The sequence below is a fragment of the Homalodisca vitripennis genome, chromosome 4 (genome assembly GCF_021130785.1).
Source record: "Homalodisca vitripennis isolate AUS2020 chromosome 4, UT_GWSS_2.1, whole genome shotgun sequence".
NCBI lineage: Eukaryota > Metazoa > Arthropoda > Insecta > Hemiptera > Cicadellidae > Homalodisca > Homalodisca vitripennis.
The window spans coordinates 121,181,690-121,238,600 of record NC_060210.1 but is presented as its reverse complement, the minus strand read 5'-3'; the positions used below and the strand labels follow the sequence as shown (position 1 = coordinate 121,238,600).

Sequence of the window (56,911 nt, the reverse complement as noted above, 5' to 3'; positions counted from 1 at the left end):
AGGACCATATGGTCCTTTTTTACATTTAACCTCTTAAACAAAAAACAATGTTAATAGTACAAAATAAGGCTTATCTAACTAAAACTTACTAACACAATATTCCATTCACATTCACACGGTCACAATTCAAAGAGTAGCCCTGCCGCCCGCCGTGATCATCCGGTCCAGGTATCTTTGTCTCAGTTCCACCACAAACAAATGGAAGTACGCTAAATAAAAAGAAATCTCCATCTGAACCCCAAGATTACTGACCAATTAGTATCTTACCAACTCTCTCCAATGGCCTTGAGCGGATAGTTCATTCCCAAATATCAGATTTCTTGTCTAAAAATAATATTATTAATGTTTTTCAGTCTGGTGATCTTGATTTGTCAAAACTATAGTACAGAAACTGCACTTCTGAAAATAACTTACGACATGCAATTAGCTGTGGATAGAAGTCTTTATATGTTACTAGTTCTATTCGATTTCAGCATGGCCTTCAGTACAATCATTCATGAAATTCTATTAAAAAAGCTTAAAAATTTAGGACTCCATGACAAAGCTTTAGCATGGATAAAATAAGGGACAGGAAGCAGTGTGTGTGCAATGACAACTCAACGTCTGATTTCAGAACTATGACCTGCGGAGTTCCGCAAGGATCAATTCTTGGCCCACTACTTTTTATTGTATACATAAATGACATTAACACTGTATTGCAACATTGCAAATTTCACTGTTATGCTGATGACTTACAAATCTACTCACACTTTAACATTATCGACATAGACCAAACTGTAAAGTGGATTAATGAAGACATATAAAGACTTGTTCAATGGGCTTTAAAAAATAGACTTAAGCTTAACCCGGAAAAATCCCAACCCATGATTGTGTGTGTGTGTTATCAAGGACTTGCCAACTCCATTGACCTACAAAATACATAAAAAATAACTGTACATGGAAAACTTACCATATTTTGCAAGGGTGAAAAGTGTAGGACTAATCATAAACAACACACTTGGATGCATAGGCGTAGCGTGACCTAATAATTTGGGGGGGCACGGGGTCTCCGGGGGGGGGGGTGGTCCCGTGGAAACTTTTTTGAAAACTACCACTTAAGAACTAAAGTAAAGTATATGTGTATTTTTGTTAAACATTGGTTTTAATCAATTTTTACTATATTGATGGATTGTAAAAAGACTCAATTTCAAATTATACAAGTTTATTCTATTCTAGACATAACTGCAAGGACATTTATAACACAAAAACAAATTTGTGTACAAGACAAAGTTTTAAGGTGAACAGAACTACAGTAATGGTTTTCAACGAACCAATTTTCGTTACTTCTAATGAAGCATTAGCCTCCTATCGGCTAGATTTGAAAATCTGTCAACTAACAGATCTAGTTTTTTATCTTTCATGTATTCAGACGTCAATTCTTGCTCAATAGACATCAGGGCAAGCCCACTTAAGCGGTCTTCTGTCATGGTGCTTCGAAGAAATGTCTTTAGCCTTCGTAGTGTAGAAAACGATCTTTCTGCGCTTGCTGTTGTGATAGGCCACGAAAGTGATATTTCTAGTAGCTGCCAAACATCTGGTGCACTGGCTTGAAGATCATTCTCAATAAAAAAATCAGCCAACTCTTGGAACGTTATTCTTGTGGTTGCTTTGTCTGTTTTGACAAAATTGTTCTTTGCATAACAGTGAAAAAACTTAAGATGTACAGAGAAACTTAAAGACAAGTTATAAAACTTTTGGATTGCCATAACAGCGTTGTTGTCAATTTCGGTCCAATTAAATAGTAACTGGGCAATGCAGTTGATTTTATCATAATCGTTCTTGGAAAAACGAGATTGCAGGTTTACAATTACTGTGTCTAAAGCAGCAAAGTAAATGCCAGTCTTGAACATCTGTTCAGGTTCAGGTTCAGGTGATTGATGAAATGCAGCATCTGAAGAGCTACTACTAGCTTCAAGTTTTTTCGGAATCTTCCGTTTGCGTGGTAGTGAAGGCCTTTCAACTGACAAACCTTTCATACCATATTTGTTACACTGTTCTTCTGACTCATTCCACATCTGAATAAAGCCATCATCATTTCTGTCCAGTTTTAAACAGTCAATGACTGATTCAACTTTTGCAAAAACCTTAGAAATGTCAAGAGATTCACTCTGCAGTTCTTTGGAGAGTATATCAGTCTGACTCAAAACGCTGTGCAATAGTTTTAAACTGAATACAAATTCAAATGTGCTGATTTGTTTGGCTAGACCATCAGCTTCGGCTGCAATTTTACGATTTGATACATCGTTTGCAATAACTTCCAAAGTTTCGTACACTTCAGGGAGCTGCTCTAGAATTACATGGATTGCTTTGTGTCGAACTGTCCATCTAGTTCGAGACAAGCTCACCAGTCTTTTCATTTTTGTTTCTCCGCTTTGCTTACATATTGATTCAAATATTGAAAACCTGTTAGCTGATGCATTAATTAAGTTATACAGGTGATTTACTATGGATAAGCAATTCCGAAGCTGTCTTATTTCTTCACAAAATCTCTGAACAGCCAGATCAAGCAAGTGGGCATGGCAGTGTGTGTACAAAGCTTTAGGCTCTTCTTCTTGGAACCTTGAGGCAACACCTTTGAATTTGCCGCTCATGTTACTAGCCTCCATCATATGCCTGGCCGTGCATTTTATTTAAGCTTATACCCAACTGCTGCAGATACTGTTTAATAGTGTGATGTAAATTTTCACCAGTAGTGTCTGACACATCAACGAAGCCCAAAAACCTTTCATTGATTTTAATGTGTCCATCTATTTTAGTAATGTATCGAATGCAAATGCTAAGCTGTTCACGGGTTGAAATATCCGTAGTTTCATCACAAATAATTGAGTAGGCCAAAGCCTCACTCACCTCTTGGACAATTTGTTGAAGCATTTCACTTTTTATGCAATCTATTATCTCATTTTGTACCTGGGCACTTTTGTATGAATGGACTGGGGATTTCATTAATGTTTGGATTCCTTCCTCCATTTGAGTAGATCTCAGTTGTAGCAGTTCTATAAAGTTCCCCCTGTTAAATGAAGCAGTACTCTCATCATGTCCTCTTAAGGCAAGATTCTGTTTTCCAAGGAATAGGATGTTTTCAATTATGAATTTTAAATACCTCCTATTCATCTCAACCATTTTAGTATGTGCCGAGGACAACGAATCTGCTACCGTGCTTCCTGCTTTTCTATACTCATTGAGAAACTGTTTAGATTTTTGATGCATTTCACTATTCTCATGTTTCCTGAATTTTTCCAAAGCTTTCTTTCAATTGTTCATGCCCAGTTTAGTGAATGACTCCTCCCCGCGACCAGACTTATGTTGACAAAATAGTCGGCATGGGTAACAAAATGCAGCGTCTTTAATGGGGCTATATTCGACCCAATTAAATTCACTGCACCAGGATTCTTTGAACTGCCTCGATTTGGATTGAATCTTGCTTACCTTAAAACAATCAACAGGCTGAAATGCTCCTTTTGCAATATCTGCACTTTGTACTCCCAATGAAGGATCTCTACTTTCGCCCTGGAATGTAGCATCACGATCTGGGCGTAAACAAGATGGCGATTCATCACCAACGCTACCTCCAGTGCTACTTCCCGCTAAATGTCTATCTTCATTTACACTTTCACTTGAATTTCCAAGTTTTTTAAAGAATGTTAGTACAGAGGACTGTTTCTTAGACATGATAACAAACGAACATCCGCAAAAATTACACAAACAATAGCAGCTCAGCTAGTAACAATAAGCTTATTGAACGAATAAAACGTGGCGACCACCTACACAACACAACACACGCGCACTGAGCTGGTATGATATCCCTCCGCCAGGCGTCGTCAATGCTCGGAGGCCCTCGGCCGGCGTCGGCTGGGCTCGGGTGCATTCGATCGGCTGCTCCAGCTCGGGCGCAACCGGCCAGAGTCGGCTCACCGGCACTTGTAAATTTAGTTGTAACACGCGCATACTTTACACACACAGAATCAAATTAGATGCATACAGAAAAATAGACTAACGGGGGATCTATATTAGTTATTCATTCGTAACTTTTAGTGTATACATATACGTAATTTAAAGATAATTTATATTATTTTTTTCTTTTTTTGCATAATGTTGGGGGGGGGCATGTGCCCCCCCGTGCCCCCCCGGCCCGACGCCACTGCTTGGATGGACCGATGCAATGGTGTACACCTGTAGCAGTGTGTTCGCTGCTGTGCACACACTGAAACGAATGCAAGGACTTCTACCATTTCACATTAAACTTCTGTTGATCAAACCACTTGTGTTTCCCTACTTTAACTACTGCTATTCTATAATCAATGACATGACTGTAGCCCTTAGCACAAAATTGCAAAGAGCACAAAATTACTGCATTCGCTTTCTGTTTGATTTACGTCGCATTTTGTCATTGTTGTAGGTACTCTCATTTTATATTAATACAGATTCACCAAAATATTTATCTGAAAACTTTCAGTTTATGGTAGTGAGTGGTGCAAGAAAACCTCAGTCTGGTGCACTTAGTCTCAGAATTCCAACACACAAAACTACAACTTATAACTGATCCTTCACTGTCACTGCCTGTAGATTATGGAACTCCTTACCAGATTCTGTCAAACAAATTGAAAGCCGGGAACAGCTTTAAGTTTTATATTTTTGTTAAAATTTTTATTTGTAAATATTTTTTTATTAAAGCTGGTTAAATATCATGCAACCAGACAGATATCCTTGCGATGTAGATGTTCTGGCATTATTGGGGGACCTTGGCTAGAAACAAATGGGATGTCCCTTGTTTTTTCTATTGAATGGTATCAGTCCCTTTACTGGGTGGTATGGAACACATCCAGCTAAAGTATCTCTCCATAAATAATTAGGTGCGGATGTATTAGTTCCATTGAAGCAGAAAATTGTAATAACTCTGACTGACAAAGCTTCAATATGGTGAGACCAAATCTGCCCTATTGGCACCATTTTGGACTCCAATCTCACACAAAGATATTAAAAATATATTCAATTGCATTACCCATAATTTTACATTTACAAAAACGATACGTAAACTTATCCAAACCTCAGATAAATTTGAATTTGAATTCACTGATATCAACGTTTAAGTGGACTTTCATCCTATGAGGTACTTTCTCAAAATATAATTTATTTAAACCTTCTTATAACTGAACTTATTATTTTCAAAATCAATTAAAACCACAATTAAAGTATTGGCTGTGGAATTGTGCATTTGGTAGCATTACTTCACCTACATTTGACCAACTTTGTCAAGTGAGATCAAAAACCAATCTCACTAAGTTAAAATACTCTTAATATTTTTGTTTAAGTTTCTAGAATAAATGTTTGTCTTTGGTTCCTTCTCATTCATCATTTGTATGTCATCTAATAAATTGTCCTTCTAGTAGACAAAAGTTGTTATCTTTTATTGTCTAAGCTATATGTAATAAACAAAATAAATGTAAGTACACATAGGGTGTTTCAGACTACCCAGCATGTCCAGCTATCAAAAAGCTAACTGCAGAGGTTTAATTTAAACAGATTTCCCTCTAAATCGAGCCTATAGAATTTGTTTCAAATAGTTTAAACTTTGTAAAAACATAGTACTTTCAAATGCAAACATACTATGTCATGTTGTACACCATTTTAATGGTTTTTACATCCTAAAATTTTGGTGAAGAAAGCATTATATCATCTCTAATTATTTCAAAATGGCGGTCTAAAGTGTATAGAAACCTTTCTTTTTGTCGATTCAGTGATAAAGTTCCAACTCCAGTGAGTTGATAGGAGAGTTTGCTATTCTTTTGCTGTTGATATTTTTCTATCTATAATAACTGATACTTTCTTTCTTAAAGTGTGAAAATATTTAACATGTGCAGTAAAATTCTTGGTTAGTATTTATTCATATTATGTTACGAAAACTATTTACTTGGACTTAAATGTAAAAAAATGGATACTTCAAAGGTTAACCTTTCAAACACAAAGGTTTATTTGCAAGTGTGTGCGATGATCATAGTGTTATTGTGTTTCTGTGAAGTTTCATGAAACACCTGGAACAACTTTTCCTGGTGAAAATGAAAACAACAACCTCAACGTACAAAGTAGTTTTTAAATAGTAAAAGGTAAGAAACAATTAAGCTATAGATATTGAAAGAAATTCCGAACAGAAAGAATATAGCAAGTCTACAAAAGTAAATATACTATGTTAGAGCTCTAATACAGTGAGACCTACTCTTATATTTGTCTCCAACATGTCCAATAAAAAAACATGATTGCAAGAATTGAAAAAAGAATAATGAGTAACTCTTATTAGTACACATGTATTACTAGGGATAATGTAAAAATTAACACTGTGATTCTTGTTAATGCATACTGTGTTCTCATTAAGCACATGACTGAGCTTAATGTGAGTTTCCACATTTGCCAAATCAAGAAAAACAAGGCCTACAGGGTTATACTAAAAAAGCACGTCTTTAATGAGTTACAGGAAACAAAAAAAGTCATAGAAGCTTACGGTCGTACTGTTAAAAATAGATCGAATCCAAGAAGTGCAAGATCTAAAGATCCTCTATCTATATTTTTTATCGATTTAGAGCCTGCACTTAATTTAGAGCATACTTCGTAATTTGCTGGGTGCTCACCACCACATATTTATACATTTGGGGGAAGCATTTGAACGTTTGTTACAACTAACAGTACCATGGCCAGAACGATATTTTACACAACGATTTGGATTCCAGCATTAAGACTTGGTATTTCCATAGCCCTGGCACTTTTAACATTTTACTACATCATTACGTTTATGAGGAGGTTCAAATACAATTTTAGTAGGAACTGAACGTTGAAAAAGTTTCTACATACACAGAACATGTAGTATGATATATTTATCATATTTAATTATTGTTCATATTTTATTAAATACGTTGTAAGTAATAGATAAAAATGATAATAACACTCCTGTTATATGCATTTTTTATAACCATGAACGCACGTCTGTTGCGCGTTTACGAGTACTTTAGATGTTAATCTACGACGGTCTACATCGCATGTTTGGCGTTTGTATGCAACATAACTTACAGAGCATTTATGTTCGAAATTTAATTGAGGCTATTTGTTTAGATTCGTCTCACGAGTGGATTTTTCGACCATGAACGTGTGTCTGACGTGCATTTAATTTATACGATAGATCCCTGATGGTCGAAACTGCTTGTTTGGCGTTTTGATGCTATAATATAGCTTACATAGCAAAATTTCATTGAGGCCATTTGTTTCATTATACAAATAACAGGTTACTTTTTGCAAAACTTTGAATAGAGAAACGGCGTACATTTTGAGGACGGTGATTTTTAAATATTTAGTGATATAGAGTTTAGTCTATTTTTTAATTATTGGAAGCGTCTTCAAATCTTCAAACCTTTGTTTACGCACTGAAGAGCCGACAACTTCTCGGTCTGGACGTCAAGGTGACGTTAACTTCACGGGAGTTAGGAATGGGATAATAATGAGGTCTTGCTCTTGTTCTAGGTTTTAGCTGATACCGGCGGTCTGGCGCGAATAAATACATGTTTAATTTTGTTTGGGTTAACAATTTATTCCTTTTGTTTAAGTTATCCTGAAATTAATAGAAAATAAAGATACTGCACAGTTAAAAATTGTATTATCAACCGGGTTGCCTGCACTCTTGTATGTAAGATTTTGTAGGTATTATTTTTTCGTCTAGCCAGTAGCCATTTGCTAAGCCATTCTGAGGTTATGTTTACTAGCTTATTTGTTTTGACAAGCGTTAGGACTTTGATCACCACTAATGACACTAATTTTATGAGGATGAGGTAATTGGCTTGTTCGTTTGTGGAGTTAGTGAGGGCTATATCAATCTTTGTTGTTTGTTAAAAGCAACATTATTTTATTTGAAATGCAATAGGCCTACTAATTTGAGAAAAACTTTAAAAACTAACTCTAAATTTGTAGTACTTTTATTTCTACCTTTTGGTTAATTTAATTTAAGATGATTTCTTTGTTATGTAATGTTTTTGTAGGTATTTTCCTTATAGTTAATATTAAACAGGGAGATTCATTATATGTCTTCAAAACCAAGTACTTTGATACTAAGGTGAGTGCATAGCTATTTGTGTATTATCTAGGATTCTTTATGAACAAAGATAGGTTAATAACCTATAAATTAATATAGAAAGTTTGATAGTGCTGATAACCAGGAGTAAAATAAATTATTTACAGCAATTTTTAATCCTCTCTGGACATAGCTTAATATAATTTGTTTATGTTTCAGTTAGATCATTTCAACTTTTTATCCAATGCTACATTTAAGCTTCGTTATCTTATCAATGATACTTACTGGTCTCCAAAATCGGACTCTCCAATTTTTTTCTACACTGGCAATGAAGGTGACATCACAGTTTTTGCCCAAAATACTGTAAGTATCTAATACATTTATTCAATATAATAGAGTTCGTTTATTTTAAGAAGATAAACATTTTAGACATTTTATTGGCGTTTGCATTTCCAACTTTTTACAAAAAAAAAACCAAAATTACTGTTTTAAATATAAATAATTTTAGTGTGATCTATAATCAAAACAAAAATGGAGTCTTCATCTTAGTTAATTAGAAAGTAAAACTATGATTTTTTTTAATTATAAAATTGCATTATGGTTAATTGGCAGTATTGAGTGCCAAGCAAAAAATTAGTACCTACCACTTTCTTGACAAATGGCACTGGCAGTTTGGTTGACACACTGCGGAACTTACTTGGATTGTTTTGAGTAGAAAGTAGGCTATCTAAATTACTTTCAGCCAAAGGGTTAAAATGTATAAAGATGAATCATCCTGTAACTCACGTCTTTTTCTTTGGCTGGCCCTAATTTTAGGCAAACGTTTCAGAACAGAATTGTTTAACTCATTTGTTGTAGATTGCAGAGAATTGACATGTTTAGAAATTATAACTTGTGATGCCACAACATAGTTTGAATTATAATATGCTGTGACTTTGTTAATCTGTATAAATCAGGTATCGTAACTTCAATTTGACAGAGGGAGAAAGTGGAATTAGATAAGTGAAAGACCATAATCTCTGAACCCATAGTTGTTGTATCATATTGTAAACTAAACCACTAAACTCGTATGTTGTAAAACAAATTGTGTGCTGTAACATTACCCAAGTTTGGTTAGCGTTGTTTTTTAAGATCATTTCGTGTTTCAGGGGTTTATGTGGGAAATTGCTCCAGACTTCAAGGCTCTTATTGTATTTGCAGAACATCGCTATTATGGAGAATCGTTACCATTCGGCAATAAGTCTCGAGTGAGTATATGATTTATTATAAAATCCCAACCGAGATTAAAAAAACTGTTGGAAACTGTAGATCAATGTACTCATGATACTATTGCTATAATCTACTCATGATTTGAAACTTTATACTGAACTAAAATGTTTTATTAGGAACCTGAACATCTCGGCTACTTGTCCTCGTCCCAAGCCCTTATGGACTATGTGGAACTCATTGCTGAACTGAAGCAGAATAAACAAGACAACAGACACCCGGTCATTGTGTTTGGAGGCTCCTATGGGGGCATGTTGGCTGCCTGGATGCGTATGAAGTACCCCGGGACGGTTGCAGGGTGAGTGGAACCCAACAAAAATGTAATTGGGGATGCCATAGTATTTTTCTAGGTCTTTTACAAGAATTTCCTCAAAAAATATGTATTCATTTTTAGTTGTACAGGATTAAGTTCTCTTTTGCAGTTTAAAGTTATTTTCAGTTGAACTAAATCTTTTGTATTAAACTTAAATTAAAATAATAATAACATAATCTAATTTCTTAAAAAAAACCTAAAACTGATCTTAGTTAATTTGTTTTTTTAAATCTTATATTTTACAGTATATGAAAAATCAAAAAGTTATTACTATTATACTCAAATAAAATATTTACCTTGTAACCAAACAAACTCTTTATGGACTTAAAAGATAGAACAACACCTGTGTATGGATAGGCTGCTAATACCAAAATTGTTGCTAAAAGAAGATAATGCAGTGTTATTGTAGGCTATGGCATTGATTAATTTTTTTAGTGCCAACATAGGTACAATACAACTGAAATAAAAATACAGTCTTTATGATTGTTTGAACAAAATTAGAAAGTATATTTATAGTTTCCAGACGACCTGGCACTAATGCCTTCAGCCATCGTTACGAATAAAATACATCCTTGAAGATAGTACCTGTGTCAGATGAGAATTCTAAAAGGTCCAATCACAAATACCTGAGGGAGCAATTTTGGAATTTTTTCCATTTATAAATTTATATAACAATTTATTAAAAAGTTTTAGTTTTGCAGTCAGATAACGGAATTCAACCCGATATCAATAAGTATTGTATATTTATTATTTTTGTATATATAGAACTTCTTTTTAAAATAAAGGCTGATCTCAATTTAGTATTTATTTTGCCTGCGTTCATGGATGTTCAAATATTTCATCCAAACAGATCTATGGAATGATTCATATAGTACGAGGTGAACAATACTGTTAAAACATGCACAGTTTAGTGGTAGCATGTAAACTGGTAGCTCAAGTTCAAAATCTATTGCTTTGAAGTGCTCAATCACTGGAGCTTTCAGAGTGATACAACAAAACCAATGAAAATTTCTTTTTAGGTGTTCTAAAACAAAATTACATCTGAGTGACAATTTTTCTAGGGCAATTGCTGCATCTGCACCAATATGGCAGTTTACTGACATGACACCGTGCAACGTGTATAACAGAGTCCTAACCTCAGCATTTAGTCTGGCCTCCCGCAGATGCAGTGATAACATCCGCAAGTCATGGAAAGCTATTGACAACATCACTAAGACTGGTAACTATATTGTTTACTCTTTATATCCCAAACAGCAATTGTATTTTGTGTTAATGTTTGGAATTTTGAAGCTTAATGTGATTATTGTAGTGTCCATACCAGATTGTTCATGTAGTATCACTGTACTAATAGCAATGTGGATGTATCCGTGTCACAACTGTAAGATATTCAAGGTCATCAAGTCACGGATTTATGTCATAGTATTTCAAACTGATGCTGTATAATTAAAAGGTGGTTTATCCCAAGACGGGCACCTTAGATCTTTCTTTTGATACTGAAGCGCTTAGTATGCTGTAGTATGTGTTTCGGTAGTATTGTGAATTTTAAAAAGGAGATTAATTTTGAAGGCTACATAGAAAAAACTAGAAATATGCTGGGAATCTTTCTGTACATTCAGAAAAATCCCCAAAACATTTATTCTGTCTTTAAGAACTTATGACATTAAGAAATAATTTGATAGCTTGTTGAATCAGGACCTGATTAATCTTGGAACAATGTATTTTTTGCAACGTGGTCCGTGAAACTGTGAATAAAGAGATACGTTAGCGAGCCCCATCTGATGCCGATTGATATAAGGTGCGATGCCTCCACTAATGTAGAGGAGTTATCTCCCCTGTGTCACGGCAAGCTCCCCCCAAGCACGTAATAATCCATTGTATAATTAAAGTCAGCCAACCTATTGTCTCGTTCCTTGGCCATTATACTTGCGGTATGGTAGAAGCCACGGTACCAGTGCTGTTTTTGCGTTTAAGTTTTATTCAGCCACCGAAATCACTGTCATAGCCAGTGTTGAGCGTTCTCCATATGTACAAAACAAACATTAAAATTAAGTCACTGTTCAAACGCTTACCACTCGTATTGCGGCTGAGGCCTCAGTTTAGTCTATGAATGATTCAATTGATGTCAGATTCCATAGGTTAAAACAAAGAAAGGGATTATATCATGGTCACATCAAAATCTCGACTGAACTAGCTGCGTGTACACTGGCAAAAAGTTTTGTGTCCGACAGTAAAAATCGTTAGTCTAAATGGGTGCAAGAGCTCATGAGAACGCTACCGTAACCAGTGATGGATAATTGTTTGCAAGAACTGGAGAGTAGTGTTGGCCTTTACAATTTCAATCATAAACATTGGCAAGACATCATTGTTGTGTATGAACAGACTTCGTATTGACTTCCGCAACAACCAGCGATACAGACGTAGCAAGTACTTACCTTATTCGCATTATGCAGCAGTATTGGTGTAAATTCTCTTGCATGTTGCAGGGATGATAAGATGCATTTATTATTTTGTATTGTAAACAAACCTTACAGGATAGTAATGTCAGAGATTATTGTAATACATTACTTGAGTCAATTTATGGGTTGATTTGAGTGTGATACCAAAACTCTTTGATAACATTGAAATTATCAAATTCCAATCTACCCAATTCCAAGTATAACACTTTATAGAATTTAAGTTAGCCTACAAAGTACTTAAGTATATGTTTTTGCAGATGATGGGAAATCATGGTTGAATAACACGTGGAGGCTCTGCAAGCCTATCAAAACTTCACAAAATGTGTCCACATTGAAGGACTACCTCAACGATATGTATAGCAACCTAGCCATGGTGAACTATCCCTACCCTGCGACTTTCCTGGCAGATCTTCCACCCTATCCAGTCAGGGTGAGTTCAAGAATTTGTATTAATATTTTTACAAATTTTATTCAAATGAAATAAATTTCCGAAATACCTGAAATAAATTATTTTTTATACTAAAGTTCAGCAAAAGGACACAGCTGCAGTGTTTTTAATAAAAAGTTTATTTCAAAATAAATATAAATTCTCATAACAGTTAAGTTATCCTTCTGAAATTCATCACACTGTTCCTTTATAGTGTTTATTTAATAATGGTCCAAAACGCCTTGAAACAAATCGGTAAAAGTTTTAAATCATTGGTTTTGTATTTTCCAAAGGTTTAATAAAATATCTACAATACTCATGTTTTGTATAGGCCTTCTGTGAAAATTTACGGTATGAAGACCTGGAAGGAACGAAACTCTTGACTGCATTATTCGCTGGTGTCAGTGTTTACTTCAACTATACTGGAAAAGCCAAGTGTCTGGACTACTCTGGTGCTTATCAACAGGGTCTTGATGATACACTGTGGCAATACCAGGTAATGTACCTTACGTGGTTCGTTATATAACAAATTATGTATATATACGCAAGTAAGTTTGAATGTTTATAATTTGTTTTTATTTGTACACAGGCGTGCACAGAAATGGTGATGCCAATGTGTGCTGACGGCAGGTACGACATGTTTGAGCCCTCAGAATGGAATCTCACAGAGTACGCACAAAATTGTTACAAAGCGTACAAAGCCACACCTCAGCCTTGGCTTGTCAAAAACTTATATGGCGGCAAAAATATTCATACTGCATCGAACATTATATTCAGGTATGTATACGGATAACAATAATTGAAAAATATGGATTGAATTGATTTGAGTTAGGGTTGTGTGAATGCTTGAAAACTCGTGTATTTTCAAAGTTTTAACAGAACTTTAATGGAAATATTGTGACCACGGGAGTTCTTTGATATTGATTGTAAAAGTGATTTCCAGTGGTTGAATAGAAATAATAATTAAATTCACCAAGAGGCAACAATTGGTATTTATTTCGGGACATTCCTCTAGCCAGTTTGGGTAAATTTACTTAACTATTATTTTAAGTATAATTAGTTCCCTAATCTAATAATATAACAAAACTACACTCATCGCCGGACACATGCTGCCCGAATTCTCGTTGCCCAGAAACCCAGTAATCCTCCCATTGAGGTAATCATAATTCATTCGCGACTAATGTAGAACACTATTATTTTTCAATATAACAAATTAAAATAATTGCTAAGACTCGCATAATACCCGTCCTTCCACAAGAGTTGGAGAGCGTGCACAACTGATTGTCTTGCTACACATCCGAAAAACAAATAGTAAGAAGTAATAAAAAATTTAACCTCTTTTAACCCTTTAATGACGAACCGTCTGATTTATCGCCGGCGGACTTTTCATATTTTTTAAAAGATATTTTAATCTTCTATATGGAATAAATATACTATTTTTCTATTCCCTGTATGTTTCTTACTATGATATCAAATTTTAAACGTCTTTGGAATCATCAGCTTGGTGAAAAAAATATTTTACGGCCATGTTGCATCGTAATGTTGTCAGGGTACTTTGGGATTATACCGACCACACCCAGACATGAATCGTTATTTGACATTTTGCTTCTTCTGATTACTAGATTAACGTAGAACAAATTTCGTCAATATAAAACAGGAATTGTCATATCGCAAACCCCTCCCCATCCTCAGACAGAGGTCAAAGTCGAACGGTCTAGTAGATAACGTGATTGCAGTCTCGTCGCCCGTTCAGCTGGTGCGTCGCTTTGTTGTACTTCCGTGTTTTGTTGTACCCCTACATTTCTACAAACACAAAAATTCAACAAAAACTCTTTATTGAAAAAAACACACAAAACTTGTTTTTATGTACCGTGCAAAAAACTTATAATCATGTGATGCCGTGTGGCCTGCCGTAATCGGGATTCTCGAGAAAGATAAGATAACAGCGACAACAATACCGATCACAATACCTGGAAACGCTTGTTGATTGATGGAATGTTAGTTCTGTTACTCAACTACATCGTTTTATAACGTTCTAAGTTCATTGAAAAAAGTTTAAGCGTTGGGGGCATATAACAGAATCTGACCCCATTAACAATTGATAATCGTTGTAAGTTTGTAATTTTGTAATTAAAGAGTTGTTTTTTTCGTTCTATCATGTTTGTTTCTATAAATGTATATTTTTGTGTTATACATACCAGTGTGGTCGGTATAATCCCAAAGTACCGAATAATATCCTTAGTAGCCTATAAGGTTTTGTATGTTAGGCTAATGCTGAAAAGTGTGTTTTAACCAGTGTTACAGAAAAATTTAATTAATTTACAAACTTTTTATTTTTTATTCCAGGGCTTTCAAATTTTGTACAGTTATAGAGAATTATATGTAGAACTAATAAATACCATTTCCCACGAATAATTTATTCTTATTTTTGGTAGTTATTGAAGAACAAACTCAATTTTTTAAATTTTTTTTATTTGATAAACAGATAAATCAAATTGTTTTTTGCTATATAATGACTTAAATTTATTTTTTTACAATGAACAATTTAATAATAAACATTTTAAGCCTAAAAACAAATCTGTACAGTAATTAGTTCTGAAGATATGATTTTTCTATCAAACGCTTGAAAAATCACAAATTTTTAATATGCACAGTTCTTGGAGCATGGCCAGAAAAACGCAAAAATTTTCTTTGCACATGTCAAATTTTGGTCTGGTCCTAAAAGGGTTAAAAAGGGCGATCAGTTGGATGTAACTAATGACCGTCCCCTCGCTTTGTTACCAGGTTTATGTCTAAAATATTTGAATATATATTGGCCAATCAGTTAGTCAATTATTTATCAATAAACAACTCGCTTGATAACTTACAACATGGATATAGAAAAAACCTTGTCTGAGATCAGTATGTTACAGATTCTGTTTATAAAGTAAACAGTTGAGAAGTACTTAATTTGAATTAAAAAACTCATTCACACACTCAGTACTTAATCAATAAGAAAAACTTTAGTTTAGGTAAAAGAAAATTATACTTTATGTAATCAAATAGTATTACTACATATTACGAAATTTAGAAAAATATAGTTATTTTATTACACATTATAATTTGGGTGTTGTAGTAATGGCCTACTAGACCCTTGGTCCAGCGGAGGTGTTCTGCGTAACGTATCAGCTACTGCACAAGCTATCATCATGCCTGACACTGCGCACCACTTAGATCTGCGCAGCTCAAATCCTAACGATCCCATGTCTGTTATCATTGTACGCAGATACTACCGCTACATAATCCGTTACTGGATTTCACAGTGACTTTACCATCACAAATATTAATAAAGGGTTTCTATTATAATAAACTGGTATGATCATTGATGCAACCTTCATCCAATGTCTATAAGTTGACATTTTCAAATTTTATACAAGAACAATACTTTTTTTAAACCAATTGATAAAATTCTCTTCAAAATCAAATCCATACAAGTCTGTTTTCAAATTGTTTGGTTTGATGCATTATATTCGTAGGATTTGTGACATTTATTTTGGTTAGAGTGGTTATCTGAATAGTCGTATTTCTGTTCCTAAAGTCATTTCTCTGTTCAGTTTTTTTTACCGAGAACTGGCTGAAAAATGTTTATCTCATTCTCGCTTCAATTATGATTGTTTGAACAGGTATATTTAGTAAAATAAATTTTTTTTGTGACAATGGGGAAAATGCTAATGCACCGTTAGCATATTCCTCTGACGTTTAGGACTCGCACCCACTAAAACCCCACCGTCCCAGGCATCATTCCATCTCGGGACCGTTTTCCGCGTTACTTCAAGAGTGTGCTTACTAAAGCCAACAGAGGGCGCCCAGAGTATCAAGCTATCGATTTGGTAACATTAGGTCTGTATTACCTTTCTTCTAATTTCGGTTTTCAGCACCCTTTCTAAATAGGCAGAGATAGTATTCCAATACCCCAGATCGAGCTTGGTATCAGTAAAATACATATTAATTACCTAATAAACAAGACTTATAGAAATTTTAATTCAAATTAATAAACAAAAGCTTTTGAAATAACTGGATTCCTAGATTTATGCTGTAGTGAGAAAAAAGCAAGTCATTGGGTTAAGTTAATTAGCTATTGTAGATAATCAATGGTAAAGTTTGTTGATGATGTACAAGACTAAATGCCAATATGGTAAATAAATAGTAGCACAACACAAAAATGTACTTTAATATATTCATTTTTATATTATGTTGTAACTGTGGACATAATACAGTGCAAACTGTAGATCCGGCACAGTAAACCAAATTTATTTATATACAATATATGGAAGTCATCAGAAAAAAGGCACCAGGGCAGAGTAATAATAACATGATATGGTATAATGCCAATAATGATACAATACACTATTTATGTTATATGACAATAAGTTTTGTCATCATAAAAAATAACAATATTTGTCTCTTTTAACTCCTTGGGGAAGGAAGACAATGCCAACTAAGTTATGTTTGTATTAACTAGTAAGCAGTGTGAATTGATAAATAAGTGAATTTTTAGGTATTTAGTTAAATTGCTATAAAACAAAAACCCGTAATGTAACAAAATAATTATTCTACTATCACAATATTTTGTAAAAAGTTACCCATACAAAACATGGCATCATAAAAAAATTTAAATTGAAATGCCACACATTAACAAAGATGAAAATGTTTTGGTAAAAGACAGTGTTGCCAACCCATCAAACAAATTTCCAACTCAAGAATCGTTATGAGAATTCACCAAAAACCTATTAATGCCTATTATATAATACAGCTGAATACAATTTTCATCACAATGCTGAAAATGGTAACTTCATTTATATATTACCATCCTTACATAATTAAAAACTAGGTTTTATTTAGAAATTTCTCATCTGTATTTGTAAACATACAAGAAGTGAATATGCTAGTGTATTTTAAAACAAGTATGTTAATAGTAGTACTTTGAAAGTAGAGTACTAGTGGGGTTTATGAGTCAGACTTCAGTGTTGATGCAGCCTCACAAATAACACTTGTAAGTCATTACCAGTGAGTTAATTGTTACAGTTGACTAAAGGATTTCATATCAAATGGAAAATTATAAAAAGTTTCTGTTTGAAGAAGGCCTACCTTTGAACAATAGATTACATTTATTTTACATACTCAAAACATTTATTGTACGTCAACATTTGGGGTCAATAGTCCAGATTGAGGATATTTTGAGGCAGTAGTGTGTCTTAAGAGATATATTAGGCGTGTGCTAATGTGCTCTTACTTTGCTAATACTTGAGTGTACAACAATCAGTCAGTTATTTTGAAATGCATAACATATTCGTTTATAAATAAAATTAGTTATTGGAATGTACAATCTAAAAAACTGTAAATGTTAAATAATGAATATAAAGTTATTAGAATATCATGAACTTCATATATTCTTGTCCATGTCAAATTTGAGCAAAATCAATTTTTCATATTATTGGGAACAATGGTTTTTATTGCACTCGGTAAAGGAGATGTTTACAAAAGCAGTTGTTTCAGAGGGTCCTTAAGGGTATATTTTACTTACAGACAAAATTAAACATCTGTATTTTTGTCTTGTGCTGTACACAGGATAAAAGGTGAAAATAAACTACAGTATATGTTACAATACTTTGTCAATGGAGGGTTGGTTTATTATTTTGAAATCAAAGGCTAAGCAATTCAATTTGAAGTTATTCAATAATAAATTTAAAGTTTCTAAATGAACAAAACTTTTGGAGCCAAAATCAGTAGATTAAGAAATGGCAGTTTTTAGGGGTCGACACAACTACATTTCATACAGGTATCAAAGACATGTGATATAATCTACTCACAAGACATAAGACAGGGATTAAAAAGATGTAGGAATAGAGAAGGATGTCAGAACTGTAAATACACAAACATTCTATACTTTTGTAGAAATTAAAATTCAAATTAAAAATTTCTTTATTCAGACATGTAACAGATTACAAGAATAGCGTCACAATAAATCTCAATATAAATTTATCATTTATATATTAAAACATAAAAATCAGTTTGAACTTCACTGAAAAAGTAAGATTTGGCTATGTAGCCTTCTACAGAGTAAGTTAAAGCATTTTTACATCAAGGCAGTTATTATTTAAGGTAATTATGAGGTAATTTAAGGGGATTTTATACATTTCTAAACATACACAACAATACTTAAAAGTTATTTACATATTGAAACAAAAAAGTCTACAAAAGAATACAAGGATAACGTTAATAAATAATCTTTAAGTAGTTTTTTGAATTTTTCATAATTTTGCTCATTTTGAATATTGAGAGGAAGGTTAAACAAAAATTTGGTGCCGATGAAACTAGTTTTCTTTTCATAAAACTTCAGCCTATGTTGTTCCACATATCTGCTACGTCTTAAATTGTAATCATGATGATTTAAAATACTAATTGGGTTGTTGAATTTTTTTACATATAAAACAGTTTCATAAATGTATAGATCATATACAGTCAAAATTTGAAGTTGAGAAAAGTATGGTTTCACTGTATCTCTTTGTTTTAGGTTAAAAATTATTCTTAAAGCTTTTTTTTTGTTGTAATAAGATTCTGTCCAGATTTTTTTTAGTTGTGGCTCCGTACTTTATATGCCTATATTGTAAGACATATGGGAATTTACCATAGCAAAGTAGATGACTTTCAATGTCTCAATGCTACACACCCTTGACATTTGGCATAAAGCAAATAGACCGGAGGACATTTCTTTTACCACATAATCAACATGTTTCTCCCAACCTAAATTCCGTTCTAATATTATTCGAAGAAACTTTGTATTGTCTACTTGATTCAATTTTGAATTTTCTAAATATATGTTTAGGATCAAATTGTAATCTTGATTGTTTAGTACTGAACGATAGAAAATTTGATTTATATTTGGGTTTAGCAAGAGATTTTTGGAACTCAGGAAATCTTTAACAGTTAGAAGGTTTAAAAAAGATAAAAGCTCAATGTCTTCCTGCTTATTACCTGAAACCGTAATACTTGCATCATCAGCATAAAGGCATATTGAGCCTCCACCTGGAACCGTCCCAGGGAGCCCCTTTAAATAACAGAGAAATAAAAGAGGGCCCATGATAGAACCTTGAGGAACGCCATGTTTTACTTTTTTAAATTTTGAAAAATAGGTTCTAATGTAATTATATTGACTTCCAGCATAGTTTAAAATGTGTTGAATTTGAGTACACTGCTGTCTATTCTTCAAATATGACCTAAACCAATTGTATTTCTTGCCTTTTATATTAAAATCACTAAGGACATTAAGCAACCCATCATGTGACACACTGTCGAATGCTTTGGTAGGATCAAGAAAAATTCCAATAACTTTTTCATTTCTGTAAATTGAGTCTATAATCGATTCAATAAATTTAACACTTGCTGTAGCTGTGGATCTGCCTGGTCGAAAACCATGTTGCTTGTTATCAAGTAACTGATTTAGTTCCAAATATTTCATAAGCTGATTATAAACTACTTTTTCAAAAACTTTTGAGAATACGGGTAACAATGATATAGGTCTGAAACTTGATGGGTTATTTGTGTTTCCTTTTTTATGAAGAGGTATTACCTTAGCAATTTTTAATGGACATGGGAAAAAAACCAGAAATTAATGATGAATTAATAATGTGTGTGAGTGGCCTGGAGATGAGTGGGAATGAATATCATCATCTCCATTGGAATATCATCAATACCAGTCAAAAATTTATTTTTAAAAGCCATAACAATTTTTTTACTGCATCTTCATTAACAGATTCAAAAGTGAATCTTCTTGAATTTTGTGTTTTAAAGGACAACTCACTAACAATTTTAGGTTGGATGTTCGGAATTACTAAATTATCTACAGCATTTACAAAAAAAATCATTAAAAATATTGCTGACAAGGTTTGGCTCTGATACAGTTTTGCCCTCTACAACAATATATATATATTTTCATTTGTTTTAGTAGTGTTGTCAACTTCAGATTTTATAATTTGCCATGTAGATTTTGATTTATTTGTAGAATTCATTATTTTATTATCCAAAAATAGTTTTTTTTCCATCATTAATTTGCAATTTAACTTCCCTTTTTAACTGTTTAATTTTTTGTTTTAAAACCTTGGTTTTCAGCAATCTATATAATTTCTCAAGTTTCACAATTTCATCATTTTTAATTTTAACATAATTTGAAATCCATTTAACATTGTTATTTTTTTCTATTGTTAGTAGTTTGGGAAAGCTAGTTTCAAAGGCATAAGCAAATTTACAATAAAAAACATTGTATTTAGTTTCAACAATAGCTTGATAAACATCTAACCAATTTTCGTGTGCCAGAAGTTAAAAAAATAAATCTGTGTTAGCCTTCGTAAATTTCCTACAGTATTTTTTAGTTTTATAACCAAACTCATTTTCCAAACCATAAATTTCCAACAACTGTCCATCATGGTCTGATAAGTATGTTATTGTACCCGATATTTTTAACTTTTTACATTTAATGTTAGTGATAAAGTTATCTATTGCAGTTTCAGATTCTAATGTAACTCGGGTAGGAAAATCTACTTTATACTCGAGATCATAAGAACGTAAAATATCAACAAAGGCATTATAAGTTTTATCCTTATTCAAAACATTTATGTTTAAGTCACCTGCAATAAGGATATTTTTGTATTTTTTGCACAATAAATCACAAAGGAAATCAAATTTATAAAAAAAAGATTCAAGAAAGCATTGTTGGGGGGATCTCGTATATACATACCAAGATAAATGAAAATGTGTTTACAGTTATTTCTGATAAACAGCATTCAAATTCTTTCTCCACTAAAAGATTTTGTATGGCAGGAATTGATACTTTTTTACTCTTGATGCAATTTTTAACTAATATCAATACACTACCGCCCAATGAATGACATCTACTAAAAAAGGAACACTTTGTAATTTTGTACATTTAAATAAGTAATTTCTGTTTCGGTCATTTTATGTTCTGATATTGCGACAATATCAGGTTGAATTTCCTCTAGATTAATTTTTAATATGTTTAGGCATGATGATAAATGTTGAACATTGTGATGTAGTATTTTAAGAGATTGAAGTTGAGTGTCATTTAGATTATTGTTTAAATTGTAACAGTCATTACCAAAAGTATTATTGCTATTGTTATTATCAAAATACATTGAGTTTAAGTTGGTCTCTACCTTATTAACATCTATACTAAGATTATTATAAACAGATGCAGAAGCGTCTTCATTGTCATAAAACATTAGTTTATTGGCGTTATTATTTACCTTTATTAAGTCACACAAGGGTTGTATTATTATACGAAAATGTTCAAATTTCACATTTGTTTTGAGTCTGTATCTTATATTAATAAGTAGAGTGAATCTGCTATGTACTGTATTCTTATTATCAATAATATGCTTAAGAATTTGGTAAAATAATTAAATATCAAAGAATTAAGAATGTGTCATTTTAAATTATATAAAATTGATTGATATGTCTAATTTTAAAACTGTATAATGCAGTGCAGTATCACACACACACACACACACACACACACACACACACACACACACACACATATACATCTTTTTTATCACAGTGGCGTATATACAAAATTATTTCAAAGGAGGCTGACATAATGGAGAGATTAGAGATTATAAAATACCACCAAACTGGCGCTTTGGGATCTTTCTCCAAGAAATTGTCGACCTTCAAGATCTCAAATGTCTAAGAGTTGTATTTGAATATATTTAAATATCAATGTTGTAAATATCAACCAAAATTGTATAAATTATGAAGCACAATCATATTTTCAGTATTTGGAGATAGTCAGTATTTGCATTGAGTGTTGTATGATTAACACATATTCTGTACATTTGAATTAACAAGTGTAATCTGTCCAAAACTTTTATTATTAATCTTTTAAATAATTCTAGTGTTCGAAAAAGTAGGCTTTTAACCAAATTTTTAGAACCAAAATGGTTACTAAGTACTATCTACTATTATATATAGTAAAATTTTTGTGAGAATAATAATGCAGCAAACTGTTCATGTTTGTAACCGGTGAACAGTGGTTTTTTTATTTTGCAAACAAAATTATTTTTATCAATACCAAATATATATTTACTGTGTAAACCCATTAGATTTAAATGATGCATATTATTTAGTTTAGCACAAAATGTAAACTACAACAGGTGAACAGATATAAAATTACGATTATACAAACTAAAAAAATTATACTCGTAAACTGGAAATAGAGCAAGTTTGTTTTTTTTATAAGCGTTTTAAAAGCAAGCTCATAAATAAAATAAAAACAACTGTTTTACAGTAGACTCCCTCTAGTTCGGCCACCTTGGAACCGGATCCTCGACCAGTATAAAAAACGGTCGGAATAACCAGCGGTATTTTTATAATAATCTATTGAATCAGATCAGAACCATATATGAACTTTAAGATGGTTTTAAAAATCAAAGACCAAAAGTATACTCACTAAAACAGTAGTGTTGTTATACTGTAATAGTGTTTCAGTTACATAAAATATTGATAGATCAGACAAGAGGAATAAATATTTAATAAATAAAACTCATCATGAATCCTGAAGTTAAGAAATTAGTTTTTGAAATATACCAACACACATTATTGGCTCTTAAAACTGGTATAAATGAACCCAGTGAACTCAACCGGATAATTCAATCAAACAGTACTAAACGAAATCTGTTATTTTCTTCTGTTACTTCAAAGGCACAGGCTTTTGAATTTTGGTCTTTAGTTTTAATAAATGCTTATCTGTTGAGATAAGAAATATTAGAACATATTCATATAGTAATTTTTATTGTTTACAAAAGAATAAAAGTAGCAAACATTTGATTTTGCTTTATATCTCTGATTATGTAAGCAAGGGGACAAATGGAAATCAGAGAACAAGATCTAATTGTGTTAAACTCTACTAATAGACACAAATGTCAGTTGACCAAATGGGTACTTAAGCCTTGAGGAGAAAGATAAAGTGTTATTCTTCAATAAGTTTAGCAACTACATTACTTTCAACATTAGCCCCACAGATTTCAGTGTGTTTACTACTATTACTGTTAAGTAAGTACTATTATTATTGGTTCTTAAACTTGCTTTTATAGTTTCTTTTTATATTTTTAAAAGAATAAAAGAGGAAGAAAATAATTTTATTTAGTTTTATAAACTAAGTAGATTTGGCACATTTCCATTTTACTCTGTACTTGTCAGTAATGACTATAGTAATCAGCAGACATGTCAGTAAAGATTTGTCTGTTTGAATGTTATCTAGGATTGGTGTTTATCTGACAAGTTAAAGCTGTTTGATTCTATTAAATCCAATGGTTTCACTTGAAGTAGTGTATTAAAACTGATTTGGGCTCATGAATAAAAATTTATCATTGTCTCAAGTAGTCAGTTTCTGTTCTGGCTGTACATCTGCAAACTAGTGTACAAATAATAATGGATTCAGTAATATGTGGTATTATACTTAGTGTGGTGATTTTAATTACAACTAAACATGTTCATTCACAGTATGTGTTTAAAACTGAATACTTTGATGCAAAGGTAATTGATAAAATTTTACATGTTATTTTATTTTTAACGATAAATATGATGAATTAGTTTTTCCTCAAGTATTAAAAGGCTCAGATCGTCATTAAGACAAATAAAATGCACCAAAGCTTAATTTCAAATTTGTTTTTATTAGCCTTTATTTATATTATGTTTATATTGTTCATTTACTTGTGAGGAGAGATATTTTTTGTAATTGGGTGTTATCAATACATGACAATATGAGAATAATAACAGTGAAGGGACTAAAGTTTTGTACCAAAATCTGAAGGAAGCAATTTAGGATACAAAACAGCTGATTACTATGAAATCTTCACCTGTACCAAATTTTTTATTTTCACAGCTACTGCTAGTCTATACTGAGTGCTTGTAAAGCCTCTGCCGCAGTCAACGTATTAAAAATCCATTCAGGAAAATTATTTGTTGTGATCATCATTGTAATAGTTCATGCTCAGGAGGGTGAGGGTGAAACTTGTGAACCAATCAACGTATTCAGAACACGTTTTGTGTGTTTTCAAAAGCTTTATTTTTCTATAGCCTAATTGTTTTAGGCCAAATTACTTTTTGTTGAGTGAATTTTTTTAAATTTCCGGAGCAGGAACAAATTAAATTTTTAAGGTTTTTTGGGATTTCTCTGGATTAACAATATTGACTTTCTAGCGATGAAACTGTAAAAGAAACTTTTATACAAGTTTTAATTATTTTATGAATGATCTTAACATATTGACTTTAGAAATGGAAGTTATAATTGGTGTAAAACTATTCAAAGCATAAATGATATATTTTGATGACATCATAAGCAGACTATCCTGTGCTCAGTATGTATAAAAAGTACTCATTAACTATGATCATTATAACAAATATAATAGAGTTTAGTGCTTTAAAATCCTCAGGTATTGTCATTGAGGTTCAAGGTCATACCTGGTGACATCATATTCCATGGGAATTTCTGTATCCAGCACCTAAGTGAGCATGAACTGCTATTAGGTCACTTGCAGTGTCATTTATGCTCATAATTAGTTGTTGGCTTTATATTAGTGACATGTAAAACATTGTTTATTTTATACACAATGTAAGGTATAAGATACTTACTCACAGACCAGATACTGAAAACACTCATAAGTAAGATGCTATGTCAGTTACGATTGCTACAAAGACACAACATTCCCTGAGCAATGCTAGTTGAAAACTGTCATAGTTATCGAGGTAGAGCAGAAGTGCAGGACCCTTGTGCAGAGCTCCAATGCATCAAGTTCCTTGACAAACTCATTTACAATAATGGTAACAATAATTATTATATTTAGTCTATGCTTAATGCTTAATCTCTATGATCAAGCTGGTTTTAGACACTACCACAATTGCTGTAACCATGCTATAGTAATAACATCTTTCTTTTAGGCTACATATGAAAAGAATCAAAATTAGTTGCTTTGTAAATCTCTCAGCAACTTATGATAAAATATGGAGTAAAGGCCCTATAGTGAAGCTTTACACCCTATTTCCTTGTCTTCAATTTTGCTGGTTATAAGCTCTATGACTTGATTGATTAAGGGTTATCTAGGATGGTTTAGATAGATAGCCTGGTCCAAAGCTCAATTTCAATCAATTTTCTTCAATGTTTGTTCTGCTAACAAAGTCCTGAATGTTTATTAGCTGGGTGTTAATCAAGACTATCACTCGAGGGACTGGAAAAGTTTCATTTCTGTCTGATATCTCGAAAATGAACTAAGCTATAGACTTTAAATTTTGCATGAAGCTTAATTTTTATATTAAGGAATCTGAGTTCGATGATGGTACATTTCACTCCATGATATTTGGTTGAGCGTTAGCAAATATTTTTACATTGGGTAACCATGATGGTAATGCAAATAAATAAAGTTTTAAACAAGCTCTGTACAACCATATGAGATTTTAACACGTGACATAATTATAAACAAATGTAGATTATTAATGCAGTATGAAAAAATAGAGTTAAAAGTTGGTGACAAGATCTGACTTCTGCGTACTCTTGCTTTGTAGTACCCCCCTACCTCACTCTAACTTTTATTATTTAAACGCTGCTATGAAACCTAACTCAATGAACAAAAATTTGAATATATCATGTAGCAAGACATCGTCTGTAGTAAAGATCGTCTGCAAACTTTAAATTTTGCACAAAACTTCATTTCTACATGAAGAATGAGTTTTGTGATGGTTGATGTCCGATCATGGAATTTGATTGATTGTACTGAAGCCTTTCACTTAAAAGGCTGACACAATATATTTTTTGTCTGCCAAGGTAATGCACATTTTTTTATTTTGTCTGCCTATCTGACCGCAGGACATTTCGAGAATGACATGAACTGTTTAAAATTTTGCATATAACCAATACATATAATGTTACATGGCACATAGTGTGGTGTACTCCTACCTTGCCCGTATACATCACATGTATTTTGAGTGAATGGAAACTACGGCTATATCCAACATTACTGTCATTATGCATTATTCCAACATCAGACAATTTTTTGTGGTCTAAAAGCTACTATCAATTTTCTAAAACAGAAGTAGACTGTTTTGTAGACTGAAGTAGGGCTGATTCTTAAATAAAATTGCAGGATCAACTTAAGAAGTGAATGCAAGTCTCTTGAAAATTAGTTCTGTCCATATTTTACCCTGCTGCAGATTTGTACCCCTAAAGGATTGTAAGGAACAGTTTTGCTGTATCCGATACTAAAAGATACGGACCCACTATATATAAGGTACAAGGAAGCTTTGATAGTCGTTTTTCAACTGTGTTAACTATTTTTTATATACTAAGGGGTCTTGGTTTCGGACAGATGGATATTCAATCATTTTAACCATCTTTGATCATAATTAGCAATAGTACTTATGTAATGTGCTAATTATGGCATTTTGTTAAAAACCTTAAAATGGAGTTTTAAATGCCATTAAACTATGAAATAATAACCCTTTGTGAATTCCTCTCATATAGCAGAAGGCATTAAAAATTTTTCAGATTTTAGTCAGCTGCTTGTACTTTCCACTTCCAGAAAAAAAAATAAAAACTTGTAGAGGAAGTGCAGAATAATATAACTTTATTTTGGTGTTATATTTGTTATAATTTTTGATGTTAAACAACAATGAAGTGAAAGAAACAGGCAATTTTTACTCATAAGTAATATCTATTTATTTTGTTTACATTTTGATCTGTGTTGTATAATAAACTATTAAAGTCACACATGAACAAATGAAAGCATTTTTATTCAGTTGTTAGTTTTGTTAGATATTGAAGTCTTGTATGTAAAACTCTACTAAATATATTTGATACCTAATGACGGTAAACAAGTTTAATTAATTATTATTACTTTTAGTATTAATTTAATTATTAAGTAATATTTGTAACTATATGAAGCTCATTAGAAAATATTTTAGATAGCATATTGTTTGATATAATTTTTAATCTATAATTTGTTTATTTTATTTGTATCAACATCATATTACTGTATTTGTTGGATTTTAATTTTTTTCTCTACCTCTAGTATTTTATGTTCCAGTTGGATCATTTCACATTTCTGTCCAACACAACATTCAAACTCCGCTACCTCGTTAACGACAGTTACTGGTCTCCAGATACAAATGCTCCAATATTCTTTTACACTGGCAATGAAGATGACATCACAGTTTTTGCGCAAAACACTGTAAGTGAATTAAATTGGTAAAAGGAGCTATACAAACATGAATTTACAAAAATATTTTAATTTTGTAACATTTAATGTAGTACTTTTTTCCAAGATGAAATAAAATCCTAGTGATGAAATTGTTTTTTATTTCTTGTTATTTTAAACCAAGAAATAAACTTTACATTACATATTTCATTTTTATATTTTGTTTAGCAAACACAAAGTAAAAAATTTTGATATAGGAAAATAGTTGATGTTATAGGGATTCATGTGGGAAATCGCACCTGAGTTTAATGCTCTTATCGTCTTCGCAGAGCATCGCTTCTATGGTGAATCGCTACCATTTGGAAACAAGTCATATGTAAGTTTATAATATAGTTTGTTTTTGATTATAGATTTGAAAGTTTTATGTTAAAGTACCATAAGGATATGAAACAAATGTGGTTGATTTTTTTTTAAAGAGTATTAATGAAAATCACATGAATTGTGGCTTTTTGATTGTGTATAATTTATTTTCTGTTCTTCAGGATCAAGGTAATATTGGTTACCTCTCCTCCTCCCAAGCTCTGATGGACTTTGTAGACCTGATCTCAGAACTGAAGCATAATCACTACAGACAATACCCGGTTGTGTTGTTTGGGGGCTCGTATGGTGGCATGCTGGCAGCCTGGCTCCGTATGGAATATCCTGCAGCTGTTACAGGGTGAGAGAATCAAATTAATTATTCTGTTATAGAATGGGTATTTCCTTTTAAAATTTAAAAAACGCAAATATTTCTAGAAAAAGCTCTCCTACCGAGGTGCTGTCATCTACAACTCCCTGAAGAAAGTACCAATCTGGCACAAAATGGCTGCTGGAGAGATCCTTTTACACTCTGCAAGAATTTATAAATTGGAGGACTCCAACAAGAAGAGACTAACTGTTTATTGTATTTTTTTGTGTAATACTGAACTCTGTATATGTAAATCAAAAACAATTTGAATGAATGATACATATATGAAACAAAGGCAGGATTTGTTTATAAGAAAATATAATTTCTTACTTAAATATAAAATTAGTAACTTTCTGGATGTGAATGAAAGAACGACATGCTGTAGATGAGTATACCATTACTTACTTAATTGCTAACATAACTACTGTCGTGTGGATTGTGCATAATCTAAAAGTTTCGAACTAAATTATTATATTAATTACTCCATTTGTCTATTTTCAAATGTTCAATCTATTAAAATGTTCATAAATGTGTTCTTCCTCTTTTGGAATAGAGATAAGATATATATATATTTTTTTACTTTAATCAACTAAACAACGTGTGTAAACAAATATTTTATTTATAGTATTTTTTACTGTCTAGAGAAACTATACCGAAAATGGTTGTTTACAAAATTAAGAATGTTATACACTTCTGAGTTATTACCTATTTTATGAATAGCAGATAAGGTTCAAAGTTAATTTTAAATTTTAATTATAATTAAAAGAATTTAGAGTAATCTAGGTAAATAAATAAAAAAGACTTTAAAACTACAAGCATTCAGGCTTTAAACTAAATATGAATGAATAAATGAACTCTTTATTATAACAGGTGAAGTAATTAGTGCAAAGTGCATTCTTACCTTTAACCTGAAATATATTATAAAAAAAAATAAAAATTGGAATAATAATTAATTAATTACAGCCATTTAGTCTATTTTTTTTAAATGTCAAATGTAAAAAGTTGTATTAATAACAGTCTGTAATAAAATGACCTTTTACCCCATAGGAGCTATGTAAACTTCAAATAAATTTGTATCCATATTTTTGATTGTATAATAAAGGTAGATATTCTATTTTAAAGATATTATGATTAATATGCATTCATACGTTCTTTCTTGTAAAGGGTATACCTTTGGGTATTCCTGAAAAATCAATAAATATACTGAAAGTCTAAAAAGTTTTTGGATCATTAATTAATTGTATCTTTAAAATGAGTCTCCTTCCATAATAAGGGCTTAACACTGTTTCAGATTTAACATTGCTCTTTTAAGGATAAAGTCAAGATGGCCATAGTTTAGACAGATCTTACGTAAAAGACAAATGACAATATATATTAATTAATTGTTCCTAACCTTATTTCTTTATTGGGTTTTAAAACTCTTTATTGTGTTGGTATTAACATTTTTCTGTTTTATCCTACTTAATTTGACAATATTGTGATGTCAGGGCGATTGCATCGTCTGCACCGATATGGCAGTTCACTGGTATGACTCCGTGTAATGCTTTCAATCGTGTTTTGACTTCAGCGTTCACCAGAGTTTCACACAAGTGCAGTCACAACATCCGCAAGTCTTGGAAGGCGATCAATGATATAACTAAAACCGGTGAGCATAAAATAATGTATATTTATTATACCTATATATAATTGGGAATCAGTTAAGATTTACACTTGCTGAATGATAGAATATGAAATATGGGCCACAATTATGAATTCATGATGGTATAAAAATGGAAATGGTTTACAATAAAACCCCCCTCTTATTACGGCTTTAAAGTTCAAAGAATTAGATAGTAAGCATTTAATTCTTTTTTGTTTTAATTGGTGTTAGTTTTGTAAGTTAATTTACAGAGGATGTCAGTCTTTGCCTCATATGAAACCATGTAATGTTTTGCCATGATATTTTATTATTAACACAAATGCTGTAAATCTATACTAAACTGAATTTTTCTTATATTTTGGATTGGGGTAAGGCATAAAAGGGAAGAGCACAAAGTGAGAAGAGATAGTCCTAGTATTTAAAAAAGTTGAAATAGTCATGTATCCTACATTTTATCTTATTCAAATTAAAAAATAATTTTTATGATATTTTAGTACTGTAATAGTGAAGTAACAGTAACATAAAACTCTTACAAATAATAAAATTACCTATAGCTAAAAAGTAGAGAAAAAAATTATGATTAAAAATGGACAAACAAAAAGCAAATGAACAGATTTAAATAATAGAAACCTGTTTAGATTATGGAAAATCATGGCTGTCTACAACATGGAAACTATGTGAACCACTCAAGACCTCGCAAAATGTAACAGACCTCAAGAACTATCTGATTGATGTATATGGCAACCTGGCCATGGTAAACTACCCCTACCCAACTGGTTTCCTGGCACCTCTGCCAGGTCATCCTGTCAGGGTAAGTTTGCATTCAAAGTAATACATGTAAGTATATTATATAGGTTGTATAGTCCAAGTGAGAACGTTTGGACTATACAACCTGGCTGTACTGGCGGTCTTCTTGATTTTAGCCCCATAAGAACAATTCTAAACCCCAAATATTTGTATGCACATATTTTTCATTGTAGAATTATGAGAGATGTCTTTATTTTGAAGACATACATATCTAAACGCTTTTTTAAAGACTTAAGTTGTTTTAAAAGACAAAATAACCGTACAAGAAATTCTAGAAGTCTGTCTCATGGTTCTAGTCCCTTCTAATTTACATATAAATTTTTAAAAGATGTTATCTGCTTTGTTTAAAATTTTAATGATAAATTTCATGAAAACTGACAATACAAAAAAATCCAATTAACATAAATTATAGAGTTGAAGAAATGTCATAATCTATTTCGTGTGGTCAACTAAACAAAGTGTATATTCAGTGTTTGTAAATAAAATTTTAAATGGCCATAATGTTAACCTAGTAATTAAAAAAATATTTTCTCTGAGTTTGTATTAAAACAATTTTTTATATCTCTTGAGTACATTTGTTATCTTGTTTTCTTACTCTTCTTTCTCTTTAGTTACTTCAATCTGTATTTACATTTTCCAGGCTGTTTGTAAACATTTGCTAAAAGAAGATTTAGAAGGGAAGAAACTTTTGAATGCCTTGTTTGGTGCAGTTAGTGTCTACTTCAACTATACAGGGGATGCACAATGTCTCGACTACCAACCCTCTCTGATTGATGACCTTTGGGGTTATCAGGTATTGTGTTTTGTTACTTTTATTCTATACTGCTTTTGTCCCTTGGTGGGTTTTAGCTGTTGTGGATTTGTTAGGAATAAGAAAGTACTTGGGCCAATGCTGTGTGGAAAACCTGGCAATATAAATTCTCTAACAGAGGAACAATGCAAAATAAATGAAATAATATAGAATTGTTCTGTTTTCAAATCTACCAAGAATGTATAGAAAATAAATAAAGTTATTTTGAAGTCAAAGATTTTAGTATTGTTCTAATTTACTAATGTATAAGTTTATTATATTTCAATAAAATAAAATATTGTATACACAAGAAAATTTGTTCTAAATATTTATTTGTATTTTTAGGCATGTACAGAAATGGTGATGCCAATGTGCTCAGATGGAAAACATGATATGTTCGAGCCTTCCAAGTGGAACTTTAACGATTATGCAAAAGAATGTTATGAGCAATATGGAGTGTTACCCCAGCCTTTTCACGCCAAGAACTTGTATGGCGGTAAACATATCAGTACAGCTTCAAACATTATATTCAGGTACTACATACATAATATCTATTTATACACACAAAATCTGATTACTTACCACTAATAGTGCAGTCATTGAAGCATTGTTGGTCCGAATTTGTTTACTGTGAACCGAATTGCATAAAGTTTTGGAATTAGGTTCATCTTACCCTTAGCTTTAAAAGTGAAAATGATTTGAACTCCGCAACCACCCTGGGTGTGGTTGCCACCCCTTCTCGGGAGTGAATTTATTTTTTTCAAAATAACCTCAGATATCGATAGAAGGTCTAATTTTAAGCAAAAAATCATCTATAACGTTTTTTTTCGAAAAATCCAATACTTTTCAAGTTATTGGCAAATTGAAAATTCGCAATTGTTTCACGTTTTTCATCTGTTTTTTGCAAATTATCTCCAAAAATATACGTTTTATCGAAAATTTTTATAAGGAACACAATTGTAGCAGGTAAAACAATGAACAATTTTGTTTTTTATAAAAGTATTCTAAGTGCAATATTAAGCTAGATATTAAAAATCAAAGCAGTTTTTTTATTTTGTCTGAAATTTAATCGATTTGGTCAATGCCATCTAGCGGGCGAGCAGATGCATTTTAGGCATTCTAAAAAAAAAGATTTTTATAGTGCTTGAAATAAGCTTTAAAATGAGCACTATTAAAAGTCTTTTGCACGTAAAATAAGTGAGCTGTATTGCAAATAAGAGGAGCATCTAATGTTTTTTCTTTTAAATCAATGGGTTTCATAAGTGCCATTTCCACCAAAATTTAAAATTAATCGTATTCCGCCTAGAATCAACTTTATTATGAAGAGTTTAATAGATTGTATCAGTTTGGCTGCTTCAGGACACATATTTTTTCAAAAAAGTCACGATTAAATAAAATTTCAAATTTGTAAAAACCCAACCTTTTTTCATAATATCTCAAAAATGAACGACACATACGAATAAAAGTGTAGGTATGAAAAATGTAGGTATATTTCTGACAAATAATTTGGATTTTATGATTTTTCTGTAAAACAAAAATTGACGGAAATATGATTGTTTATAAAGAGCGTGTGGCAGCGCAATCACAGCCTCTCTTAAGTCCTTTAACCCCTTCATTGTTTGAGAAAAAAAGTTTTTTACTATATATTGCAATGAAGGATGTTGTAGCTCTCTTAAATTAACTTTACAATGGTTTTTTATAAATTGTGATAGCATGAAAATTGAAGGAGTTATGGTCAAAAAACTTATCATATTTTTTTCTACTTAGTAACTGAAAATTTCGGACTGTGAATATTTGGAGCAATGTGAAAGTACGCAGTATAATAGAGACCCAAAACTATTGTAATGTGTATATATATACATAATATGGGCTCATATATTTTGGAAACGTAGGCATGAATACATACCAACTTTTCTTATATGTATATATAACACATTTGAGTAAATTTTGTATAATTTGTAAATATTTTTATCCAATAAATGGCAATTTTTTACTCTAAATTAAATTATTTTTAAATAATATGTAATCATATATATTTACTGTTTTAATTTAGGGGTAGTTTTAAGGGTAGAAAAGCTTAAGAATATGATAATCATTTTCGAGAGTGTGGAATAAAATTTAAATCCTTTTCATTTTATCAAAAAAAAATTTTTAACAATTTTTTTTTTATCAAGTTTTCAAGGGTGAAAGGGGGTTAAAAATTTGATAATTATTTATAGAAAATATAAAAATCTTACTAACTCTATACTTACATCTTTTTATATCATACCAAAGTATTTTTTTGTGATTTTTTCAATTTAGGGGTTGTTTGCAAGGGTGTTGTAAGATGTTCAAGGGGTTGAAAATTGATTTTAATATGAGGTAATTGTGTTATAAAACACTTTAAAATTTCACCACTTACTATTAAACATGTTTTCTAGCGATAAAATGGCTCAATGTCGATTTTTTCCATTAAGGGGTTGTTTTTTACACCCCTTAAAAAATAATAGGCGGAGTTCAGATCATTTTCACTTTTGAAGTTAAGGGTAAGATGAGCCTAATTCCAAAATTTCATGCAAATCGGTTCACAGTAAAAAAATTCGGAGGTAAGACCGTATTTTTCGCTTCAATGACTGCACCATAAATCAATTTTAAATGTGCTGTAAACATATGGCCTAAAATTCTTTGTTTTTTAATATTTATCTTTTGCATTTTTTGATTACAAATTGGTCACTGGAAATGGTTCTACTTGCAATTTTTTTTATGAATAATTTTACTGCCGGATATATTTTGCCTTTGAAATATTTTGGAATTTCCTGGGGATTATTAAAATGTTTTCTCGAATTTGATGGAACCCAATTCAAAATTCAGAAACATTGTTAGTATATGTTACTCATTAATTAAAATCGTTTAAAAAATAACAGTGATGTGTTAAACACCCAAAATATATTTTTATTGAACACTGTATGTAAAATGAGAAATATGATATGTTTTTCATTTTACCTCCAAATAATATGCAAGACCTCACAACTAAGATGTAATGAAAGAAAATTTCTATTAGTCAGAGCCGACAGCTAGCACCCAAACACTGCACAAACTGATTTGTATTCTAAAATTATAGTCTAAGAACCAACCTAATGATTTCTTTGAAATCGATACATGAATTTCCCCTAAGAAAAGCAATTGATCAAAACTTCATTGGTTTAGGTGGCTGTTGTAATTACAATGTAGCAAAGAATGTACAATACTTAATGATTTTTACTAAGTCCTATTTTTAGTGTGCCACACCTAAAACCAACCATCATATACGTATGTAATACATCTATCTGTATTAACCATAGAATTAAAAAGACTAAAAATTGTAAATATTTTTGCCTAAAAGTAACAAAAACAATACAGACCAGCTGAGAAGTTCTGGTCCATGTATTTATTGGATACAATTTGTTTTGGAAGTTAATGCTCTAAGTTTTGTTTGCAAAATGTTATATTGATTATAACATTTGTTAAAGTAGAGAGGCATGAGTCATATAGATAAAATTTAGTTTAGTTTAATTAGTTTTAAGGCAACAGTAATCAGCATCATGTAACCAAATACTAGTAGTTAATTAATTTATTATATAACAAAACTAATGATTTTTAATTTGCAAATGATTTGTTACTAACTTGTATATTTTTAAAACTTTATATTTCAATATAAGAGTATAATATCCATATAATCACTAAGTGGAAATCCTTGTGTAACCTTAAAATTCTAGGCACAATGTAAGAACGTTATCAAAGTGTTATTGGATGAATAACCATCAGGTGCTGCTAATTTTGTTTTACAAAGAGTACAATAAGCACAATAGACTTGTAAGTTAGTAAAACCAAGTTTGATAGCTTTTTGATTTACAGCCTTTTATTTAAGTTAATCTTGTCTCAGAGCATGATCACAAATAATTTAAAAAATATCTTGTGATTTTAAAATTTAATGGCTAAGACAGAAGTAAACTTTATTTTAAATTTGACTTGATCAGTTTTGTCGTTTCTTCCACTTCTAACATTTTTATTATTCTTGTTGAAAGTTTACGTTAACTTTTTTCTTTCCTTAGAACAATTTTTGTATACTTTAATTGTCTTCACTTTGTTACATTTAGCTTAACATATAAATCCATTAGGAATCGTCAGCTATTTCTCCTTAATTTCTTGTACCTTATCCCTTAAGAATTTCTCATAAATGATTTCTAAAATTGCATATCTGTCAGTTTTCAATAATTTTTAGTAATTAAAAAAGTCATGTCAGCTCATTATAAAAATTAATAAACTAATGATGATGAATACAGCAATGGGCAGTTAGACCCATGGTCTAGTGGTGGAGTATTACACAATGTGTCAGCTACTGCCCAAGCTGTATTCATGGCTGATGCTGCACACCACCTGGACCTGAGAGCTTCCAACCCGGCCGATCCAGAGTCTGTTGTGGAGGCCCGCAAATACTACCGGACTGTCATACAGCAGTGGATTTCTCAGTGAATTTCATGTCAGTTCTGTGAAATCAATAAAAAAATAATAAGTTGCTCCTAACAACTATGTCTTCACTTATTGTGTTAACCAACAAAGTCTTAATTATCAAGAAGCAGGAAATAATCCAAAATAAAGCAACTGCGTGAACCGGAAGCAAATTTATCTGGTTTTGTGGAATAATTTATCCTGATGATTTCCACACAAATGAAGATATTTCCGCCAAAGAGCCATTCTGATTTGCAGAGATGCTGTAAACATCATGGAACTTTAACATCAAAGTCTTCTGGTTCACACTGCATCAAAACATTGCTTATACAATTAGATAAGTTGGCCTTGTGGAGAGCCATCTTCAGCCAACAGATATAAAACCAAAACTGTTCCACAGTGAGATTGAACTATCTCAAGAATTTTGTTATGTAAGCAATGTTTCGATGTTGGATGAACCGGAAGACTTTGATGCCAGTTATGACACCGACCTCGCAAGCCTATAATATATATAAGAGCTAAGTTTGTTGAACTCATCATACCAGCATGCTTAAAGTTTTAATTGCATTTGAGGTACTAAAGCAGATAAAAAAAACAACAGATAACCATTACATCCACTGTTCATTTATTTAAAAATAAAACCTAGGTCCTTAAAATGGTCTACAAGATAAGTGTAAATACTATTTATAATATCAATGTATATAGGCAAATAATGAGACATGCACAGATATTCCTGTACCTGTCAAATAACTCTTTTAATACTAAAAATTATAATAACTTTTTAGCACAAAGTGTATATAATAGACTTCTAGACCTTTTGAAACTTAAAACTATATCTTGATAAAAAAAGAAACATAATGAAAAGCTTGTTCTTGGGAAGTGAGCCTGCATGGGCTATGCCTGTGTGCAGACGAGTTGCTACTGCAATTTAATGATGGGCCAATATTCAACATTTATAAAATTGAAAATAATAATGAAAGAGATACAAATGTTGTGGATTTAATTTTTAAGTGTTAAAGCGTTAAAGATATAAATAACGCTTAAGTGAATAAATTTGTTTATTATTTATAATGAATTCGCAAAAGAGTCAACTTGTGACCTTCTTCTACAAAGAAGTCCTTGCACGCTAGTGCAGAGTTCCTAAAAAACTACTTGAAATTGCAGATATATGAACAAGCTCTATTACAACAATATTGCAGTCCACACCACCTTCTATGTGACTGCCTATTTGGCCCAAGGGTTGAAACCTTATCATAGCTATCTTATCTATCATACAGCCCCTATGTGAGCCGAACAGAACCTAAACTGTCCCCAAAGTTCAAGAGAAGTCTGAGAAGTTACCATTTCATACAAGACACCACCATCCATCAGGCTCTCGCCAAGTCTGGAAGAGATTCCAACAGCTGACTACCAGTGAGCCTTTGTGGTAGGGGAAACTATTAAAAAAGACAACAAAATTCACTGATCGGACCACTAAATTCTTTTTACCAAATGCAATCTCGTACTTTACAGACAAACCTGTATATATTGTTACATAGTCCATTTGCTATATGTCGGTCACCAGGTATGGGGGGGTTCAAAAAATTACAGGAATCTGCATTTTTGTATGTTGTTAGGATGTATTAGAGTAGTATTAAACCAAGTTTGCAGCTATTAAACCCTTTATCTTAACTTTTGGAAGCCAAACAAATCTTGAATTTTTTTACTTCTTTCTGTTTTTGGCTTATAACTCGTGAAAGTGGGTTTTTCATTTTATTCCCTCTAAACCTTTTTCTTATGACTTTCCATGTGGGATGAGCATTAGAGCCAGTATTCTAGCCTAAATGTGACAGAAATCGAAATTTTGAACTTTTTGGAGAAAAGAAATTTATTCTCTTGAGGTCCAGTATCTCGGGAAATATTACATCTATAGAGCTGCGGTTGGGCTTAAATTTTTGAATATTTTATCTAGGCCTACATTAAAAAGAGTATAAGTTACTTTTCGTAAAAAACCTACCCTTCACAAGTTTTACGCCAAAACTAGAAAAACGTTTGAAAATTTCAAGTAAATTTCTTAAAAGTAAGTTAACTTTTGTGAACTTGACTTAATACTACTCTAATATGTACTAAAAACAAACCAAACATTTAGCTTTTGCAATTTATTTGGACCAAAGGCATATTTTTTTGTCTACAGTGACAGACCTAATATGTATTAATTAATTCATAGCCTCATACTATAATTTGCACTTTTTACATTAATTTGTTCATACTGTTTGACACTTTGATTTTTAACATACAGTAGTAATAATAAAAAAAAACCTCAGTAAAAACAAGATCAAAGTATTAAATACTTAATTTTGTCTTCATTCAGTTTTAAGATAAGATAACTAAGTAATTCCTTAATATCACTGTAGTTGTTTTGTCTATTTCATTGAAGACATAAACCATATATGATTTACGAGTGGGATGCCCACCTAACATGTACACAATGTGTGCCTTTGTTATCTGAATAAGGCGGTAAAATCTATCTATACATTTTGAATTGCTTTGATTTCACACTAATTTATATAATTTATTGTTTGCCTTGAAGCAGATAATTTTAATTGCTTGCAGGTAAAACTGATATAATAAAGACCTGTACAGTTGATACAATTACATTGTACCCAAGCTATAGTGTGATTTATGATGCAGCAGCCACCACTTTTGTGTTTTTATGTATATATTGTGTGTTTGTTCTCTGTAGGACATATACATTCACAGTATGTGTTCAAGACAGAGTATTTTGAGGCAAAAGTGAGTTTAAGTAAATTTCCTTTAAATTAGAGTTACATCAAATCAATGGCTACACTGAAGACTTATATTTTTTTTATTGTATAACTTTAAAACTCCATTCAAATCAAATAAAAAAAAATCTTTATTCATCAGATATATACACTAAGTATACAATTGAATAGTGTCCAAAGACACACAGTCTGTACATCTTAAAACTACTAATCCAAGTACATCTAAATCTACGAGGAGGTGGAAAAGTACTCCTCCAGAGAATACAATGCCTTGTTTATCAAAAACATTTAACTGTGTTTTTGAATATTCTCAGATTAATTAAATTTTTTATACTAGTGGGTAGATATTTAAAAAATTTCAGCCCCATGTATGATGGTTTTTTCTCATAATACTTTAAATTGTGATGAGTTGTTACAATGTATTTTTTATTTCTGGTGTTGTATGGATGAGGTTCAAGATTTAATTCATTACTTATTTGATTATTTTTTTGCAATTAGAATTGTGTCAAAAATATATTGGCCATGTATTGTTAGAATTTGTAATTCTTTAAATTTCTCCTTTATTGTTTCATTGTAATCTAGTCTCAATATAATTCTAATTGCCCTTTTTTGTAGTTTAAGAATTTTATCCGTATTTGTTTTTGTCGTTGCACCAAATTAAATGATCAAATTAAATGTTAGTTACGTGATTGTAGGAAAAAATTCAAAGAGTATAACAATATTTTTTTACGTTTTCTCATAATATAAAATTTCAAGTAATACTCCTTTTAGATTTAGTACAGTTATTACATTACTACATCAGATAGACTATTATACTCATGGTTCTATCACAAAAACTAACAAAACAATTGTTTTATTGTAAATTGAAAAAGTAGTTTTAAATAATTTTAAACTATTAATTATTACAAACATACAAGGACAGCACGCTAGTTAGCTGCCACCTGTACATCCAAGCTCTGCTTTTAACATGGGGCTAAAGTTACTAAGTTGTGAATGGGTAAGCATTTCAAATACATTAAGATTTTAAATGAAACTTAGATTTTAGTGTCTCAATGCTAATGAAGTGTTAAAAATACAATTACCTGTTAATATTGATTGTTTATAATTGATATAGATTACAGATTTCCCCACATTAAACTTAACATTAAAAATAAATAAACTATTACTATTAACAAATAATCATATTTTAACAATATATTAATGTTGATAGACAGAAATCTAATTTTCTAAGTGAAAAATGTATGGATTTGAGACGGGTTCCTACATATAATGCAATTTAAACATTAGCCCTATGTTAAAAGCAAAGTCTCAGTGTGTGGTGGCAGTTAACTAGCATGCCCTCTTAAAACTATTGCTTAAGTTAACACCATTACATAGTTTATTAATTACTCATTTCTGTATTTCAGTTAGACCATTTCACATTTCTGTCCAATGCAACATTCAAACTCCGATACCTTGTCAATGACAGTTACTGGTCTCCTGACACAAATGCTCCAATATTCTTTTACGTTGGCAATGAAGGTGACATCACGTTGTTTGTACAGAATACTGTAAGTAGAACAATTTGTTTAGCACCTTTTGACAAACTAACCAATAATGAGACACACTGTAATTCTGCCCACTCCCTATGACCATATGGTTGACTTCCATTTTCATGAGATGAAAAGTGATTCTTCAAAATTATATTACTTTTTTTGCTCTCTTAGGACAAGAAGCGTATAAATTGCACCTAGTCCTGTAAGGACCTTTGCACTGCTTCTGGAATGACAGGTTATTCAGCCTCCTGTCAAGATCCACGAGGAAGCATTTAGGGCATTAATCTCATGTCATGTTCCCTCAAAAGAAGAGTAGGCCAGCTATGAGGCACGCCCTTGTTAAAGCTAGCAAGAACCTCTGACACTTGTGGAACGAACCCCACCAACTCCAACAGTCATCTCCCGCAGTGGACTAGACCTATCGAATTACCCTTGCACCCCAGAATCTTGACATTTACAGTTAGTGATGTGCCGCTCTTGGACATCCATAAGGTTGCCCAGTTTTAAGTGACGTATTGGTTTTTGCTGTGCCCAGTGATAGGTTCAACTGGAAGGTATTTACTACCTAGGAGTGATCCCTGCTGAGTTGTTATGTTATTTAGTGTAGTCTCATATACTAATAAAATTTATTTTGAAAATTTAGTATAATTTTGTGATACGTGGGTTTGTTAACAATAGTTGTTAATCTTTTTTCTCTCAGTATAGATAAAAAAAACTCTGATAAGAAATATAATACATTAAAGATGTTGATTTTTTTGGCCACATATATTATTTTATTTGAGAGAGAGTGATGGATAATTCAATGCAAAGCATTAGTGGAAGGAATGTTCAATTCTCGGTTTTGGTTTGGGAATGTTGGATATTCTAAATGATGTTTTCTGTTTACTAATGTTAGATAATGTGCCAGTATTGGCGTAACAAGGACTAGGATTTAGGGGGGGATGAGTCTGATTGAAGAGTCCCGTCACATCGGGAGGGGAGTTTTGGAATAAATCTGAATAAATATAAATTTGAATAAATTAGACAAGCCTAATTCAAAGTATTTTAACTGCTGCATTTCAAACAAGTTTGATAGTTTTTATACATTTTTTAAATTTTTAGTCCTTTTAGAGGGAGCGTCAATACTCTCATCCCCTCCCATAGGTAAATTAATGTGTTGTCTTCCATTGAGAAACCACAAATAGGCATGAATGTTGTTATCAGTTATCATTTGTTGACAGTTTCATTTTGTCTAGCCTTTCCAATGACTAGTTACCAGTAAATAAGAAACTCTCCATGTATACCACTGTGCCAAGATGGTTGATAACGTGCTGTTAGTTAGCTTTTGAGTAATTGAAGAAGAAATAAGTCTATTTTCATTTAAAATTAGCATAGTTGAAATTAAAAGTATTTTATGTACGTATTAAATAATAACTGTCCAATCCAAATGTTTTGATTCAAAATACAATCTTAAATCTTAAATAAAGCTCAAATCTACTGAGCTATTATGGTATAGGATCAGAGCTTAATTTCTTGAATCTTCTAGATACTGACTCTTTCAATAAAAATTAAAGAAACTTCGATGACCTGACAAGTGTGTAAAATTTGAAAACAATTTACTCAATAATAGTTTTACTGTATATGCTACTAGAATAACTACAGTATATTTGAGGTGCCTAGAATCAAAACCCGCCAAGTCCATCTCAACAAATTTTCGGAAAAGTGGAAAAAACTGCCACAAACAGACTAATGATAAGAACTAACCAATTTTTTTTACCAAAAATTACATCATTTTTACTTTAATATAGTGACAATGTATGATAAAAATCCCTACAATAGTTTCATAAAAATTTAGAAAAATATTAAATCAATATTTGGTTTTGGCAGATTTTGATTCTTTGGCGGAATTTGATACCAAAATAAACTAAGGCTGCAAAGGGGTTAAGTTGTAAAAGCTTTACTAATGGTAGAGTTTACTTTGTTTACACTTTAATTAGGTATAGGCAATAAAACAAAGTAAAAATATTGGTTTTAGTTATTACAAAATATTGCAAATTCTCATAAAAAAATGTAATGTTTTTTTTTCTAAAGTAAACAGTCTTTATCGTTTTACTATCACACTATTTCTGTATAGATTTCCTCATCAACAATGATGTTTTCATCTTCTTTATTGTTGTGACCTTCAGCGTCTTGGTTTTCTAAATCGCGATAAAATTTTAGCATCTCGTTGCCTTCTCCAAAGTGCTTTGCGAGCAGTCTGGCAACATCCTTTACCTTTGCAGATTTATGGCCAACCGCCTTGTTGATGTTTTTTGGGTTTATGTGAGACGTATCAAAATTTGGTTTTGTGACAGATTTTGTTGCAGAACCTTGAGTTCTATAAAAGACTTCACCCTGGACCAGAATGTTATTTTTCTTCTTGTTCCGTTTTACATTTTTGAGGGGTTGAACTTGAAATTCCACAAGTTCGGTTTTTTGCACTTTATCAGATTCAGACTTCCAGTCTTTAACCAGGACAGTGACTCCAACATGATGAACGGTTCCATGTTTCCCCAGAACTTCTTCATCTCTTTTGGCTGAAGAATAGTGTCCTTCTTTTCAAATCCTTCTCAATTAATCCAAACACCCTATCAGGTGGAAGAAATGAGTGTCCAATTACGGGAAATGTAATTTCAATACAAGTGACATGATCAGGAGCATCAGATATCAGCCATTTTCCAAGCATAGCAATGATGATTGTATTTTTGTTTCCCCCCCCGCACCCATGCACCCATGTGCAAAACACTTCACTTTTGTTTTTCCCTGGAAACCTGCATTCATCAGATGATTGTAAACACAAGAAGAAATTATATTGACGTTTAATTATTCCAGTTTCCATTCCTTTTTGTCAGGGGCTTTCTTTCTAGCTAGTATACCAGGGCTGTGGGCACTAACTTAGCAATCTAAGTTAGTGCCCACAGCATCCACCATTTAGAAAGTATGACAGCGACAATATGGTGTGATAGTTAGTATTTATTAACTATCACAAAATATTATTTAATACACTAATTATTATAAAACAAAACTGTAATCACAAAAATCCACGTGTTTTCACAAGAGACAGGATACTCACAATGAGAAAAATAAAACAAGAAAAGTAAACAACTCGCAGAGGATCATGGGTAGTCGCCGGGTAGTCACATGACAAAACCAGGCGCTCCTATTGGCCGTTTTGGACTTGGCGGATTTTGAAACTAAAAATGGTGAAACTGCGTTTGGACTTGGCGGGTATTGCAACTAAGCCTCAACTTTGACTTCAAAATACACTAGGATGCGGTGGGATTTGATAGAAAATAACAGTTGAATTGAATCTAGCGAGGAAATATCTATAAGAAACAATATCAAACTCAATTTCGAAAAAATATGGAATTGGCGGGTTTTGATTCTAGGCACCTCATTTCATGATGATGATACTGTGGCTATAATTTATATGTATGTGCTTCTTAGAAGTATAACCTTTGGATTGAGATTATTATAATTTAATATATTTTCTAGGGTTTCATATGGGAGATAGCACCTGAATTTAACGCTCTTGTTGTATTCGCTGAACATCGCTTCTATGGAGAATCAATGCCATTTGGGAATAAGTCATATGTAAGTTGGCATTGTTTTATAAAACTTACACATGTATAACACTAGAAATAAATGTGGTCTTTATTTTAGAGTGGATTTTTGCAAGTATGCTCATTTACATACAACTCGTGTCAGGATTTGCCTTATAAAAAATTATAAACAAGCAGATTACTAATCAATCCACTTGACTGTGCCTTACCTGTAGACACCCAGAGTACAAAGTATAGTGTAAAGTAGGTGAAGAGGTATTTTCATTGTCTTATTAACTGCTCAATTGATAAACCATATATTCTTTTGTGTCTTTGTTATAATGTTTTAAATACAATTTCTAAGCACGGTGGAGCAACCGAGTTTTTTTAGACATAAAGTAGTTATGGTGGGTAGTGTTGAATCAATGTGAGTGTTCAGTTTAACTACAGTTCACCTTCCCCTTTATGCAGAGCCTGAAATATGATGCTGTCATAGACTTCAGATTGTGCAACTGATGAGTCAATGGAAATATCTCTTAACCTTGATTACACTATATTTTGTAGACTGGGTGTCTCCAATTCTGAAATAATGTAAAGAGTTCATTTTGATATTATTTGCGCTGACTTTTTCGGATCTCTCCAGATGAACATGATTCCAGATTCCAGGAGTCAAGTCTGTGACAGCATCAGATTTCAGACTCTGCACTAAGAGGAAGATGAGTTGGAGCTTAACTCAACATTCACATTGATTACACCCTTCCTACCATAGCTACATTATGTGTAGATTACATTTCTTGTCATGATAAATACATCAAAATTTAGACAAATATTTCTTCAATGTTGTTTTCCTCAATGTCCAAGACGTCTTGTATTTGGTCAGATGGTCTTGAAAATGCATAATTTGTAAAATAAACCATAGCTACATTATTTGTAGATTACATTCATTGACATGACAAATACATCAAACATTAAATACATGTTTTACCATCGTTTTCCTCAATTTCCAAAATGTCTTGTTTGGTTAAAAAATGCATAATTTGTAAAAAAATTACAATTTAAAACTAATTTGCCATTTTGTACATGGGCGCACACTGTTGACTACCTACTTTTATACTAAAAAAAAAATGAATAAATGCTACTCCACAAACAAGTATTTAATATAATGTTGGTTTGAGTTAGTTAAGATAATAGCTTAGCAAGCTCAGCTCTTTTCAAGTGTATAAGGAAAAATCAGATATAAAATTCTATAAGTGGAGTGAGATACACAGCCACTAGTGATACCAGTTTTCCAGTAGCAGAGTACCAAAATAGCCACTATGAAGAAGTTCTGGAGTAGTTTATAAAGGCTTGTTTCACTAGCAAAGGGAATATTTGTTTAGTGAGTGTAAAGTTCACCAAAATGCTACCTACTATTTGATTATATTAATAAAAATGCTCAATAATTTTGTTTAATATTAAGACATCGCAAATCATTAATAAATGTTAATATTATTTTGTTCAATAATAACTTAGGATAAAGGAAATATTGGATATTTATCATCCTCCCAAGCTATGATGGACTATATACATACCTACTATTTGATTATATTAATAAAAGTGCTCAATAATTTTGTTTAATATTAAGACATTCCAAATCATTAATAAATGTTAATATTATTTTGTTCAATAATAACTTAGGATAAAGGAAATATTGGATATTTATCATCCTCCCAAGCTATGATGGACTATATAGACCTGATCGCGGAACTCAGGCATAACCACAATAAGCAGTTCCCGGTGGTGTTGTTCGGGGGCTCGTATGGTGGCATGTTGGCAGCCTGGATGCGCATGACGTACCCAGCAAGTGTGACAGGGTAAGTATTTCAAGTTGGTTGTGTTGGTAGGTGACAATTATTCAATCCTGTTCAACATTAATAAATCCTCTTTTTTCCCATAATGATTGTATTATGATAGTAACAATACTAAAGTTTTCCACACATAACATAGCTATGGTCGGAAGGTTTGATTTGGTTTCAATATTGAGCTTAGCCCTAGTTCACCTTCTTCTTAGTGCAGCGTCTAGAATCTGAAAGGTGTCACAAGCTTTACTCCTGGAATCTGGAGTCATGTTTGTTTGAAGAGATCCCAAAAAGTTGGCGTCGAAGGAGCTTAAAATGATCTCCTTACATTGTTTTACCATCAGAGACATCTAAACTACAGAATATAGGTGAATAGGTATTCTCATTGTCTCATCAGATGCACAATTAAGTGCACTATGATGGAATAGCTCATTGAATACATCTTCAGATGAACATGTCTCCAGATTCTTCAAGTCAAGTCTGTGACAGTGTTAAAATTCTAGACACTGTACAAAGAGGGAGGTGAACTTTAGCTAAACTCAGTATTCAAGAACTCAAGTGCAGTTGGTCACAAATTAAAGACAAGTAATGTTAATTTAGTGTATGGAGGCTCATGATTTGTGTCTGTATTTCCTTAATCACGTTCTTCTTTCTTATTTCAGAGCGATAGCTTCATCTGCACCGATATGGCAGTTCCCAGAAATGACACATTGTAACAGCTACTATCGTGTCATCACTTCTGCTTTCTCACGAGTCTCACCCAACTGCAGTGACAACATTCGCAAGTCATGGAAAACCATTGATGACATCACGAAAACTGGTGAGATTTTTGTTCTCTTAGGACAAAAAGCTTAGAAAATTGCACCCATTCCTATAAGGACCTTTGTGCTACTTCCGGAGTGCCAAAGTGACAGGATATTTTGGATGGGTAAGTTTGGGGGTATGGGGCATCTCCTGTTGAAATCCAAGAGGAAGAATTCATGGCACTAATCTCAAGTGATATCTCCTTGGAAGAAGGGAAAGCTAGCTCTCAACCAGCCTCTCGAGTCAAAGCAGCTTCGAATTAGCCTTGCACCCCAGAATCTCAACATTTGCAGTTAGTGATGTTCCGCTCCAGCACATCCATATGGTTACCCAGATTTAAGTGACACATCGGTTTTTGCTATGCTTACTGTGGGTTCAACTGGAAGATATAAACCAGCCAAAAGTGAACCCTCCTAAGGGAAAACTGGTGAGTTACATGGTTTACAATGTAATGCTTTATAGTTTTGTAAAACTACATGTATATTATTTCAAAACTATCTGCATAATAAAACTTGAATTAATAAAGAACAGTTTCAATAATTTGTTTTTAATTTACAGTTTATCCACATATTCAGATAATGAAACAGCTGTTTATATCCTGTGTATTAAATGACATTTTTAAGACACTAATGACATACTTTAAGATTCTGTTACAAGACCACAAAAGAGTAGTATATCAATATTTTCAAGATATAGTAGTTAATACTACTACTCCATTTAATCAATACTTTAAGACAATAGAACAGTTGTTTCTCTATATCAGTTGTGTGGTAAATGAAACTTGTATGTCAAGAAACTCTACTACTAAAGCGATACTTTAGATTACATCAAAAGATAATAAAAATAATTATTTATCAATATTAAAAAAAATCTTTTCAAATACCACTATTTTAGGTTAAAGGCAGTTGAACAGCAGATTGTATAGAACAACTCATTTGTATCATGTCTAAGTGCTTAGTACAACACTATTTTGAGATTTGTTTTAAGGCCATAGGTATTAACCATTTATATATAAATATTTTTACAAAACTAACCTAAAAACACAACAGAGTACCAGTCATTTATTTCCTTAATACAAAATTTTCTTTGTTTAATTACAGATGAAGGCAAGTCATGGTTGTCTTCCACATGGAATCTATGTGAACCGTTACAGAGTTCAGAAAATGTCACAACATTAAGGGATTACTTAGACAATGTGTACGCTAACCTGGGTATGGCTAACTACCCTTACCCTACTGACTTCTTAGCACCACTCCCTGGCCACCCTGTTAAGGTATGTTGTGTACTGAAATAAAATATTAATACACCATCATTAATTATAGCTTAAAACACTATTCTTATAATTGAATATTAATTTTAAAATTGTAGTTGGACTAACAAACAGAGACCTTTCATATTCCTTGTGAATGTACCTATTGTATTGTGTATATATTTCTGAACAAATTTGTAGCAGTTTTATGTTTTTTAATAAACACATGTATAATTTAATTGTTTATTGGCTATATTCTATGTTTATTGCTTTTATTATTGCGATATTTAAATTTTTTCACAGACATTGAAAAAGATTTGACATTAACATTTTGTTTGAATAGATATATTTATTAGACCACATTTTTCTGTTGGGTTGGTGGTATTGATCACTTATTAGAAATCAAGTGTAATGTAATAAAAAAAAAAAATACTTAATATATTTGACCATATTTTTTTTTATTAGATAAATTGATGAAGAAATCAATAGGAGATAATTTAGTTAGATATAAGTAAGTCAGGTAGCTGTGATTCTCTGCTTGGTAACAATAATTTAATAATACTCAAGAACTAATTAAATAGGTTCATTGTTTTAATGTAGCAATAGCATCACACATGAAAATTAGGGACATTGACGTGCTCCCTTGAATATTACTGCACTACTGTAAACTAAGTTTTTTTTAACAATATTTACACCTTTCATGAATTTTAATTGTTTTTTTTTTAAAGTATGCACAAAGTTTATCCTTCTAGTACAATAATGGCAAATTGTATTAGTATGAATATTCTGATTTGTAAAAATATTTTTCAGGCTGTTTGTAAACATTTACTGGAAAAAGATTTAGAAGGCAAGAAACTTCTATCTGCCTTGTTTCAAGGTGTTAGTGTTTACTTCAATTATACAGGAAACGCTAAATGCCTTAATTATGCAAGTGCTTATCAATCTTCTTTGGGAGACAGTGGGTGGAATTATCAGGTAAACATTACTCAAATTACATACTTTATATACATTTATTTTTGCAGTAAGAAAATTTGAATACTTTTTTAAGTAGATTAGGTCAGGTTTTTCCCCTATTCAGAGAATGTGATTAAAATCTTACATGAAGCACATAATATTTTGACAATTAAAGTTTTTACCGTACATGATCTATATATTTTTCAAACTATCATGTTTGTGAAATAAAATGGAGATAGTATACCTAAATTACGGGGTAAATCATGATTATAACAATCGCCATAGAAATTATCCATCAATTCTGAAACAAAACTTAGAACTTTTTAGTAAAAAGCCCGCTATTGCAGGATTCCAAGTTATTTTTATTTCTTCCAAAAGCGATTCTAAAAACTTCACAAATTTGTATATCATCTTCCAGCTCCCTTTTTTCTTAAAATCCACCAACTATAGTTGAATATGTGTAGTCAGCATCATCTCTCAATCCAGGACAGTGCTGACATTCTGTGGAAGCTGCTTTTCCCATCCAATGCAAGCACGATCGGTAATAGGCATAACAAAAAATCGTGAGTCACGAAAAACCTCTGTACTCACGGCCTACCATCTTTAATGAATAGTGCAGTTCATCACCGTTTTGTTTCAAGCTCCCACATTGCTTGCCACTGTGACACAATTCTTCTACTGAAGTATTTTATACGCCGACTAAGTCCTTTCTTCGCTAAATCGTCTGTTGTTCCCTCACAAACAGTGTGGTAAGAATTACAAATATGTAGTGCGATATATAGGAAGCATTGTTGTAATTTAATTAGCACCTTGTGAAAAATGTAGCTCAACCTCTTCCTGAAAATACTAAATTAGTAAAAATCGATGTCCAATCATTGTACACAAATATTGAACACCAACAAGGAATTGATTCTGTTAGATACTACTTATAAACAAACGTCCCAAAAATACACTTCCTTCATCAGATTTTCTTTTAACATTAATAAATTTCATTCTAACTATGAATTGCTTTAGGTTTCAAAATAACTTTTATCTACAGCAAAAAGAGACAGCCATGGGAACAAGAATGGCTCCTTCTTATGCTAATCTTGTGATGGGCAAGCTTGAACATGATTTTCTAGAAACACAAACATACAAACCCATATTTTGGAAACGTTACATTGACGATATCTTCATGATATGGACATATAGTAACGAACAATTACAACATTTTTTACAATCACTGAACACTTTCTGCAACTTAAAATTTACGTGGGAAATATCTGATTCAATTGTGAGTTTCCTGGATATAGATATTTTTATTGAAAATCAGAAGTTGAAAACTAAGATCAATATAAAAAACACCAACACATTTCAATACCTACATTATGACAGTTGTCATCCATCCCATGTCAAAAAAGCCATTCGAAAGAGTTTAGCTAAAAGAGGCCAAAATATATGCAGTGACAAATATCACTTAGAACAATACATTGATAATTTATTATCAGCATTTTCCAAGAGGGGTTATCCACGCAAACTTTTAAACAACAAACTGAACACTAAATCACTATCAATTGGAACAAATAAATCTAAATTTGACAATAATGATCCAAAGTTTTTAACAAAATACCACCCTGGACTTTATAAAATTAACAATATACTTCGAGTTGCATACAGTTTATTGGACAGCTCTGCTTCAACTAAAAACATTTTCAAATACATTCCAAAAATAAGATTTAGAAAACCACCAGTTTTGAAAGATATTTTAGTCCATCCAAAATTACCTAAGCACAAAGACCAAGAAAACATGACAGTTGGGTCACATCCTTGCAATAAACCCAGGTGTTTAGTTTGCAATATTTGCTCTAATTCAAAAACATTTACAAGTAGTTCTACAAAAACATCATACAGTATATTTGAAGACTTAACATGTGAATAAAAAAATATTGTTTACCAAATTCAATGCAAGTTATGCCCTAAAGATTATATTGGCTCAACGATAAATTCTCTCAGAACAAGGATGACAGGGCACAGGTATGTATATAAACATACCTGAGAAGACAGAGCAACCTCTAGTGGCACATGGTTTAATACATAATTTAAATTTTGAAGAAACATATTCAGTGAAACCAATTAGAAAAATATCAGAAAATTTAAGTACAAACAGTCTAAGAACCATGGAACAAGCCCATCAACTCGTCACTAAATCAAAATTTCCAAGTGGATTAAATTTGAGGTGACAGTCAACAAAGTGAATTTATAAAATTAAATCATATAAATAAGACTGATCAGTAATCCATCAACTGATACTGAACAACAAAGAAATAGTTTACAATGAAAAAGTAAAAAAATTGGGAATAACTATCAACAAAAACCTGGGATGGGCTGATCAGGTGTCACTAATGTGTAATAGGGTTTTTGCCTGTATACATGGCCTCAAGCGATTTGCACAGTACTTGCCGTTGGATGTTAGAGTGATGTTGGTGAAAACTCTAGTTTTACCTCACTTCAATTACTGTGACGTGGTGATCAATGACATGACTGTTGACCTTTCTAATAAAATTCAGCGTGCACAGAATTATTGTATTCGGTTCATTTTCAACTTACGACGTGATGATCACGTATCTCCTTATTTTGAGCAATTATCCCTATTAAAATCCAAAGAACTTAGAGATCTTCATGTACTTAGTCTGTTGCACGCACTAATCCACAATGGTTGTCCAAGTTATTTAGCCCAAAGTTTCGTTTTTATGTCTGATATTAGTGCACGTAGAACTCGTAGGGGTGCATCTTTATTATCAATTCCAATTCATAGGACAGCCTTATATAATAAATCTTTCACTGTTTCCGCATGTCGATTGTGGAACGCTCTCCCAGACAACATCAGAAGTATTGACAAGAGCGATCGCTTTGGGGCGGAGGTTAGGGCCTTTCTGCTGCGGACTCGGCGGGAGTGACGGTTGGTGGTTCTTGTGGTCACACTTGGAGTAACTGTATGTAAGTTGCGTGGATGGGGAATGAATGCTGTTAGGATAGGATAGTTTTATTAGTTGCCTGTTGCATTAAGAGATTTTGTTATACTTTAATCGACATGGTTTATTTTAATTATAATTGGTATATATACATTATTATGTTAAATCCAATATGTAAGTAACTATTAAAGTGATTTAGTTTACGTGTCACTTACAATGTATGATGATGTGTGTATAGGTATGATTATATTTTACTTTGTTTGTTTTGTTTGGAGGTTAAGTGGTAGAGAGGACTTTTAAGTCCTAACTTCGCCTCTGTAAATAAAGTCATTTTTCATTTCATTTCATATGTTTACCATTCTACACAATTCATTGTTAATTTTCATTTTCTGTGTTGATGTTTTGTTTTATTTTTATTATGTTCTTATAGCCCTATTTATATGTTTGTAATTTCCTGAAGACGGCTTAAGCCGAAATATAGAAACGGTTAATACATTTGAAGATTTCTTATTGAAGATTAATATATAAATATATATATATATATATATATACAAAATAGTTTGTTTAAACAAATATTTTATAGCTGATTGTCTTTCATATAGATGTGTACGGTTTTGATTTATTCATTGTTGCAGGCTTGTACAGAAATGGTAATGCCAATCTGTACAGATGGGAAACATGACATGTATGAAGTTTCTGAATGGAACTTTACTGAATATGCAGAAGATTGTTATGAAAAATACGGAGTGAAACCTGATCCTTCTCATGTTAGAAATTTGTATGGTGGTAAACATATTAGCACAGCAACCAACATCATTTTCAGGTACCTAATTATTACACTTTTTATGAGGCAAAACTAACAATAGTGTAGATTGACTAGTTTTTTATAGCGTTGCCATAATATCCAAGCCGGAGTTGAATTACGATGGATAAGATTGCTCTGGATGTCATCTGTATCATAACATAAGAGAACAATTTACTGTAAGTGCCATAAGAAATAAGTTTTTAAAAGAAATTAAATAATCTTATCACATTACAGAATACTTCCTTTGAACTTACAAGAGAGCATGCCTTGCAGCCATTTGAAGATTGTGTGGTGAAAATAAATGCAACAAAGCATAGATAGCATTTGATAATTCTTTTGCTTTAAACTAGCTGGTACAATAACTGATTCTGACTAATGCTTTACTTAGCATGTATCCTTTTAGATACATTATCGTGATGGTTACTACTTTCGATATTGTTAGACACTCACCAAATAGTTAAGGTGTAACTCCTTTCTGAACATTCAAGTAAATAATGTCATTTTGATGAATGCACTGGAAACATAATTTATATTGTATGTTATTATTGTCAGAGTTTACTTAATTCAAAATATTTAACCCTTACTCCTGGGATCGAAATAAAAGAGAACGCCCAGCAGGTCGGATGGCCACGCACGTGACCCTCATCATTGCAGTTGTGTAGGTCGTACACTTCGTGAGGCGAGCACTCACAGGTTGCGCAGCTGCGAACAAGGCCCGCTGCTACTATTGTACTACGTCACTATTATTTCAAACATGAAATAAACCCCTGGCTCCATAGGCTTGACAACTGCTGCTTTCTATTGGGAAATGTTGCGACTACGTAGTTCACATTATTTCCTATTACCTTAGTGTTCCGAAGTCTTTTGTAGTTTTTTTGTGTTTTGTCTTTTGTCTTTTGTTCCGTGCTTCTACTGCAAGTGATATAAAAGTTAATTTTATTATTTACTAATGTTATTTTAATACTAAATGTGCCATTATGGTTGATTGTAGTGACCTAAGTTCTAAGGGATGACAAATTATTGAAACCATCTAATCTGAAGATAGTGATGGTGATTTTGACTATTTCAATGGAAGGAAATCCACCACAAGCAGCTCAACCAGTTTGATAAAAAAAAAAAAAAACTCGTAAGAGGAACAAGAAATCTGAGAAAAAGAAGGAGATCTGTTTTTTTTTTCTCTTTTGTTCCCTTGGGGCGGCCTACTGCCATGCACTTAAGCCTCAAGGGCTTTTTGCGCACCCCAGAAACACCCCATGAGACCTACCAGTCTATGATTTCAGCAGTTCCACAAACCGCCGTAAACAACCTATCAGGTCCTCCTGGGGAAATTCACCACCCTTGTCCAAACTACCACAGATGACATACCGCTCCCTTGCTATTCAAGAGCAATCAAAGAGCAAGTGCTCGGCAGTTTCATCACACATTCTATAGAGCAGATCCTCCTGATGGATGCCGACTCTGTGAAGATGCTTCCTCAGGTGACCATGTCCTGTGATAAGACCAATAACCCGAGAAGACTTTGATCTATTTAGTGAGAGAAGGTCCGACGCCACTCTGAAGGAAGGCGACTTTAAGATGAAAGGCTTAATGAAAAAATTCATATTCTTTATAAAAGGGAACAGAAGAAAGATTGTGCCTGTGTAGCAATTAATCAGTACCAGGTGGGAGGAAACGGACAAGATTGTACTGCAAGACATGCAGCAAGGAACTAGCACTATACTCGGGTCAATGTTTCCTGAAATACCACACTATGAAAATGTTTAAAGGAGCTAGAATAAAGCTGCACAGTAGTAAATATTCAATATTCATTTATTTTTTCAGCTTCATTTGTACAATACCTTTTTATTGTTCATAAGATGTACATACATGTTTTCGTACTATTTTTTTTTATTTTCAATAATAAAACTCAATGTAGATAAAGTGAAGCCGATTTTGAGCTACCCGGGAAAATAATTCTGATCTGGCAGCATTTAGCAGTAAGCAGAGAATTCGGAGAACATGCAATGGGCCTGTAGCGTGGCTGCCTGATCGGGGAGGACAGCGCATCCAATATCTGAGTGCACTAAAAGCCAAACTGGGCCCTGAGTGTGGCCTTCCGAGCACTAAGGGTTAATATTGTTGGTGTAATATAGTTGAAGTTATGATCAATTTGTTACTAATAATAATTTTAAACATAATCATAGTTTTTTTGTTGATGTAATTTATAGTTAGTGATTGAAGAACAGTATACTATACATGTTAATACTATCTGTAAAATAATATTAAAAATCTGTGTAGCAATGGCGAGTTAGACCCATGGTCTTGTTGCGGGGTACTACACAACATGTCAGACACTGCCCAAGCTATAGTGTTAGCTGACGCTGCTCACCACCTGGACCTGAGAGCTTCCAACCCGGCCGATCCTGAGTCTGTTGTGGAGGCCCGCAAATACTACCGGACTGTCATACAGCAGTGGATTTCTCAATGAACTTAATACTAATTCTGTGAAATAAAATCAAGATATAATAAATTAGTTACTAAAAATTATGTTTTACTTACTCTGCTATACAAAATGATGTCTTTGTAATCCAAGAACTGAATGAATTGTTTTCAGGAACACTGGCATGGAATCAGTAGAAACAGTGGATTACTGAAATATTTTATAAATCAAAGGGAATTTACCAAGAAATCCTAATTGACTTTAAGCAATCAATACATGCCATAATATTGGTAAACAAATTGCATGAAAATTTTAATTGTTGTTATAATTTATACGAATTAAAAACAACAGTTGTAATAAAATGCAAGATTCCATTAGGGAAGTGTCAAAACAACCAAGCTAGTCACCGGCCTGCGTTAGTTGGTCCAGTTAGACAATGACTTAACATGTTATTCTCTAGTTTTTTTTTTTGTTTTTTTTTGTAAACAAAAAACACACTTTCCTGGAAGGCTAATATTAAAAATGGATAAAGCTAAGAAACTTACTGTGTTATTTATTTGGACATGGATAGATATGTAGTTCCCAAGAAATTCATAAGATTAGTACAGAAATCCCAATTTTAATATATATTGGCTTTACACATTCTTTATTTGGGCTATTCTTTTGGAGTATGTACATGAGCGTGTCTGTATGTGATTTAATTTTTAGCAAAAATCGTATTTTCAAACTGCATTGCCATTATTACCAGACTGACAACAATAATCCATTCAGATCTCCAGTTTTTACATCAAAGGTAAAATAAAGCATTTTTGGGCTTTTTTAGGGCCAGTCAAGAAAACCAAGTTTCCTTATGAAATTGTACGTATTTTCTGTAATTGTTTCTAAGTTTTTGACAAGATTGATTACAATTCATCTTTACTTGGTGGTATAAAGTGAGAATGTTATGTAACTAAAAATAAACACAGTCATGATTAACTATTCTCTCTAGATGGATACATTCTACATAGAGAGTTAAGGTCAATATAATCCTTATTTCAAGGTTCATAAAAATGAATAGCTTTAATATCTGATCCTGAGTCTGTTGTGGAGGCCCGCAAATACTACCGGACTGTCATACAGCAGTAGATTTCTCAGTGAACTTAATACTAATTCTGTGAAATAAAATCAAGAAGTAATAAATTCTTTACTAAAAACTATGTTTTACTTATTGTGTTATCCAAAATGATGTCAACAATCCAAGAGCAGAATGAATTGTGGGGAACAATGGCATGAATCAGTAGAAGCAGTGGTACTGAAATATTTTAGAAATCAAAAAGAATTTATCGAGAAATCTTAATTGACTTTAAGCAATTATTACATGCCATAATATATTGTAAATGCCTATGCCATGTATATAACAACTACAGAACAGACCTACTCATATTTACAAAAATTGCACATTTAAAAGTTATAAACAAATTAGAAAACAAATCTTGCATGGAATATTAAATATTATAATTTCTCTAAATAAAAATAACTGTAAACCTGGCAGTAACTTCTTAGAGCAATGTATTTACTGATCAATATATGTCTGATAAAACTTGCAAAGTAATTGATAAAATAGAAAAAGGGCTATCACAAAAAGATAAAAACCAGCTAACTTTTTATCTGTAATTGGGTAATAAATATTTGAGAAGTACATTTTACTGTACTTTGGTATTATCTGGAGGCCACTGATTTCAAAGTTTTTCTTACAGGGACAGTGAAAACAAGATTAAAATATTAGTCTTTATTTTTTTTTAAGTTGAATTGGATGTATTCTATTTGGAATTTTC

General features: G+C 32.1%; 3 protein-coding genes across 4 annotated transcripts; all 3 read left to right on the top strand.

The window, feature by feature from the left end:
• Positions 1 to 7,766: 7,766 nt before the first annotated feature.
• LOC124360066 (lysosomal Pro-X carboxypeptidase-like) lies at positions 7,767 to 15,897 on the top strand. Its single transcript, XM_046813330.1, has 9 exons — positions 7,767 to 8,128; positions 8,306 to 8,449; positions 9,235 to 9,333; positions 9,472 to 9,650; positions 10,727 to 10,884; positions 12,379 to 12,551; positions 12,880 to 13,044; positions 13,138 to 13,325; positions 15,664 to 15,897. Exons 1-9 carry the CDS (start codon positions 8,024 to 8,026, stop codon positions 15,851 to 15,853), a joined length of 1,401 nt encoding a protein of 466 aa, XP_046669286.1. The 5' UTR covers positions 7,767 to 8,023; the 3' UTR covers positions 15,854 to 15,897.
• Positions 15,898 to 23,636: 7,739 nt separating this feature from the next.
• On the top strand, positions 23,637 to 36,298 carry LOC124360065 (lysosomal Pro-X carboxypeptidase-like). Of its 2 annotated transcripts, none has more exons than XM_046813329.1 (9): positions 23,637 to 23,654; positions 27,680 to 27,823; positions 28,068 to 28,166; positions 28,333 to 28,508; positions 30,005 to 30,162; positions 30,795 to 30,967; positions 31,604 to 31,756; positions 32,099 to 32,286; positions 36,055 to 36,298. In XM_046813329.1, the coding sequence occupies exons 3-9, from the start codon at positions 28,074 to 28,076 to the stop codon at positions 36,242 to 36,244; spliced, it is 1,131 nt and encodes a 376-aa protein (XP_046669285.1). In that variant the 5' UTR covers positions 23,637 to 23,654; positions 27,680 to 27,823; positions 28,068 to 28,073; the 3' UTR covers positions 36,245 to 36,298. The 2 variants fall into 2 exon arrangements, with proteins under 2 accessions (XP_046669285.1, XP_046669283.1); XM_046813327.1 differs by lacking the exon at positions 23,637 to 23,654 and adding an exon at positions 23,926 to 24,137.
• Positions 36,299 to 38,781: 2,483 nt separating this feature from the next.
• LOC124360064 (lysosomal Pro-X carboxypeptidase-like) lies at positions 38,782 to 56,290 on the top strand. Its single transcript, XM_046813326.1, has 9 exons — positions 38,782 to 38,992; positions 40,389 to 40,532; positions 44,031 to 44,129; positions 45,755 to 45,930; positions 46,578 to 46,735; positions 47,820 to 47,992; positions 48,779 to 48,943; positions 52,509 to 52,696; positions 54,956 to 56,290. Exons 1-9 carry the CDS (start codon positions 38,882 to 38,884, stop codon positions 55,143 to 55,145), a joined length of 1,404 nt encoding a protein of 467 aa, XP_046669282.1. The 5' UTR covers positions 38,782 to 38,881; the 3' UTR covers positions 55,146 to 56,290.
• Positions 56,291 to 56,911: the final 621 nt, after the last annotated feature.

What these genes read in the sequence shown, in the direction of transcription:
- LOC124360064 (XM_046813326.1), top strand. Translation starts at nt 38,882, where the DNA reads ATGATGCAGCAGCCACCACTTTTGTGTTTTTATGTATATATTGTGTGT. An exon ending in CATTTGGGAATAAGTCATAT is followed by an intron (nt 44,130 to 45,754) that starts GTAAGTTGGCAT and finishes ATAATAACTTAG; the next exon opens with GATAAAGGAAATATTGGATA. An exon ending in TACCCAGCAAGTGTGACAGG is followed by an intron (nt 45,931 to 46,577) that starts GTAAGTATTTCA and finishes TTCTTATTTCAG; the next exon opens with AGCGATAGCTTCATCTGCAC.
- LOC124360065 (XM_046813327.1), top strand. Translation starts at nt 24,033, where the DNA reads ATGGATTCAGTAATATGTGGTATTATACTTAGTGTGGTGATTTTAATT. An exon ending in CTGAATACTTTGATGCAAAG is followed by an intron (nt 24,138 to 27,679) that starts GTAATTGATAAA and finishes TTTATGTTCCAG; the next exon opens with TTGGATCATTTCACATTTCT. An exon ending in TGCCAGGTCATCCTGTCAGG is followed by an intron (nt 30,968 to 31,603) that starts GTAAGTTTGCAT and finishes TACATTTTCCAG; the next exon opens with GCTGTTTGTAAACATTTGCT.
- LOC124360066 (XM_046813330.1), top strand. Translation starts at nt 8,024, where the DNA reads ATGATTTCTTTGTTATGTAATGTTTTTGTAGGTATTTTCCTTATAGTT. An exon ending in TACCCCGGGACGGTTGCAGG is followed by an intron (nt 9,651 to 10,726) that starts GTGAGTGGAACC and finishes CAATTTTTCTAG; the next exon opens with GGCAATTGCTGCATCTGCAC. An exon ending in TTCCACCCTATCCAGTCAGG is followed by an intron (nt 12,552 to 12,879) that starts GTGAGTTCAAGA and finishes TGTTTTGTATAG; the next exon opens with GCCTTCTGTGAAAATTTACG.